Raw genomic sequence first — 61,775 nt, 5'->3', positions numbered from 1 at the left:
TATATATATATATATATATATATATATATATATATATATATATATATATATATATATATATATATATATATATTTATATATCTCTCTCTCTCTCTCTCTCTCTCTCTCTCTCTCTCTCTCTCTCTCTCTCTCTCTCTCTCTCTCTCTCTCTCTCTCTCTCTCTCTCTCTCTCTCTCTCTCTCTCTCTCTCTCTCTCTCTCTCTCAGCCTTCTGGCCTGCAGGATGTACCTACAGGTGGCCAAAAATAAGTGTTGGGGGAAAATGAAGCCAAGAGGGCAATAGCACGTTTTTCACCAGCAGAACGATTGGTTGAAGACACGGGCATTGCAGGTATATGTGAAAGATTGTTTCTGCTTGCCCACAGAAGCAACATCCATGGGGAAAATTTGTAAAGTGTTGCAGGAGAGCACCAGAACTTAGTGCCCCTTGAAGCAGTCTCCAGCTGAGGTTCCCCAGCACCCTTGGTGTTTGGTGGAGATGGAGATTCCCAACTTTGATGGGTAGGCAATGGAGGCAGAAGAACCTCATGCCAAGGAGTATCTTTCTGGGTTGGAAGAGCTATATAATGGAGCGAATGGATAACTTGCAGGTATATATCCTTCTTTGATAGCACACAAAAGGGTTTTGCAGCTGTGCCTGGGATCTTGCTCCTATTGTGTGTGAGTGGTGGTTGAGAGAGCTCGCAACACCGTGGTCCAATTTTAAAGTCCATGGAATTACAGCTGGTCCTCTGCATAGTTCCGTCACCTTCATTGGGGTTCTCCAGATATGCGAGGCAATCAGGAGGAAAATAAATTTTAAACTCTTCAAGTATCCTGGAGGGATTCTGATTGTCCATAGGCCCATTTTTACTGTGAGTTTCTCGGGTGGAAGAAGGCTTCTCCTCCTGTCATTCAGGAGGTATCCCACTGTGGATATATTACCAGATAGGAGGCCAGGGTTTGGCCCTGTAAAAGAGGGTTGAGAAAGAGTGGTTCTTCTAAGAGGTCTTTGCCTGGATGAACATCTATTCTTTTTCTCTTGACTACATGCCAAGCCTTTAGCATTTTTTGGTAAAAGAAGGGAAATATGATACTCGACAGGCTCTAAGGTAATAATAAAAAATATATATTTTGTACCCAAGATTGAGCACTTTGCTATAGTAGTATGATGCCAGTGAGTACCATTGCGGTGCAGATTTCACATAAAGGTTGCGTTGAATGGTCTTCAGCTTGGATGTGTGGTGGTGGCTTCCAAGATGGGGAAAAGACCGTCCACCTTCAGCCAAAGGCAAGCTCAAAATGCTCAAAGAAACCCAATGTTTACCATTCCAAACGTAATTCAATAACTTCCTCTGCATGTTAACCAGAAACTCCTCTGGAATACCTATGCAAGAGCTTGAATACCAACTTTCGAATGATAAACTTTTTAATGAGGAGTGTCTTCCCCCTCAGAGACAGGACTTATAGTGGCTCACTCCAGTCTCTCAAGTTCGCCTCGATCTTGTCCCCTAAAGTGCTCCAGTTAACAAGTGCTGAGCACTCACGAGAAGTGGTTAAACGCACCCCCAAATACTTTAGCTCATTGCGGCTCCAGGTCAATTTCTGAAATGGTGTTGGGAACTCCATGATCTATATTGGTCCAATCAGAAGCCCAGAGTATTTTCTCCAATTGATTGTCACAGATGATGCTGCTGAATCGACCTGCTGACAATCATAAATGGCTTGCATATCCTTTGGAGTGCTGGCAAATACCAAGACATCATGTGCGTATGCAGAAAGTTTGAGGGAGGCCCTGTTGTATGGCACCACAATACCAGTTATCCTCTGCCTCATCAAACAAAGGAAGGGTTTGATAAATAGAGAGTAGATTTGGCCAGACAGGGGGCATCCTTGCCTTATTTCTCTTGCAAATGGAAAGGGCATGAGCAAATAACCATTGACTTTTACTATGCGTTCTGCCAACATGTACAATGTCTTGATTATGCCTACATACCTCCTCCCCAACCCAAAAATGAGCATGGTCTCAAAGAGATAATCATGGTTCATCTAGGCTTGATGTTAGCTTAATGGTTAGGTGGTGGGCTCTTACCATCCTGAGTTCAAATCCCACTTGGTTGTTGAATTAATACCAGGTGGGGTTGACTCTGCCTGTCATCCTTCTGAGGTCGGCAAAATAAGTGCCAGCTTGCTGGCATCCTGTGTCGGAGTGGCGACCCGTCCAGGGTTGTGCCCAATAGCCAAGGAGACTGCTTAGGCAGCACCAACGCTTTGCACAGAGAATGGTCCCAATGAATGGATTGATGGTTCATCTGGTCGAAAGCTTTCTCGTGATCCAAGGAAAGGAATCCGACTTGTCTGAGTCATGTCCACATACTGTATTGAGTCTCTGACCAGGTATTGATGCTGTGCATTGTTCTTCCAGGAATTGCATATGACTGGTAAGGGGTGACTAATTTTGTCATTTCTGGTACGAGATGGAGTGAGAACATTTTTGCCATGATTTTATAGTCTACGCACATCAGAGACACTGGACGGTAGTTTTTCACGTTTCTCATGTCACCCTTCTTCAGTATCAAAGCCAAAATCACTCGACGCCATGAAAGCGGCATTAGGCCTGCATTACATACTTCCTGAGAAATCCTGAGGAAATCAAGTCCAACCAACTCTCATACAAGTCACATGATAAGCCATCCACTTCAGGGGATTTTTCTCTTGATATGCTATGTAGGGCAGTTGTCAAGTCTTCTTGTTGTTCTCAGTCTTCCACAGAGGCATCAGGAAGACTGCTTCACAAGGTGCCACATGCACCTGCATCTGTGCTCTTACCCAAATATAGCTGAGCATAAAAGGGTCTAAGTTTGTTTTAGAACACTCTCCAAGCCATTGAGCAAGGAGCCATCTTCTGATAAAACACTGGATATAGTTCTGGATTGACCTTTGCGCTTTTCCACTCCTTTGAGATAATTCAGAACATATTCATCCTCAGAAAGAAACTGCAAGGAGAGCACAGATATGCCCCTCATGCCTTCACATGACTACATGCTTTAAGAGTGTTCTTCTTTTCTTTGTAAGCCTGCAGTTCAATCGAGGGAAGTATGGTCAGGGGCTTCTCAAGATGCAGCGATTCCTCTTCCAGCCTTTTGATTCCTGCCCCAAGTGTTTTGCTCGATCCATACGAGTATTCCTGACATAGTAATTTCAGTCAAACCTTGCCTACATCTCATCAGAGTCCAAGTGAGCAAAAGTCTCCTTTATTATTACTCCAGGCCTGCCAGAAGTTCAAAAAAATTGACAGAAAGACTTCATCCTGACTTAAGGCAATGTTCAGGTGTCAAAAACCAGGATCTTGCCTTGTTTCCGCCACCGGAAACTTCATCCAGGCCAGATTATGATCTGCGAAATGGGAAACCTTTATACCGAAGTCACTGACACTCTTACACAAATGGTGAGACATGTAAATTCTGTCAAGCCAGGATTGTGAGATACGACCACCTCTGATACCAGTATATGTGAAAGCTTTGTCTGAGGGGTGCTGCATACACCAAGTATCTCTCAAGTTTAACAGTGTTATCATTTGTGTTGTAGCCTGGTGTTGGCTGAGTGGTTCGGGTGGCGGCTTGGGATCCAAAAGGTCCTGAGTTAAAACCCCGTTGGCTGCTGAATTAATACACCAGGGGGTTGACTCAGCTCGTCATCCTTCCGAGGTCAGCGAAATGAGTACCAGTGTGTACTGGTCGAGGGACACTGCATCAGCGACATAGTCGCACTTCCAAGAAATGATAGCGACCCCGGCAGCTAAGCTGCCATACGCAAGAAGAAGAAGAAGAAGAATATTTGTGTTGTAATATTCTTACAGAAGGATTGTGTGGCTCCTGACTGATTCGGCTAAGGGAGGGATTTAGAGTGCAATTAAAGTCTCCTCCTCGAATTACACCCTCTTCACCAGGCAAGGTGAGCATGAACCTCTTATGGTTTTTAGAAACACCCCCTTTCAGCTCCAACACATGGTGCATAAATGTTGACAAACTTTGCTTTTATGTGTAGCATCCGCCCCAAACTAACTTCGTTTAGGACAAGTGTTTCGGGTCTAATCTTTGGAGAAAGGAGGGTAGCCAGTCCACAAGATTTGTCTGTTAAGTAACTGAAAAAGGCCAAACCTTTCCATTGGTTTTCCCATCGGGATGCAGATTCTTGGGTCATGTGAGTTTCTTGTAAAAAGGTTACTTCAAGTATTTCCTTTATACAGAAGGACAATACCTGGTGTACACAGAATGCATCCTTGCAACCAGACATTCAATGATCCTATTCGTAAATTGGGTGTCATCAGGATGTTCCATTTCTGTGAATGTTGCTGCCTTGAGCCGTTTTGTATTCAGACTCACAACTCAACAGTTTTGCCAGAAACTTTCTGACTCTGGTTTAATTGGCCGATCCTCAAGTCCTTGTTCTATATCCCTCCCTCCTCAGTACATACAAGGAATGCAAGAGCAGGTCATAATCTTTCCACCGTGTCAGTGCATTTTTCACTTTCTCCCTGCTGTGCAAGCTTTGTTCTAGGAACGCAAGTATTTCCTGGTTGAGAATACAGGAATGGTGTCCTGCAGGAAGTTCTGGCTCTGAACCCATCAGTGATCCTTGATCCTCTTCCCCGTTACCAATGCTCTCCTCATCTTCACTCTCTGGAGGTTCGAGATCCTTCTCCTTTTGGTGAGATGTACTTGTACTTGTACTATTTGTCAAGTCTTCCACATTGTCATTTCTTAAGACTGACTTGGCATTATCTTTCAGTGTCCCAGTGGGAACTGTCTTTGAAACTGATGCAGCAGTCATTGCTTCACCTCAAGTTAAAGCCGTAGCTACGAGAACCTCTTCTTCAGTTTGGATCAGAGATGCATTCTTTTGAGGTAGTACAATGAAAATGTGTTTATCTATTACCTTTTTTTGCACCCACAGTGTCTGAAATGACATCGCTCGTGACCTCGGAAAGTGTCATTAATATCTTTGATACTTGTATGTCTGTTACCATCTGTCTGTCTGTCATGCCAATTAACGCGACTTCAGCCCTTTTTGAAACTTCAGTGTTATTCCTTTTGGTCAGAACTGCTATCGCAGGAGTTTCAATCGTTAGTTTACTTTGATGCTTTGTTGTAATTATTGTTATTTCCTCTGGATGTGTTGTCTTAGCAACTGACATTTCAGTCTCATTTGGCTCTGTCGAGTCAGATGCCTCATTGGTTGTTCATCTTTCCCATGCTGGGTTTACTAATTGATGGTCTTTCTTTCTGTTCATTCTTCGATATGTCTGGGTGGATCTGGGAGCAAAGACTTCCCATGTCCTTTTCATTGAGGAACAGTTTTTTCTTTCTTTCATTCTCCTTCTTCTTCTTCAAGTCTTTTCTCCTTTAGAATACTTGACATTATGAATCCCTTTAACACATTCTTTTCTGTTTCATCCTCAGTGGTACCAAAGTGTTCCTCAGTTTCATCCTCTGCGGGTCCTGATTTTCTCTTCTATGCTCTCTTTGCCGTCCCTCGTCCCGCTGTCTGCCATTGATTTATGGCAGCCGAAGAGCTCGGCTGAGGAGACGGCACTGAACCTTCTCCAGGGACAACTGCCCGAGGGAACAAAGGAGCAGATGCCTCTCTTCGGATACCTGGGGTATCGCTGGAATCTTCTCTGGGTTGATCCGGGCGTTGAGGAGCTGCAACCTCTTTAATGATTTTGGGGCAATCTGTTCTCATGTGATCCTTTGCTTTGCATATATAACAACGAGGCTCATTTGTCATATAAAACACCCTGTAGTTCCTTCCATCAAAGGTAATGACAAAGGACCTCTCACATTCAGCAGCATTTTTCAATTCAATGGAGACTTGCTTTTTAAAGGACAAGACATGTAGGGAGGGCTCGTGACAACTGAAAGACACAGGCCTGATGAGTGATCTTAACACTTCCAATTGTTCTAGGAAAGGAAGAACTACATTGCCGGGCAAATAAGGGGTTATATTAGATATAATATAATATACAGACAGGACAGACTTGAGAGTGGTTCAACTTGTACGAAGAATCCTCCCACAACAATCCCTTTCTGTATCACCTTATTTGCTTCAGCTTCAGTTTTAAGGAAGAACATGGCTCTTCCATACATTTTCGAGGCTGCAACTATTGTTGATGGGCCAACAACATTAACCATTGCCTTTACATATACTTCCATTTGGATAGCTTGTCCCATCTCACATCTCACTCCATGCTTCCTGGTCAACACCTTAAATGGATGTGCAGAGTTGCTCACACTGGCTTGGCCAGAGCTGCTCGCAGCAACTCCAGCCCATTCACGATTCATAGGCATGTTTACAGTTCCTAAATATATCTTTTACAAACAAAAGTGTTCACGAAGTTTTGCTAATGTAATAAAGGAAAGTGTACTTAACCTGAAGGAAAACAAACGTTGAATAAAAACACGTTTTTAAGAAAGTAAACCAAAAGTTGAAAAACGTGGTTTTTAAAGAAACTTGTTTGAAGCAAACAATACTCAGCTCGTTCACAATCTTATGCTATTTAGCAAGGTAAAGGGTCATTAAGCAAAAAAACAAAAAGGGAATTCAAAACGATATTTCATCGATAAGCCACAGGACGGGCGTGGCAAACAAGCCCTAACACGGGCGCATCCACGCCGCGCAACTAGGCCTCAACACAAAAGGTCTAATTAAACAACCAAAAGACGAAAATAAAATAAACAAAGGAACCAACTCGGTTCAGAAAATCAAAAACAAAAGTACAAAATAAATATGTCTGACCTCAATGACGGTCCAAATTCTTGATGCCAAGAAGTATAAAATGCTGCATTAACAGTGCACAGGTGTTTTTTGTCCCACAGCAGTTTCACTGGAGGGAACATATAGGTTTGCTGCATACATGGTGCCAGTTTTAATATATAATACAAGGAAATCAGACACAGGTGGACGCCATTCAGCCCATCATGCCTGCGTGACATCAACACCACACTGATTTATCAACACAACATCCAAAAAAGAAAATGCAACATTATTATTTTTTTGTTGTTGGTTTTTTAAAATTTTATTTATTTATTTTCAGTTTGTGAATTTTTATATATTTTTTTTCTTCTCAGGGAAGGGGGCATGGGCTTTGTTAAACAAGCTCGAATGAGCTAAGATCCTCGCCCTCTTAATGATGACAGGGTATTTTTACATATATATATATATATATATATATATATATATATATATATATATATATATATATATATATATATATATATATATATATGCCAAGTTTCAGGAAGTTTTGATGAAAACTGTAGGCTGTGAAACAAACAAACAAAAAATGTCAAAAAATAGGAATGACGTCGTAAAAATTGATATGATGTCATAGTGATGTATCATATGTGTGGTAATTCATCTCTGCTAATGCCCTGTTCGATTCCCGCAAACAGAATTCAAAAAGCTTGCCGACTTTCGGAGATAATTTTTTCGGCGATTTCCATTAGCGGAGATATTTTGACGTCATAAATTATTTTTCTAGGAGGAATTTTCAAAATCGGAGATGGTTCCTGTCTGCGGAGGGTATTTTTACATATATACGCCAAGTTTCAGGAAGTTCCGATGAAAACTGTAGGCTGTGAAACAAAAAAGTCCACAAGAACAACAACGTGAGTAAGACTTAAGAGATCCTCCACGATTATCTAAAAACACACAACACCCCTTAACCCGGCCCCCACCAACATCACTCGGTACATACCACACATACACATAATTACCAATCAATGCCCAAGCTACCTAAATGTCCTGCAAACATCCCCATACCCCTCTATCACCATAACTTCCAGGTACTTATCTTATTCCAATTTAAACTTATCTACTGTTTCAGCTGCCACTACCTTTCCAGGGATGCCATTCCATGCATCAACTACTCTCTGAGTGAAAGTCCCCTGCCTTACTGCCGTCTTAATTCTCCTCTTCTTTACTCTCAGGCTATGGCCCCTGGGTCTGTCACTGTCTACTCTGTTGAATAATTCATCTGTACTTATTTGATCTGTACCTTTAATTATCTTAAACATCTCAATCATATCTCCTCGTAACCGCCTCCTTTCTATTGAATAAAGCCCTGTCTCCTTCAGCCGCTCCTGATAGCTAAGTGCAGCTCGGCCCAGAATCAATCTAGTAGCCCTGCGCTGACCCCTCTCTATGGGATCGATGGCCTTCCTGAATTGTGGTAACCAAAACTGCACACAATATTCTAGATGTGGCCCTCACTAAATTCCAATACAATGTTACCACCACCTCTTTTGATTTATATATGATCCCCCTCCGAATACAACCTAAAACCCAATTTGCTTCACTTATAGCTGCCGGGCATTGTACTGCCTGCTTACCTCCCATATCTATCCCAACAAAATAAAAAATAAAAATAAAAAACTACACCACCAACAACAACAACAAATACAAAAAAATACAAAAACACAAAAAATACAAAAATCTTTTTTTCTTTCATTAATTTCAAACATTTTCTTTTACATTTTCTTTCTTGGATCTTAGGTTGGTGTGGTGTTCACGCAGGCATGATGGGCTAAATGGCCTCCAGCTGTGTTGGATTTCCTTGTTGTTTCCTTGTATTACCACCCCCAGATCCTTCTCCTGTGTGACACTCCAAAATCACCCGTTGCTTCCCAACACAAGGGGTAATTTTGGAGCATGAAACACAGGAGAAGGATCTGGGGGTGGTAATAGATATGGGAGGTAAGCAGGCAGCATAGTACCAGGCAGCTATAGGTAAAGCAAATAGGGTTTTAGGTTGTACAAGGAGGGGGATCAATTATAAATCAAAAGAGGTGGTGTCAGCATTGCGCAGGAACTTAGTGAGGGCACATCCAGAATATTGTGTGCAGTTTTGGTCACCACAGTTCCGGAAGGACATAGATGCCATAGATAGGGTTCAGCGGAGGGCTACTAGATTGATTCCGGGCCAGGCTAGTCTCAGCTATGAGGAGCGATTGAAGGAGACAGGGCTTTATTCACTAGAAAGGAGGCGCTTACGAGGGGATATGATGGAGATGTTTAAGATAATGAAAGGTACAGATAAAATAAGTGCAGATGAGTTAGTCAACAGAGTAGGCAGTGACAGAACCAGGGGCCAGAGGCTGAGAGTAAAGAAGAGGAGAGTTAAGAAGGCAGTAAGGCAGGGCACTTTCACTCAGAGAGTAGTGAATGCTTGGAATGGTCTCCCTGGAAAGGTAGTGGCAGCAAAAAAAGTAGAGAAGTTTAAATTAGAATTAGATAGGTACCTGGAAGTTATGGAGATAGAGGGGTATGGGGATGTTGATAAGACTTTTAGGTAGTTTGTAGGTAGAGTATTGATGGGTGATTCTGTACAGAGTGCTGTTGGTCAGGTCAGTTCAGGTGTGGGAGCATGCGCCAGAGCAGCGCGTCACCGCGTCCACTTTCCGCCGGTATTCCATGGGCCTCCTTCTGGCCACCCCCCTCGCAGATGCCTGGCCCATCCCTATCTCCTTGAGATGCCGATCAACCTGCTGCAACCATGAGGCACATGTCAGCCCATTGGCCTACTCCACTCACGAGATTCCCTCGCTGAGAGATTCTGATGAACAGGATCAGCATCCGGAAAATGAGCCACATGTCGATACAGCCGCAGATGACACTCACAGACGATGTAGGAAACAAATCTCATTTGAGTCTCTCTCAGCAACCGCTCGTTGGACACAAAGTCCGACCAGCGATAGCCAAGGATGCTCCGAAGAGAGGTGGTACCAAAGGAATTAAGTCTCCGTCTCAGATCATTGGTCAGAGTCCAAGTCTCAAATCCATAGAGCAAGACTGGAAGCACCAAGGACCTGAAGACTTGGACTTTCATCCTCCCACACAGGTACCGGCAGCACCACACCCCATTATCCAGTGAATCCATGACTCCCCAGGCCTGACCCAGACATCTATTGACCTCTGACTCAAAGCCAGCAGAGACATGAATATCACTGCCAACGTAAGTGAATCTCTCTACGACGTCAACATCCTTACCACAAACAGGCACAGACAGGACAGCAGCATCTAAGATGTCATTGAAAGCCTGGATCTTAGTTTTGACCCAGGAAACCCATAATCCCAGCGGCTCCGACTCCTCATTCAGCACCTCGAGGGCCCCCAAAAGGATATCTCAAGTCTCCGCAAAGATGACTGCATCATCTACGACATCAAGGTCAGAGAACTTGACCTACCCAAACGATGCACCGCAGCCTGATCTCTCCGACATCATCCCTAGAATCCAGTCCATACAAGTGCTGAAAAGTGTGGGGGGCAGTACACACCCCTGACGAACTCCAGTAACAACTGGAAATAAGTCAGAGATGGTACCACCACATCTCACAGCACTCTCAGTACCAGAGTACAGTTCAGACATCAGATCGATCAGTTTTGGTGGCACCCCACGAAGACCAAGAATCCTCCAGAGGGCATCCCGATTCACTGAATCGAACGCTTTAAAGAGATCAACATAATCTGCAAGCAGCCCCTGCCGAAACTCGTCTGCATTCGGTGAGGACCCGAAGAGCAAGGATATGGTCAATCATTGACGTCTTTGGTGTAAAGCCTGACTGCACTTGATGCTGGTGCTCAAGCAGATAGTGGCGAACCCTATCAATAATTATCCGAGCAACGACCTTGCCCGGCACTGTGAGCAGCATCACCCCTCGGTTCTTGTTGCAGTCTTGGCGATCACCCTTCCCTTTCCAGAGAGAGAGACAACAAGGCCCCTCTTACAGTCAGTTGGGATGATGCCTGTGATCCAGGCAGAGCACAGAACTGCATGCAACGACATGAGTGCAGCATTTCCACCAGCTTTGAGAAGTTCAGCATGGATGCCACAGATCCCTGGAGCTTTACCACATTGCAACCGGATCACCGCAGCCTGTGTTTCTACAAGCGAAGGTGGACCACAGTTGATTGCAGCGTCAGCAACAGTTATTGTAACACCCCTGATATCCAACTCGACAGCTGGTGGATCAGCCTGGTACAACCGTTCAAAGTAACCGGCCCAGCGGGCCTTCAATTCGGACTCCTCTGCCAAGAGCCGACCACCCTCTACTCGAACTGCAGTACACCGAGGGATGGGCATGGATGAACGCAATGCACGAATTTCCGCAATAAGCAGGATGAGAATTACTTGACCACAGTTGATGCTCTACCTCCTCACAGATTCCTTGCACATAGGCCTCCTTGTCCACCCTTAGCGCATGTACAGTTTTACGCCTCAGCTCCCTGAACAGCTCAGCTCTGCCATTCAGCCTGACCCTGCGACTCTGGTCAATGGTATCCAGTGTCCTTTGAGAGACAAAATTCTTCTTTGCCCTACGGTGAGTTCCAAGACATCCACCGGCAACATCAATGATGGTGGTCTTGAAGGCACGCCACAACCTTTCAGGACCTCCCAAAGCACCCAGACTCCCCAAAGTTCCTCTCAGCTTGTTCGCAAACTCCTCAGCTACCCTCTCATCCTTGAGCTTGCCAACATCCAGCCTCGGCTGGGATGTTACCATTCTCCTGGATTTAAGTTGCAACGTAAGAGTTGCTACAACAAGCTGGTGGTCAGTATTGAGGAACTGAGCACTCCGGTAGACCCTGCAGTTCTGGATCATCCTCCAGCGACCATCAACGAGGACATGGTCAATCTCCTTTGCCACACCACCAGCGTTGGAATACCAAGTCCAGCGATAAGCTTATCGGTGCTGAAACCATTAACCGGCCACCCTAAGTCCATGACTTCTTGCGAAGTCAAGGAACTTGATGCGATTCAGGTTCACAGTTCCTGACCCAAGGGGACCAACACACATCTCATAACCATCCCTATCAGTTCCAGTCGATGCATTGAAATCCCCTAAGGCGATAAGTGCATCTTGTGTGGGGCACTAATCAACCACAGACTCAAGCGTGGCATAGAATGCATTCTTCACGGTGAGATCACTCGCCTCAGTCGGAGCATAAACTGAGACCAGGGAAATGACACCCAAGGAGTGATGAATCCTTAGTCTCATAATACGTTTGTTGACCGGTGTTACCTCAATTATCATTGGAGTCACCTTATTGGACACAGCTAGAGCAACTCCTTGGGTATGGTAACCTTCAGAGCGACCAGACCAATAGTAGGTGTAATCACCTACCATGATCTGACCACAATCTGGTCTCCGAACCTCAGAGAGTGCTGCAATACCGATGTCCAAACGCTTGAGCTCAGATGATGCCAGAGACAGATGATCATCCTCTCTTCCGGATAGGACATTCCAGGCACCCACCCAAAGGGACCGCCTCAGGTTAAACCAAGGAGACCGCCGTCTGGTGGACGACACCTCAGCACCACTCCGACACACTCTCCCGCAATCTGACCTGGGAATGTTACCCCGTGGTTTCCCTCCTGTCATCAAAGATTGGGGGTCTTGAAGGCTTGCCCCAATCCCATCATCCGGTGAGCTGCCCTGTGAAGGGAAGCTGCACAGGAGGTACTCCCACGGAGTGGGTTTTCAGATTTCTTTGTGTTTTTGTGTTTTGCGGAATGAAGGGTTTTACGGTGGCCAGAGTGCAAATCCTGCCACCAACCTCCTCATAAGAAGTACCCCAACTGCAGGAGGACGTCCACAGACACAGTTGGGCACTAGATATGGATGGCCGTTAGCTCACAAGGAGCTCCTCGCCCTTTGACAGGTTTTATTTTTAATCCTGCTGGGTGTCCATATCCAAACACCCTCCTCACCAAAAAAACCTGGTGGGGGAGACGGTTTAGTCGCCGATAACCCGATGCTGTTAGCTGTCGGTGGGGGTCTTGTTCAGGGGGTTTGTGTGGTTGATGTGTGTTTTTAACCAAGCACATGCCCCCTCTCGAGGGGAAGAAAATAAAAATAAAATTACAACAACAACAACAACAACAAAAAACAATACAAAAAAACTACAAAAACAAACAAAAAAACCAAAAAAATGTCTTTCATTAATTAAAAATATTTTTTTGGCATTTTTTTCTTGGATCTTGGGTTGGTGTGGTGTTCGTACAGGCATGATGGGCTGAATGGCCTCCATCTGTGTTGGATTTCTTTGTTGTTTCCTTGTATTCCCACCCCCAGATCTTTCTCCTGTTTGACACACTCCAAAATTACCCCTTACATCCTGGAATCTCTATTTTCATTATTCTTTCCCATCCTCAAAACCTTACACTTGCTCAGATTAAATTACATCTGCCAATATTTTACCCAATCTATGCAAGTATGAATACTTTCCTGTGTCTGATCACCACCCCCTCTGATATCCACCTTACATCCAAGCTTTGTGTCATCTGCAAATTTGGAAAGCCTAATCTTCACCCCACTATCCAAGTCATTGATGCAAATGATGAATAGCAATGGTCTGAGTACTGATCCGTGAGGTATCCCACTACTTTCAACCTCCCAGCAAGACGTCCTCCCACTCACAGCCACTCTTTGCTTCCCACCACTAAGCCAGTTTGCAATCCAATGAGCTACCTGACTAGCCACTTCACAAGCCCTCAGTTTGGCGAACAACCTCCGATGTGGTGCCTTATCAAATGCCTTCTTAAAGTGTAGATTTCACGATGTCCATTGCCATTCACTCCACCCAATCAGACACTGCTTCATGGAACACTAAAAGGTTTGTGAAACAGGAAATACCTTTGGTAAACCCATGCTGACTACCTTTAATTCGCTTGTACTTATTTAAATCGTCCCTCACCTGGTCCTCAATCAATGTCTCCAACACCTTCCCCACAACTGAAGTCAAACTAACAGGTCTATAGTTTCCTAATTCTTCTCTGGATCCTTTCTTAAATAGTGGTGTTACATTTGCTACTCTCCAATCCTCCGGTATCATCCTGACTCCAGTGAGCTATTGAAAATATTCGTTAACATCTCGCTTACCTGCTCAGTCACTTCCCTCAATACTCTCAGGTGCATATTATCTGGTCCAGCAGCCTTATCTACTCTTAGATTACCTAGCTGTTCCTTTACTTCCTCCACTCCAACCTGGATCTTCTGTAAAACCCCTTCCAAACCTCCTTGATAAATACTTTCAGCTATTGGGAATTCTCCAGATTGTTCTTGTGTAAAAGTTGAAGCAAAATACCTGTTTAATAAGCCTGCCATCTCACTTTCCTCATTAACCACTCTCCTGGTGCAATTCCTCAATGGGCCCACACTGGTCTTAACCTGTTCTTTTTCCCTGATATACTTAAAGAAAGCCTTGTTATTATGTTTAACATTCTTAGCCATGTCCTTCTCATACTCTCTTTTGGCTCACCGAGTTATTACCCTCGCTGGAGAAGAGGGTCCATTTGTTTGTCTGTTTGTTTGGCTGCACAGAACTTTCATGTTTTTCTCCGCAACCGCTTTTTCTTCTTTTTTCTTCTTTTCTTCTTCCTATCACACCGATACAACTTGAAGCCTTCTAATCCTGTCCTCCAGTTACTCTCCTCCTTAAACATGTCTCACCCACTGCAACTATATCGTACTCCTCACTATCCACTTTGGCTTCAAGTTCTTCCATCTTATAATTTAAACTTCTGGCATTGGTGTGGAATATGTTTAACTTTTCATAATTTCTATATTGTTTCCTAATCTTTAGAGAATGCCAGAAAACATAATCTCACAAGCCTTTGCTTTCACCAACTTACCCAATATCCTGTATCTATTTTTCAAAACCTCACATATAAACTTTCCCTTCATCTTACACACCTCGGTGTACCACAACCAACTTCTTCCTACCATGACCCAATACAATATCGTTTACCCTTCCTTCAATGTCCCTAACTCCCGCTCCTTCAAAACTCCACAGAATTGTATGTCTACGATCCTTCCTGCAGAATGAAGAATCAACACATGTAATTGTCTCATCACCCATAAAAACTGTTATGTCTCCCATACCTCATTTCTACCAATTTCTATTGGTGCACCTACACCACTCCGGACACCCGCTACACCTCCACCACTGTCTGCACCTGCTGCACATCCACCACTGCCTGTGCCCGCAGCACCATCACCACTGCACCTCCACCACTGCCTGAACCCGCTGCACCCCCACCACTGCTTGCACCCACTGCACCGTCAATGCTGCCTGCCCCCGCTGCACTTCCACCACGGTCTACACCCTCTGCAGCTGCACCACTGCCTGCCCCTGCTGCATCTCCACCATTTCCTGGTTATAATTGACAATGGGAGAAATTGCACCTCCACCACTTCCACCACCTATAATATATGCTGGTTATAATGGAAGTGACGTGTTCTATCCACGCCTCCCACATACATTCTGCCTGGGCCTCTGTTATGGCTGTGTGTTGTATTTGTCTCGTGTGGAGTGAATAAAGCTGCTCTGTTTCCTCACAGAACGACATATCGCTTGTGGTCCGACTGTATGGTACACATCGGGGGGTGACTACCAAAACTGGCGTGGCAAGTGACCCGGATTTTACGGGTTTGACCCGTTTTGTTTCTGAAAAGCCGCAGACCCGCTTAGTGAGGTCAAAACCCGTATTGGATGGAAAGAAAGTCGGATAAATTTTAAAAACGCATTGTTTCACTTTCACTTCCATTCCACTCGCAAGGATTGACACTCACAGACTGATAGATCTGTAGTCGATATGCAAGGTATCACTGTGTGATCTATTGTGTTGCATGTGATCTGCATCTTTTGGTGGTGTGACCTCATGAGCTTTCCCTCACCCAAGTCCACGTCGACTTATTGGCTAGCATCGGCTTATTATTGAAAATATCACATCGATTGGGGACATGTAATTGCAAAGTAATTCTCGCTCTTGTTTAATAGACTTGCTCGGTCAGGTGGGCACTGCAGTCCATCCTATTAGTTGAACATGAATGCGCTTGGGTAAACGTGATATTAATCTCCATGAGATATGTTATTTTAAGAATATTTATTGATTATCTATGTAATGTAAACCACTGGACCAAAGCAGACAACTCTGTTGATAGATTCTATCTCAAGTAAAGGAAGGAGTGGAACGAGCAGGCAAGGAAAGGGGAGCAAGATATTGGGTCAGGGCGACAATTCTTTCTTGACATGCCTAATACGTACAACTCATGTCCCACACTCAGACTCTTGGCCTTATCGACTGACTGCTCCGAACTGCACTCGCACCTGCCAAAACCGTCTTCCCGCACCCCATTGATGCTTTAGCCGGGAACTGCATTCACCCGGCCAAGTCAACTGAATACAGAGGCTCATCGTGCCTATGTAATATTTGCATGTACAAGTTGATGCTCCATTCCACTGCATTTCTCCTGAATAGTTGATACCTTTGAGCTGGGTACTGCACTTGACCTGACCTGTTGATCCTCTGAGACAGGCACAACACTCGCGCTGACTAGTTGATGCTCTTTGAATCCGGTGCTCATTTGGGCTTGCTGCCTCGGGACTGCCCACAACCCCTTCAGCTTGCATTCTTTATGTTCCAACCAGCATTAACCAATGCTAACTCCAAAATGCCTTCCACTGAGTTGCACTCACTGCCTCGGGGCTCCCGTCAGTCCACCCAGATTGCCCTATGCACACTTCGTCTGGCATTTGTTGATTCTGGCTTCAACATTGCCTTGCGTTCACTGCCACAGGTCTGAATGAATAATAAAGGAAGAAGATGTTATTTTCAGGAAAGTATAAATGGTGAATGGGAATATCTCGGGAGAGAATAGCATTGAGGGGAAATTGAGGAGGGAATGGGAAATGGATAAGTACAGGAAAAATATGGAACGCAAGCAATGCACTGTCAAGGCAACAAATGCATTCAGGCTAGTACATAACTTCATTCATGACTATAACAAACTGTACAAGACAAGGGATGAGAGCTGAAAATGAATAAAAGAAAAATAGAGACCAGAGGAGATGCAATAACAAGAGAATGTTCCATGCTCGGAGGAGCATGCTTTTATGATTTAATAGGTAAAGTATGCAACTATATCGAAAATTACACATTAAAAATTGCTTAACTAAGTAGGCATTTTTCAGGCTTAAACACTGAGATTGTATCTTGGGTTAGGGAGTGAAACTTTTAATTATTGCCATAGTATTCAATAATTATGTAAGCTGATAATTATGAAGCTGCTTGTAGAGTTTGTCTTGTGCCATTGTCCATTTGTAAAAGAACTGGAATCATTTGGCAAAAGCACTTTCCTTTCGGACATTTGGATAACCATTTATTGTTTCGTGAAGGCTCCACGGACACCATCAGCAAATCCAAGTACAAAATGGTTGAGATAGGATGACATTAAACTTCGCCACGTTGCAGAGTGAGGAAACAAAGTGAACCTCCACCATGGGAGAAGAAGCAGTTCTCTGTTCTTGTGCGTAGAACAATTGTTCAAAAAGCAGTGAAAAGTGGGAAGAGCCAGAGGCAATGGAGAAGTGTGTCCGATTCTGCCACACTAGAGAACACATGTAGACAGGGTCTATGGTGAAGGCCTGGAAACAAACTGACAAAAGCTGTAAAGAGGAACAAAAGGATTGCACCCTTTCAGCCATGCTGGACCTCTGATAGCTCATGCTAGTAAGTGGTAAAGCTGACTTGGCAGAATGAATGTCAAAATAGTTAAAGCATGGAATTGTCTCTCTCGTAAGTCTTGTAATCACTGAAAAGATCTCTCTTACCATATTAACTTGTAAATCACTGAAAGGATTTTAACCAAACTTGGCATAAGTATGGACTGTCATAAAAATATGAACTGATTTGATTTTAGGTTTAAAAGATCATCAGTCATATGCCATTTCTAAATGACTTTGCAGCCATAACTCGAGTTAGAAGCATCTGATGTCTCTTTCTCTCTTTTTCTCTCTCTCCCATTTGACCTTGGATTTTCCATGTAACCTTTAATTGAGATCAAATGTAACAGTGGCCTGATATTGGATGCAGGTGAGGGGCATATCCATTTCCAGATTCGTGTCAAATTCTATTTTCTAGTTTGAACAAAAATATAGACTCATAGAGGCACTAAATAATCGAGGGCAGTGGGTTCACAGGGCGGCTGGGGGTTAAGGAAAACAAAGAAACAAAGACATTTCTCAAGAGTGGATGATTGGCAAGAAGGAAAGGAGCAAAGGTTAGCAAGAATATAAGTGAGGCCGTAGAAGCAAAGTCCACCAACCTGAGTTGTGAGAGTGGTTGGCCAGAAGCGGACCTTGGGCTTGGTCTCCTGCTGAGATGTGACAATAACAGGAAGAACCTTGAACTTGATTGTTTTCAGGGGAGCAAAATGGAACGAGAAACAAAATTCCTTATGGGTTGCATTCCTGGTTCTGCAGTGCCCTCTAGAGAGTCCTGTTGAAGTTGGTATTCCCACAGGTTTGCCACCAGAAAGTTAGAGGTCCGAATCAGGAGCATCACACTCAAGGAGGCAGTGTGTTCCCTACTTCAATCAACTTGCAACAATTCAAGTTACGAACCAGTTATGTGGACCTCATTTAATTATTTCATTTTTCATCTTCCTCACTTTTAGAACCAGGGGGCCCTTCTTTGTGGGCAAGACTCTTCTTCTGTGGTGTTGATAATACAAAAAGGGAAGCAGTTGCACCAATCCAGAGTGTGTACCCAAACTTGATGATACTTATGATGAAGGCAACATACACTATAATGAGTGCTGAGTATCTCAGAATGGACTGTTTTGTATACAAAGTCGAGGCTCGTGGAAGAGCTTGAACACAGAATGAATAAGAATGGAACAGAAGAAAAAGAAACAGCAGAAAGAGATAGGAAGAATGCCAACAGCAGGGCTGAGGGACAAAATACACAGAGACAGAGAAACAAGGGATGCGGGTAAGAATAAGGCGTCGGGGAAGACACAGGGGGTGGATGAGATGAATACAGAAGCAATCTCTGAAGAAGGAAAAACTGAAATTTTTTAGGAGGGTTGGGAGATGGGAGGGTGGTTATAATGGGGGTCGAAAAGATCATGCTTTTGAAGGGGGATGATCTGAGATGGTGGGCTGGAGCTGTCTTTCTGACCTTGAGGGAAGAATGAGATTGAAGATGATGTGGAGGTTGATTCCACAGTTGGTTAAAAAGCAGAGGAACAAATGAGTGGAGATGAGCAGTGGTTCTGGATTTTGGAAGTTTCACCAGAAGGGAGATGTAGGTGGACCATGTGCCCACTGCAGAAACCTGTGGGAGGGGGTGGGGTACTAAGCACGGAAAGAGCAGAGGGTGCAAGAACAGAAAGGAGGTGGTAGAATATGGAGATCACCAGCCTGTCTGCGATGGCAAAGTGATCAGCCCATCGACTCAGCTTCATCACAGAGATTCTAATAATCTTGAAGGCCTTGGTTTCCACGGTGTCAAGCTGAGCAAGGTGTGAGGCAGGGGCGCCAGCCCAGAGTGGAGAGCGGTACTCGATCAAACTGCAAATGAAGGCTTTGCAGGTGGATAGGAGTTCAGGTGTGCCAAGGAAGGATTTTGCATGTCGGAGGATGCCCACTCAGTGGTTCTTTTAGGAGACCAACTTTAAAATGTGTTTTGCCCAAGAAAGATCATAATTGTTAGTGACAACCAAGAGTGTGAGTGATTTAACTTCTTCAAGAGGATTGCTAAGAAAGTATATGGGATGGTTTGCCATATGGTCCTTTCGGAGCGAGACAGTGAAAGTCTGAGATTTTGCAGGATTGAAAGATATATTCCAAGTGTTTCACAAGCTTGTGATTTTATCAAGGTCACAAGAGAGGGAAGAAGCCGCTGCCTGTCGAGCTGAAGGATGGGGGATATCATGGCAGAGGGTAGAGTGATCAGCAAATAGTTAAAGGGGATTGTCAGTCAGATCATGACCCAACAGTCAGAGAGATTGTTGATGAAAATTAGGAATAGGATGGGGCCCTCAAACACTGCCTTGGGGCACTCCAGCCTTGACAGGGAGAGGAGATGAAAGGATTCCGTTGAGTACCACCCTTTGGCTATGAGAGCAGCAGAAGTCAGTGATCCAAGAGTGGAGTTGACCATGAATTCCATAAGAAGAAAGTTTGCAGAACAAGGCAAGATGCCAGACTGTATCAAAAGCTCAAGATATGTGTAGAAAGATGACCCTGATCTCATGCCTGACATTGAGGGCCTTCCTCCATTGTTGAAAGAGTGGAAGCAGCATTCCTAAGGTAGTGGCCTCATCTGAAACTGAATTCATGATCTGAGATGAGGTCATCAGCAAAAAGGTATGATTTTATGTCATCTGTGATGATGAATTCCGTAGAAGCAAGCTGACACTGTTTTCGGAATTACAGCTTTTTGGAGAAAACTGAGGCATTCATCCATTGGGACCATACTCTGTGCAGAGCATCAGTGCTGCCAAAGTAGTCTCCTGGGCTATTGGGTACAATCCTGGACAGATAACCACTCCAACACAGGATACACAAATGGCTCAATCATCCCAGCAACTTAGTACTCATTTTGCCAACCTCAGAAGGACGACAGGATGAGTCAACCCCACCTGGTATTAATTCAACGGCCAAGCAGGATTTGAACTCAGGACCTGAGAAACCCAAGCCTGCCACCCTAACCATTTAGCCAACACCAGTTATACTGAGGCAGTGAGCACCCTTATGGCCCTTATGAGACTGTTGGAAGATGTGGCCCACCCAAGACAGTCTGCAGTGTATTGTGAGACCGATGAGCTTTCGTGAATTACAGCTCTTCCATTGGTTGGTCAAAAAACTAGGCGCATGAGGTTGAATAGCAGATCCTGACCTGGGATTGTCCTGTGATCAAAAGTTCAAAAGCGAATAAATAGAAAGCTGAGGGATATAGTGTGAACATGGGATTTTCCTGCATTGAAAGACTTTTTCCAGACAGCTGACCAACCACTTTTTTCCAGATTATGTGGAGATGGATACTGCAGCAGCCTGTCTCTTAGAAGTGCGGTCGACTGTTCTACGCAGCGTGGAGTCATCACCAAAATGGTTCAAAGGATTATTCAAGGAAGCAGAGAGATCATTTATGAAAACCAATAATTAAGTCAGTCAAAACATGCTGCCTTGTGGGGCATCAGCCTAAAAAGTGAGATCATGACACAAAATGCCATCAAGAACAACCTGCACACCCAGTCAAAAGTTTTAGAACACCCCCATTTTCCAGTTTTTACTGAAATTTAAGCAGTTCAAGTCCAGTGAATAACCTGAAATGGTACAAAGCGAAGCGGTAAACTGCCAGAGGTTTAAAAAAAGTTTAGGTTACCAAAAACTGAAAAATAATGTAAATTTCAGAGTTGTTATAAAAAGGCCCTCTTTAGGGAACAAGTAATGGGTTAGCAACTGCAGCTGTTCTGCAGCAATGGAAGTAAATTAAGCCTTGAAAGTTGATGCAAACAATTCCTACAGGTGTCCCTACTTTTGTTGATTAGTTATAAATCCTCTGTCTGTATAAAAGCAGTGTTGAAACAGACTGTGTTGCTACACCCTCTGAAGCACTGCAGGAAGGAGTATAATATTGCTATCATAATGGCGAGAAAAAGACAATGAACAAAGGAAGACAGACAGACAATTATAACCCTTAAAAGTGTCGGTCTTTCTTTTCGAGAAATGGCAAAGAAGCCAAGGTGTCAGTAAGTACAGTTTCCTAAACCATCAAAAGGCACTTGGAAACTGGAGGAAACTCTGACAGTAAGAGGTCTGGCAGACCCAAAGCCACAACACAATCAGAAGACAAGTTTCTGAGAGTCAACAGATTGCGTGATTGGCGGCTCACAGGACAGCAGCTTCAAGCACAGCTCAACACTGGTCTCAACAACACGAAGTAAGGAAGTCTCAGTTTCAACTGTGAAGAGAAGACTTGGAGCTGCAGGTTTGACAGGTTGATTGGCAGTAAGAAAGCCATTGCTAAGATGGCAAAATAAGAAAAAGAGGCTTGCTGGGACCATGAAGTACGGTCAGTGGGCTACAGAAAACTGGAAGAAAGTCTTATGGACCGATTAATCAAAATTTGAAATCTTCGGTTCATCACGCAGGGTTTTTGTACTCCGTCGAGTCAGTGAAAAGATGGTTCCTCAGTGTGTGACACCAACTGTCAAACATGGAGGAGGAAGCATGATGATCTGGGGCTCTATTGCTGGATCCAAAGTTGGCGATTTGCACAGAGTGACTGGCACCCTGAACCAAAAGGGAAACCACAGCATTTTGCAGCACCATGCAATAACCTCTGGTCTACGCCTAGTTAGTCAGGGATTCATCCTACAGCAAGATAACAACCCAAAGCATACCTCCACACTATGTCAGAACTACCTTAGAAGAAAAGAACAAGACGGTAGGCGTCAAATCATGGAATGGCCAGCACATTCTCCAGACTTGAACCCCATCGAGCTGGTTTGGCATGAACTGGACAGAAGGGTGAAAGCAAAGCAACTGACAAGTGCAACACATTTGTAGGAACTTCTGCAACAGTGTTAGGAAGAACTTTCCGGACAATATTTGATTTCCATTGTAGAAAGAATGCCACGAGTATGTTTGGCTGTTATGTCTGCAAAAGGTGGCTACTTTGATGAGTCAAAAATATAGATTAAATTTTGTTCAACAAAACGATTCCATGATTTCTTTTTATCTGCAATTGTTTATTTGTTCTACGCTTTAATTTCAGAGTACATTGCAACATTAAACTGCTTAAATGTCAGTAAAAACTGGAAAAACGGTGGTTCTAAAACTTTTGACCGGTGGTGTCTTTTTGCTCACAGAGAAACCTAATAATTAATCATTCAATTAAAGGCACCTGAGTAGCATTAGCTGTGACCTTGGAAAGTATGGCAGACCACCTGGCAGTATAAAAAAAACTAAAGAGATGTCAAGGATGTCTCATTTGAGATTTATTTCATCCATTGATTGTTAGGTGAAAATAAACGACATGTCTATGGTGGAATTTCCAGGGCAGAAGCTGAACTGGTTATCACCATTTAGAAATTTGGAGAAGAAATAATTATTGAGCTCTAATACAATGATTTATTTTCATCGCTATGCATATTATTGGGAGAAGGCTGACTGGTCTGTCGTTGAATTGATCAAACGAGGAATCCTTCTTGCGAATCTATGAAGGTGGAAGACCATGTGAGAAAGATCTGGAGAAGTGCGAGGAAACGGTCGATAGGGCAGAGCACAGTTATTGAGGATTGCGGTGCCAATGTGGTCATGTCAAGTTTCAGAGAAGGTGTTAAGATTAACTGGGAACTCCTCAACTTTAGTAGCAGAAACATAAACACGGTGAAGATAACAATCTGTGATGTGGAAGGGAGGGTTTATGGATCTTTGCCTTCAGTTAAGATGGAATTAAGATATTAAATTTTTTTCCAGAGCATTGTCAGGAAAAAAAAATACAACTCAATCCTTTATGAGTGAAAGTGCAGAAAGGGAATGTGTACCAAAGACAGACTTCACCAGTTACCCCCAGGCTATAGACCTGAGAAGTTTGACAGCAGGTGAACTTCATGTTGGGGTCTGGCTCATCGAAGGAATGATCCATACTAATTCTGGGTTTTGCAGATGGATGGTTTCCATCAGTTGGATTTGCCTCATTGTTGGAAATTTCAACTTTCATAATCTCATGAGCTCTTTTGCACAAAGATTGTTCTTTGATTTGTCTAGTTATAATCCATTTTGAAACAATATGGAGAAAAAGTGTGACTTTTGCCTCAGTCTTGATTACCAAATGAATGGAAGCCTGTGTGGTCTGTTTGATTGCTGTTCTGTCCACTTACTCTGTTATTTCAAGGAAGAAATTGTTCCTGAAGGCAAAGCATCACAGCACCTTCAAGGAGTAAACTATTTTGAATCTGCTTAGCAATGGAGCGGGATAGGGAAAGGACTGTTTATGATTAGGGAACGTACTGGGGATAATAAGAGCCATGATACAAAAAAAAAACTTACCCTTGTCCGTTTTTGCAGTCAGCCATTGTGTTTTACAACAATTACTTCCAGTCTGCTTTTCCAAGTAGCACTGAATCTCTGTCTTCTCTTGGCATTCAGTCTCCTGAGGTGAGGCAATCTTGGTGAATTGCATGCAAGCAGGAGCATTCCTTTGGGACCTGAAACTTTGGGTTCCCCAGCCTAAGGTCCTTTTTTAATGACTTGGTCATGTTCCTGTTTGAATGATTGTACAAGTACCTGTTTGAAGGTTATTGTTGCATGTTTGCAGCATTGATTTAACTGAGACCATACTAAGATCTGACCACACCTGCCTGGGATGACCTTGCCTCCAAAAGAACTGGAGAATGCATGGTCATGTTAGCTGAATGAAGTACTTTCTGATTTGCTCTGTTTCTCACCTTCACTGAGGCCAAGATTCTCCCTGCTCTTATAAGGAGAATGATGCAGAGACTTCAACCAAGTCAACGGGGAGAACATAATGGCCTAGAAGGAAAGGTTCACTCTGTGTATCTTAAATGTTACCTGGGGTATTGCATGTTTCAGTATTTTACACTGTACAGCGAATATTGTTACAGCACCAGGGTTCAGGGGTTACTATGAGGGGGCTCCTCAGACTCTCTCAAATCTCCAATCTGAGGCCAACAGCCACGGATAAGTCCGTGGCCTGACAGGTTGCTGGGAAACTGCAGACGCCAATTGAAACCACCAAACCCAGCAGTGTTCTCGGTCCTTAATTACCGTGTTACCATACTGGTCGTGTGATGATCCCAATTGGGGAATAGCGCCCTCAACGTGCAGCCGAGCGAACCGTGGGTGTACGTTGGCTATCGGTTGGAGTGAATTAGTGGGGTAGAACGTCCCATCTATCTATTTGTACACACTATGTTGAACCAATTAAGGAAAGGACAATTGAGCAGGTTTGAAAGATGGCTACTAACACATAGCAAGCATTTACAGGGTGCTTCAAAAAGAATGATACAACTTTGACTTCCTGCAATTTCTTTGTTTTTTAACCTATACCGTTTTTCTTTTCAGAATTTGGTGGTGTTATCGTGGTATTTGTTCCCTGGGATTTCTAGCTCCGTAGCTCAACTATGTCATTGACAGTGAAGCAGAAGCCAAAAGTGGTGGCTCTGTGGTATGAGACTAAATCATTTGTAGACACCCGCCAGAGGTTCTGTGGGAATACGACCTCAGAACACATGATCGACCCACAAATTGTGCCATTCCACGTATTGTGAAATATTTTGAGCACAGGGGTACAGTGCACAACCAGAGCAAGGGCAACAGTGAAAAAGCCAGCATCAGTAACCAAGAGCCAAGCCAACATTGACGCCCTGTGGTCAGCGCTACCAGGCAGTGCTCCAGAAGTTCCTTAAGGATCTAGCCCCAAAGGTACCCAAAACCACCTCAGCATGACCTGGTTTATGCAGGATGGTGCACCCCCGCATACAGTGGGTGACACCATCACTTTCCTGTAGCAGCTCTTCAGAAACCGCCTCATTGCCCTGGGTACCGCTCTTGACTCGGCACCCCATATCCCAAACTTAAACCCTCTGGACTACTGGTTCTGGGGGGCTGCCAAGGGCTATGTCTATGCCAACCACCCCGCCACACTGAAAGATCTGAAGCAGGAGGTGTCACACTACCTCCAGGCAGTGCCACATGAGGCCTATACGAAAGTTGGACAGAACTTTGGAGTCAGGATCAATGCTAGTCTGAACCGTGGAGGGGCACACATCGAGAACGGCATTCACAAGGATTTTGCGTAAATGCCAATTTCAGACCTTGGGCTCTCACTAATTCTTGCAGTGACTTACTGCAATAGCAATCAGTGATAGAAAATACCATGCAATAAGCTTTCAAGAAATGTTTAGTTCACATTCCTGAGGGTTCTGTTTCTTCGTAAATAAATCTTAAAGTTGCATCACTCTTTTTGAAACACCCTGCATTCACACTCAACCAAAGCAATGAGCACATATTGACAAAGCACATAGGAATCAATCAGCATGTATAACAATGAAAGACACAAAACAACAGTGATTAATCACTTATGAGCCCCTTCTGCAGTCTTATTATATTACAACACAGTGCAGGTGTGCCATCAAAAACATTCTCCAGGAAACGTAGAGAGAAGGAAGAAGAACAAAGCAGAGCGAGGCTTGGTTGCTACCTCTAACTTACCCCAGCATGAATAGGTGGGCCTACACCAATCCCAAAGTTGAGGAGAGGAAAGGGAAGGAATGGAAGCAGAGGTGTGTGTGTGTGTGTGTGTGTGTGTGTGTGTGTGTGTGTGTGTGTGTGTGTGTGTGTGTGTGTGTGTGTGTGTGTGTGTGTGTGTGTGTGTGTGTGTGTATGGGATATGAAATGAGAGGAATGGTATATGTAACATCGGCTTAGAGGAAAGGTGTGACGCACGGATGAGAGCCTTGCCCTGTCGAGTCAAGAGGCCAGTTGTTGATAGCTCTTTTGAATCATGATCTCTTTTGTGCATCTCAAGTTGACAAATAGCAGTTCTTCAAGGAAAGCAAGAGAAAGATTGTGTAAGTCAGTAATGGAACTACTCACCCATGCTAAGGACCTTGTGGCTTTCCCGTTCTTGTGCGTCATCTCCATGTCCGTCTTACCACAATACAGTCTGCCTCGGGACCCAGTGCAACTCGTTCTGGCCATGACACAGCTTGTCACAGCTCCAGCGCAGCTTGCTTTGGCAGGCGATTCTTCTGGGCACCAACAGGCAAGCAGCTTTCCTCTCATCAGGTCCTCAGTGCGTTCCAACACCCACGAACAGCTCTCGGGTCTGGTCTTTTCAAGCTTCCCGGGCTAGGCGTGGCTACAAAGAGGCAGAGCTTGTATGAGGTGGTTACCAAGAGCAAAGGCTGCACCACACCTTCGATGGTGGACATAATGAAAGAAAGGGAGGAATTTGGAGGGATTGATTTACCTTAAATGATAAATGGTTTCTCTAACCGGTACGGGGTGTGAAAAGCGTGAACAGAGGTTTGGGAGTGAAATGGTGAGTAATGTGAACAGACTATGGGTGAATGGATTGAGTGATTTGAAAGACGGATGGAAAGAAGATTAAGAGTGGGAGAATTACTTGAAGGGGAAAGCCGAGCTAAACTCGCACAATGCATTTGTTCCCTCATCCTCTACACAAAGGGCAGGTAATCGAAGTTCACAAACTACTGAAATAACTAATTCTGAGAGATCCTACTTGTTCATGGATGCTCTCCCCTGGGGTGCGGTTCCACAACAGTCACAATATATATGAATTTAAGGATGAAGGGATTTACATGTTGTATTGGGGGTCGAGTACAAAATTTGTGTATGTGGGGAATCGCCAATTATATACATACATGGTTGTTGATTATGCTATTCAGCTATCCAGTTTTCTCGACATAACAGGAGTATTTGTATATTTGTTTTTGTAGTTTTAAATAAATAAGTTAATATTTTCGTTCCTGGAATTTTTCTGACTTGTGAGCCATATGTTCATTGTTGGATGCTGAATGGTGTAGTGGTGTGGTGCAAAATTGGTTATAGCAACAGCAGGGAATGGTTAATCACTTGGATTTATTTGTCATGGTTCATCATGGTGAAGGTCATTATGACCTTGGAAAAGAACACGTGATCGCCAAGGAAAGGCCATTTGGATTTTGGGTTCCAATTGAGGCTTTAATGAGCTGTCTTATGTTCTCAGCCATGTTATATATTGTACGGATGTCATTTTCGGTTACCAAATCAAGTAGGCAAGAAGATCAACACATGTAAATAATTGTTATCCTTGAGAAGTTTTCTGCTGATCACATGTATGGAAAGGATGAAGAACATGCGTTCTTCTGACGCATACCTTTATTTGGACGGTGTATGTGCAATTTTTTTTTTTATAAATAAATACCCGGGTGACCTGCATAAAGCAAAAACATTCCTACTGCTTATAATTTAAAATACCTCACTATACTGGAAAATGTGGGGACAGGAACACTGGACTGTAAATAGAGGAGACTCGTAATATCAGGGAAAACCTGGAGGTGGCGTGACATGATACACATTTACATCGAGAATTTCTCCCCCAAGACCACAGGCAAAGATAAAAACACCTCTATACATTAATTGGGGTCACGCTCATCCTCTGCAGCACGTCTGGATGTAATCAGCCCTGCACTGTCGGAGGAGTAGCGTGACAAACACCAGTCCATGATTTCGAGTAAGGATTGACAGATTACTTTTTGGCACATAACAAGAAGAGAAGAAGACGGTCTGGAGAAGGAGGTGATGCAAGTTTAAAAAGATTTAACGTGAGCCTGAGGTTGTCCAAGGTTTAACGTGAGACATAAATCGATGGCTTAACAGCACTAAATCTGGGGGGGAACTGAAGATGTCTATTTCATGAGGAACGTCACAATTGTGAGAACTGGATGAAGAAAAACCATCAAACAAATCTATATGAATAAAATCAAAATGCTGGGTTTTTTTGGATACATTGTCGAGGCTCGTATGAGAGTTGTTTGTTTGTTTGTGACCCTACTCCTTTGAGCTCCGAAGGTTAATCACCACAAAACTTTATAGGATCACATTATTTACCATGGTGCACATAAATAGGGGTTTTAAACAGTAATTTCTCACAATTCATAAATTATAAACACCCGAGCTGCCACCTGCCGCCATCTCAGCAAGGGGAGATCCGCATGCACAATGCTTCATAAAAAGCCCATTTTCTTTTGGATTTCAACCCGGATACTGATATTTTTGATGAGGTGGTAACCACCTGTCGTCAAATATAGTACCAATTGTGAAAAAAAAATAACTGTCAATTAATACCTTAGCATGATGGGTAAAATCGGCGAAGGAGGAGTCACATGACCTTTCAAATGTGTGAATCATTCAAAAACCGAACATAGTACAAATACAATCCACACATTGATTTAAGGGTAATTTTACTGCTCATTTAAAGACGTAACTCTCAAGGGTGAAAATAGTTTGTATTAAAAAAAAGGGTTGCCATCTTAACTAACTTGACCAAATATACACCTCAAATATATATGCATCGTATCGTTTAAACTTTAAAAGAACCAAGTTAACATCATGATTTGATTTTTGATTGTAAAGATGTTTGATTCATTTCGCCATAGATGTCTCACCTCAAATGATAATTTTTTTGGAGTATTATTGGTAGAAACAGGCATTCAGTGACAAAATATCGTAGTGGGTGTGAAGCCGGTAACCTTGGAAACCATTATTTTTTTTTTCATTTTCAAATGGTTTCTGGTCACTATCACAGAAATATTCAATCACAGGTGAGATACCTTTAATGTCTTACAATATTATCAATATCTCCGACCTCTTAACGATATCTTATCTGAGGGGCCATTCAAAAATTATGTCCCCGAACGCATCGCAGTTGGGGTTTGGAGTTGGGTGGGGGTGGGTGGATCATTGGAATCTTGAATCTTGAATTTTTTTTGAATCTTGAATGAGGTTCTGATTGAACATTTCTCTATTGGCCAAGGCTTTGCCGGGAGATCTCACTGTAAGCTGGTTGATGGAAGAAAAAACAAAAGTAACGCCACCTCCCTGAGAAGAGGAAGAAGAGACTGCAACAAGAAAATAGGTTGTCCATCTCCATATATAAAAGCAAAATGTTTTTTTGTTTGTGACCTTACTGCTTTGAGCTCCAAACGTTAATTTGTGATGAAACATTCTACGATCAGATGTTTAACCACGATGTACCTTAAAGAGTCATGAGGAGGTCATTTGGCCCATTATTGCCGTGTTTCACTCCAGAGTTAATTTATTTACTAACATGAGGTAATTTTTTTTAACCACAGCTTCTCTCCTGTACACCCTGTATGATGTATAGACCCTTTACACCACTTAGACCCTTTAATACCCATTTAAACCCTTTTGAGATGAATAGACCATCTTCGACCCTTCCCAGACCTGCAGTCCTTTGAAAACCCTTTGGCCAATTTCAGACCATTTGGACACCTCAGACCACTTTTGCATTTTCACCCTTCGACCCATTTAGATATTTAGACCCATTTAAGACATTTAGACCCTTTAAAAACTTTAGACCCCTTTTTGACCTTTTATAACCCTTAAGCCACTTTAGACCCCTCTACACCCTTTAGAAAATCGAAAAAGATTCCCCCGAAAATCATTTTTGATAACGTTTTTTGTGCACCATTTACGTTGCACCACAAGTTGCAATGACAAATCGAAACTGGTATCGTTATCCCAAAGTGAAACTGAAACAACTGATCTGTGGATCATCGAATGGGAAACCAGAATGAAATGCTGTGAGAAATACTGAATGGAAATGGCTGAAAGCAAAGCTGTGGGGAGTATCGAGAGAAGGGGGAGGTTGGGGACTGAAGAAACGATGTGGAGAGGGATAGGTATCTGTCGGTGGTCGGTTGGCATGGAAAGAACTTTGGTGATCTTCCACCAGGCGGTAGGCCCAAAACATGCTGAAATTAGTTTCCCAGCCAAGTTTTCATTATATCACCCTTACTCCCAAGTCGTACTTCAGAGGTACAACAAGCATGGATTGGAAGTATTTGCTGGTGGAATGGAACAAGCTTGCCAAGGTTACCAGCCCCACCAACTGCGATATCTGCACACTGAATATTTACACTGAATTCCCGTTTCTACTAATACACACTTATTTGAGGTGAGATGTGTGGAAGCAGTTTCCTGCTACCTCAAGACTGAGAAACGTAAGTTCATATACAAGCCGTTTATTCAGTCATACACAAGATACTTCCATGCATGGAAGGAAGACCTCAGCCAGCTACATCGTTGCAAGCTGAGGACTCAAAACTACATAGCATTTTGAGTGTTTATATACAGTTTTTACCAAGATATCAGGTTGAACTTTGTGGACTTCAAATATGTCACGTAGAAAGGTTTTGGTTTGTTTTTGGGTTTGTTTTCAGCTTCAAGGAGAGGGGTGTGGGGAGGTGGAGATAGAGTCATTGTTTTGCCCTGCTGACTACATGATCACAGGTCAATGGTTCACTAAACAGATAAGATTTAACAAAGGTTGTTTACGACTAAAGTAAAGATCATGTGTGTATTTTCTGACTGGTTTCATCAGCATGTATACTTGTCGACATCCACAGATGTCGACGAGCCCATCAGTGATGGGTACTCTAATCGTGTTTGATATATTTTTTTTAATTTTGGGTTGCGTGCACAAGCCCAGAGACAAAGTAACTTCGTCACGTTGGAATCACCATCAAAGCTTTAGCAGTTATTGAGGTATATGGGGCTACAGTTTTACATTATTTCACATTGTTTTGAGAGGGGAAGAATCACAAGGAGAAGAAGAAGAATTACAAATTGGTGTTTCAGTGATCTCTCGTTGTGCTACTTTCACAATGTATTCTGGCATCTTTTTAAGTCTTGGTAGTTCAGAAAATGCTCGAGGATAAAAGTTATGGCTTTTAAATGCTTATGATTTTACTCTTCAAGAGTTTATGAGCGTATCATTGTGTACACATTTGAATTGGAGGCCATTTTTCCCCATATCATCCTTCTATATGGAGTACGATTATACTCCATGATAATACCAGACTGCTGAGACCCCTCTGATCGTTGAATACCCTTAAAGACCTCCAAAAGACCCCGTTGACCCTGAGGACCCCAAAGACCCAAAAGTTTGCAGAGGACCGAAAAGACACAGAGGACTCAAAATACCCAGAGGACTCAAAAGACGCCATGGACCCAAAAGACCCTGAGGGTCCAAATGACCCCAAAGACTCAGATGACCCCATAGATCCAGATGACCCAAAGGATGACCCCCTCCCCCCGCCCACAAAAAACAAGCCAGAAGGAAATGTCAAATCCCGTCATTGAGTGTGAGACATTTCTATCAGGAAGGGACATCAGGACGAGTTGGGGGGGGCAAAGAGAGGGGAGCGGGATGTGCGGATGGGGATGGGGAAGAGGGATGTGGGGTGAGGATTTAAAGTACTCCATGCATGGATAAATTTGTTCCTAGTTTTTGTTGTTTTTGAATACACTGTTGAGGCTCATATGAGAGTTAACACACAGAAACACACAGCAAGGGGAGGAGAAGATAAGAGGGGCAGCAGAGGGAAGGAAAAATACAGTGGGTTACAGACACATGAGGAAATATGTGGAAGGGAGAGGGATGGGGTGGGGTACACAGGGTAAACAAGATAGACACCACAGGGACTTTCAGGTCCTTACATGACAGGGACTTTCAGGAATGAAAGCAGGGAATTTTAAGGAGCTGGGTTTGGGGTGGATTAGCGGGGGTAGAAAAGATCATGGTTTTGGATTAAGGAAGATAAGAGCTTGTGGTGAACAGCTGTTTTGAAGACCTAGAGGGAAGAGTGGGATTGAAGAGAGTGTGGGAGTTTGTTCCAAATGTGTGGAAGAAGAGGAATGAAAGAGTGAAGGTGAACAGTGCCTCTTGATTTTGGTAGTTTTACCAGAAGGGGGTTGCTGATGGATCTTGTGCACCCTGCAGAAATATGGGGGGGGGGGACGTATTTCAGACAGGGCAGGGGGTGAGGGGCGAGGCCGGAGAGGAGACTGTAGAAGACAGAAAGAGAACTGACCTGCCTGTTGTGAGAGAGTGAGAGGCCCAAAGACTCAGCCTCATCACAGGAGATACCAATAATCCTAAATGCCTTGGTTTCCACAGTGTGAAGCCGAGAAAGGTGGGAGCACCAGCCCAGAGGAGAGAGCAGTACTCCATCAGGCTGTGGACGAAAGCTTTGTTTGTGGTCAGAAGCTCAGGTGTGCCAAGGAAGGACTTTGCATGACGGAGGATGCCCAGTCGGCGACTGGTTTTGGAGGCCAGCTTGGAAATGTGGCTTTCCCAGGAAAGATCATGGCACATAGTGAGACCCAGAAGCTTGAATGAAAGGACTTCTTCAAGAGGATTGTTGAGAAAGTAGACGGGTGGGGGGGGGGGGATTCCAGATGATCCTTTCAGAGAGAAATAGTGAGAGTGTGATATTTGTCAGGGTTGAAAGACATGTTCCACGTGTTTTATCCAGATCTGCAGAGAGTAAAGAGGCTGCTGCTTGCCGATCTGTGGGATGACAGGTGGTACAGCAGAGGGTGGAGTCATCAGCAAAGAGATAAAGAGGATTTTCTAGAGTCAGAGAGATCATTGATGAAAACCAGAAAATGAACAGGGCCCCGAACACTGCCTTGAGGAACTCCAGCCTGGACAGGAATAGGGGATGAGAGAACTACATTAAGGGCCAGACGTTGGCTGCACCAGGAGAGGAAGTCTGTGAGCCATGAGTGGAGATGTCCTTGGATACAATAGGAAGAGAGTTTGGTGAACAGCGCATGGAGTCAGGCCATATCAAAGGCTCGTGATGTGTCTTGGGAGATGGCTCTGATTTCATGTCTGGCATTAAAGATCTCCATCCATTGCTGGGAGAGTAGAAGCAGCATATCCATGGTAGAGTGACCTGGTGTGAATCCAAATTGATGATCAGAAATCAAGCCATTGGAGAAGAGGAAGGATTTAATGTCTGAAGCGATGATGGATTCCATAACCTTGCTCATGATTGGGAGAAGGCTGTTTGGTCTGCAGTTGCAGTAATCTGCTTTTGCAACTTTTTATGCAGAGCGGTAATGTTTTCTGATTTCCAAGCAGATGGCAGATGACCTTGAACAAATGAGAGGGTGGATAGAACAGAGAGAGGGTGAGCAAGAGTTTTTAGGACACGTGGGCTGATGCCATCTGAACCGGTTGCAGAATGTGTGTCGAGGTTTGACAGCAAACTTTCCACCATGTCAGGAGAAAAGGACACAGAGTCCAGGAACAGCTCGTTGTGACTGGGTAAGTTGGGTCCAGAAAGCGATGGGTTTGGGACACAAGATTTATAAGCAAACACAGAGTTTGGGCATTCAGCCTATTTATATGCAGTGTCAGCTGTGTGACCATTTGAGGTAAGGGAGGGGATGGAGGAGGAACATACACCAGAAACGGACTGAAGTAGACGCCACCAGGATTTGGAGGAGGGAGAGAGGTTTGAGAGTTCAGACTTGAGATGATAAAGATGTTGTTTTCTGGCTCTCCTGGGGGTAGACACACACTTGTTACAAGCTTTGTTGAAGGAACTGAGATTACCTTCAGCTGGATTTGCTTTCCACGAGGCAAAGGCAACTTGTTTCAGGACAACTGCCTCACACTTTTTGCAATCTTGTTTTCCTGCTTCATCAGACTTTCCTGCTTCTCACCCAAAATGGTTGGAAAAATGATGACTAATTGGTCCATCAGCAAAGTGATGGATAAGCTCTGCTTGTCACTATATAAAGTTTGATGTCGACTTCGATGAAGGAAATGAGAATAACTCGTCATCGGTACTGAAAACTGTCTGGTTACTTTGCACAACTTAATTAATGATTGTATCTCTTGAATGTGTGATTTCTGTTTTTCTCCTTAAAATTCCTACCTTTAATATGCTAATAAAAAGTTTGGCTGCCTCACTTCATGGCTGAGCCTTCCACACGTCACATGGCTTTTTACCAGATAGTAACTATATTATTTGGATGTTTTTTTGGAAAGCTACGAATATAATACTTGTGTGCATTATTGCGATTTCACCAAAGAATGAATTACTGTGCAGTATCACACTAAAACTACCATCCAATGCTTCAATGAAAATTTAAAGTATTCAATGCAAGGTTACTTTAGTGCATTTAATGAAGACTCTTTCATGCCACGAGAATACTTCACAGTTTGAATCCAGGATAATGTTGTATTTCACCTTGGACAACACTTCTGATTTCAGGAGATTGGCTCTCATTTTTAAAAAAGTGTGTTCTGATGTAATAGATGGTGTTTCATGTTGCCGCTACAGTTGCTGTAATTCCTGTCTGCTTTGTGAGAGAAAATGAAAAGGCCTTTTTTGCCATTGCTGAAAAACAGAAAAATAAATCACTGCCTTGTGTCGGGTCTGGTTTTCTTCTCCAATGCCAGAAATGCCTGAAGATTTTTTTTTATTTCCAAGAAATAGGAATCTAAAGCTATAAAAACCAGTTCATAGGTGAGTGATGCTTCCTTGAGAGATCATCCTCCAAAATATAGAACAGACAGCATTTAAGAGCATTTTTCGACAGATATTTAATCAGTGGAGAGAAAAAGAAATGTAATAAATAGGCAAGCGAACAGTGAAAACAGATTCTTGGAAATGGCGAATAGTTATTGCATGCAGTTGGAAACCTTACAGGCAAGTTCTATGGGGTGGAAGCCATCCCCAGACATGGTGAGCAGTGCATTCACGTTTTTGCATCCAAATGTCTCAATGTTCAAGATAATCTTGGAAGGACATTTCCACAAAGCAAAGTGATTTACTTGCAAAGTCAATTTTTCAACAGGGAGTCAAAACAAAATCACCAAGTCTTACTTTCATGAAAGCCTTTCTTATATATTTTGTTGTTGTTTTTTGTGGGGGGGGATGGGTGAAGGTTTCCCAATATTCCACACTCCTCAACCTTCCCCTTTGAATCTTTTAAGTCATTACTTTTTTCCTACTTAACCAATCCATATGAGAAATACTGTAATTATCTGTCTTTACTTATATTTCTCTACTAATTAGCTCTGCCACCAAAGGTGGACGGAGGTTATGTTTTTACCTCTGTGTGTTTGTTTGTCTGTTTATCCATCTGTCTGTGAGCAGGATATCTCAAAAAGTTATGGACGGATTCGGATGAAATTTGGTGGACAGGTTGGGTGTGACAAGGACGAATTATGTGATTCTTCAACGTTGAAAGATAAAGCCAAAAACGACATTGTTGCAGTTTTGGAAAAACCCCAGGGAGTTACATTCAACACGGAAGAGATCCCCAGCATAGTTATCTCCATAGCAATTGTGTACAGCTAAAATACCTATCCATGTCATATCAGCAGAAGAGGGAAGATGATTTGTGAATATAGTTAGAACTATCCCTTTCTGATATTCCTCATTCTTAAATGCTCACTCCACAACTTTTGCTATTTTTCAGACTCAAACCTCATTCCTCAACTCCGTACTCAACCCTCAATCACCAGTCCATACTTCCACCCGCTTCTTAAACATTCACAGCTCTGTACTCAAGCCCCATTATCTTACCACATTCTTAAACACCCATTCTCATGCTTCACTTCCAAACCACTTCATTTCAACAGTGCATTGACCAAGTAATTGCCATTTCAGTGCTGCCATTGCCACCCCACTAGTCATTTCAGTACTATCTGAGTTCTCCACACTGTGCCAAGGAAAGTTCCTGTGGCCCCGCCCCGGTGCTCTGGGGGACAAATCAACATCACTGGAACATGGCGTGCCAGCGAATTGGTGCTGCTGGTTGCCAAGGAGCAGACATGGTTGGAGACAGTATGAAAGGTAATAAAATTCCAGATGGAGAGTTCCAGAAGAGTTCAAGGAAACCAAAGTCCATTCACTGAGTAGAGAAGTTCCAGTTTCAGTTCCAGAGTTTAGCTCCAACGGAGTCAGTGAGAGAGTCAGTCAGAGTCTGTTTGTGGTGTTGCTGAACCTCAGTGCAGAGCCTGTTCATGGTGCCCCTAAGTCTTAGAGTTTGAGTCTGTGTTAAGTTCAGGCACGGAGTTCATGTCCTGAGGAGAGAGACCTGGCCGGGTCAATAGAGTTCCACAAGCGCAGCGCCAGGTGGAACGAGCACCGACCAAGCCAGCAGAACTGATACCCCTTACACACTTTGCACACACACACCATAGACCCTCACATCTTCCAGCTCATACACCTCATTGACTCGTACTTTCAGAGCTCGCACGACATGATATGGCTCCACACTGCACCTCCCACCTGCACCTCTTTCACCGGCACCTTACACCTTGTTTATTAAAAGTAAGCCATCCGGCTCTCATACGGGTGAGGCCTCGCTTGAAAACCATACCCCACCAACTTCTATTCCCCCTATCTGTCCACCTTGCTTGTCTACATTCCTGGGATGTATGAGATGTCTATGTCTTGTTTAGTGATAAGGTTGACTGTCTAAAGGGCTTGCGTACATAATGGCTAAGATCTCTGTCATGTGACACTGCATCTTCTTGTAAATATGTGCCTAATATCAACAAAGAACTGTTCTTTCCAACCTGTGTGGGTGTCTTTCCTCCATTGGTTCAATGTAGTTTGTAACAGATATACGGGCCCCACTGATTCGCTATGGTCCGACTAGCCCATGGCCCACTTATGGTTCCGCTCGGCTGTATCTAATTGATAAATAAAGGTGGGGGCATCGAGAGTACAGTTTCCTATCTGGGGTGGGGGTGGGGGGTGAATTCACTGGGGAGGTAACATGGTATTTGGATGCAAAGACCCGACCAGAATTAAGCGTTGTGCCATAGAGTTTTATACGGCTCATTGGCTTCAGGTCAAAAGGTTGGAAAACGGGTTCGAGAGAGGCCACTTGTGATCCGGCCATCCCCCAAGTGGGACTACTTATCCATAGCATCTGCCAGATATTTGTCCATATTTTCAGAGGTTTCGCGAGGTGCTCTACAGGGAATCAAAGCAAATCTGATGAAAAATGGACGTTTTCAAATAAAGTTATAACGTTTGCACAGACCGCGAACAAATGTACCACGTGACGCGTGTACAGACGAGCAGGCAATGTGGTGGAGTAGCTGCATTGTTTATTTCACGGGCAATTAAACGTGAACAGCAACTCTTTTGTGGATGGTCATTATTTGAATGAATTCATTAAATTTAACTGCTATGGGCACAGTGAAGACCGGCTTTAAAGTTAAAGGGGTCCTATATGGTATGCAGTGACAGCCTGGCCAGTGGCCAGCTATTCCTTATCAACCATTTAATTGGAGTGCTTGCTTGAATGCTTAAGCCACTTGCCAAGCACCCTTTTTTGCGATAGCGGTACAGTTCGTGTCCCGAACTGGATGTAGAGTTGGCAGTTGCTACAAGATAAAGGCACATAATTTACAAAGGTTTCATGGTTTCTCTTTGCGAGTTTCAAAGTAAAATATATTTGATTACACCTGATTTCCAAGCCGTTTGCCAAATAAACATGTTTTCTGAATTACAGAGCCAATTTGTTTTCCACCCGTCACATTACAATTGGCAGCTGTTTATAAATGTAAACGTTTCTGCACATCTCCCTGAAAATCTATAATGCAAAGTTGATTTTTTATAATTACCGCTGCCACTGATGGTGAAGTGGTTATGTTTTCACCCCTGTCTGTCTGTTGGCTGCTCTAAGAGCACCCTTATTCTGGACATTTCCATCTGTCTGTCTGTCCGCGAAACTTTGGTCAAGCCTTGGGGCCCCGCCCCGGGGGCTAAACCACTCAACCGATTCCAATGATATTTGGTAGGCAGGACCAATATTTCTGGGAATCATGTGCTTTCGAATATGGGACCCTGGGCCCGAGCAACGGCCCTTTAAAGTGGTCAAAAAATCGAAAAAAAATCAAACGAAAAATCGAAGCTTAGAGTTCTGTGCGCAATCTATCTAGCTTCCTTCATGCCAATTTGCAGCCCGAACAAAAAAATATTTGTAGGAGGAGATAGGTTTTGGGCGAGCACATGTCGGACATTTCAGAAACGGTTAATTGCGAATATCTCTAAGAGAAAGAATCTGATTTTGATGAAACGGGTGAAATGTGTATAATGTGGCATGTACACAAAAATGAATGGTTGCTATGCACACCTCCGTTGCTTAGGCCGAAGTCACATTTGCTCTACGGCTAGGATACGGCGGCCGTACCCCCCCCCCCCTTTGAATTGACAGAAACGTGCGGCGGTCGCAGAGTTTCTGAGGTGGCCTCATGGTGGCCCTACGCCGTACGGCTATCTTTTACAGGACGTAGGGGTCGCCGTGGAATTATAGCGCGGAGTTATAACTTTTTTCATTTCTACGTTGGCCGTAGCAATTCGACAAGCCAAGCTGTGACGTAGATGTGTTCCACGTCGACCGTACGTAGGGCGTACGGTGGGCTTGCGTTATTCGTGCGGCTGCCGTAGGCTCTTATCAATGAAAAATGAATTTTGCCAACCCCCAACAAATTACGGCGGCCACACTATTTCCACGGTCGCCGTAGGGTAGTCCTAAGGCGTCCCTGTGTTCAACGTAAGGTGGCCTTGCGGTCTGTGTGACTACCTGCGGGCAACGCAGGGTCGACGCACGGTTCCGCTATGCCCGTCGTGCGTCCTACGTACGGCCTCCGTGGCAGTCTGCGGCGACCGTACGTCCCCCGTGCGTTACCGCTAGAGATCGGAGTATAGGTGTTTGCCTATACTCCAAACTGGTATATTCAGTTATACATATTATAGTTATAGTATATTCAGTTATATATACTGGTATATTCCGAACTGTTATATTTTTTATTTCAGTAAAAAAAGAAACTGCTATATATACTCACTCGTTACCGTCCGTCTGGCCGCACGTTCGCCTTAGGGCCCCCCTGTGGTCGCCTTGCGGGCACCTTGCGTCTGCCTTGAAAATTATATGGCCGCCGCAGGGGGGCCCTAAGGTCACCGTGCGACATCAAATCAAAGACCGTACGGCACCCCCACGTTTTCGGTCTCCACAATTTCTAAATACCCCGTGCGGCTACCCAAAAAATAAAAACATATGTGACTGCTACATTGTGTGACCGTGGAAATACTGCGGCCGCCCTATAATTGCTAGTGGCCATAGATTTTGTAGACCCTACGGCCACCGAGCCAACTGCGACTTAGGCCTTAGCAACAGCTAAAATACTTTATCGTACACTTATTGTGGACTGTACAAAAAAATCAATACCTCTGAAACTGGATCTCGGAAGAACCTGTTTTTTTGTGCCCAAGGAGAATGTCTTACGGCATCATATAAAAAAATAAAATCTTTAGCGAATAGATAAATGGAATTACCAGGGCTGCCATTTGTTAGAGTCGCTTTGGAAACATGCCTGAAATTTCACAAGGCGGGTTTCTGGGCACAAACTAAGAGGCCTGTGATAATCATATTTATTGTGCTAAATTGATTGATAGCATGTACATGAATATCGGCTAGTCGCGTCGGCCAGCTTTCCATCTCGAGCGAGCAGCCATGTCGCCTACCGGCTTGTCTGTCTGTCTGTCCCTCTGTTCGGTCCGGTGCTCCGTTAATACAATGGCGATTTCGATGAAACTTGGTTGGTAGGTTCATACCATGATCTCGTTGTGTGCAAATGAGAACCGTTGCTATGGACCCATCCGTTGCCGAGCAACGGACCTTTGAAATTTTCAAAAAAATCTCAAAAAGTTTTTTTTTCGAAAATCAAAAATCAGGCCACGAGCGACTGTGGGCAGTACATTCAGCCATATTGTCAAAAATTTCCAGCCGGATCCTATGAAAACTGTCGGAGAAGATAGACTTTGAATGAACCCTGGTCGAAAACAATAAAAAAACGAAATTCGTTATATCCAAGAGACTATGAGTCAGATATAGATGAAACTGGTATGGTAGGTTCATGATATGTCCTAGTTATGTGTGAGAAAGAACCGTTGCTATGGACGCTTATGTTGGCTAGTAACGGCTGAAAAACGATTAAATTCGACTTGATCGACTACCCATGACTGCCTACCGGCTTGTCTGTCTGTTTGTCTGTTTATCGCCTACAGGTCACAATTCTAAACCAATCATCATGAAACTTTACCAGGTTGTATAGGTAGTCTCAAGCTTATTCATTTTGAAGTCAAAAGTCAAAGGTCATCTTGAGGTCATATTTCTAAAATCGTCATTTTTCATCCGATTGACTTGAAATATGAACAATATTTGCATATTGCATCACTGAATTGGGAAACCAACTACTTTTGAGGTCAAAAGGTCAAAGGTCAACTCAAGGTCAAACTTCTAAAATCATCAATTTTTATCTGAAAAGTCGTCAATTTTCATCCGATTGACTTGGAAATTAAACAGCAATTGCCTTGTGCATCACTGAAGTTGGAGACTAACTCTTTTTGAGGTCAAAAGGTCAAAGGTCAACTCAAGGTCAAACTCCGAAAATCATCAATTTTAATCCGATTGACCTGAGCTTGATTAAGATCATCAATTTCAATCATGATGAAATGGACAATTTGATACATCTATGGCCACCTTTGGAGAGGAGGGGGAATTTTGCATGTATCATGCTCTGCGTGACATCTTTTTCTTGTGACATGCAAAATCGGATATTTTTCAAGCATATTGGTCAGTCAATTTTGTTGTTCTGTCTGTTTGTCTGTTTGTCACCTACAGGTCACAATTTTCAAATGATCTTCACGAAACTTCACCACATGGTAGAGTTTTGCAAAAAGGAAGAAGCCTATTGTTTTTGAGATCAAAAGGTCAAAAGATCAACATAGGCCAAATGTCAACAACTTCGCTGGGATTTCTAAATTCCTCAATTTTCAACCGATTGACTTGAATTGTGAAGAGGATTTATATTTCATATCAATGAACTCAACCAGCCAATTATTTTGGAGGTCAAGATAGACCAAAAGGTCAACATAGGCCCAAGGTCAACAACTTCGGTTGTATTTCTAAATTGTTCAATTTTCATCCGAATGACTTGAAATTTGAAGAGGATATATATATATATATATATATATATATATATATATATATATATATATATATATATATATATATATATATATATATATATATATATATATATATATATATATATATATATATATATATATATATATATATATATATATATATATACATGTAATATATATATATATATATATATATATATATATATATATATATATATATATATATATATACATGTAATATATATATATATATATATATATATATATATATATATATATATATATATATATATACATATACATATGTGTATATATATATATATATATATATATATATATATATATATATATATATATATATACATATGTGTATATATATATATATATATATATATATATATATATATATATATATACATATATACATATATACATATATACATATATATATATATATATATATATATATATATACATATATATTTATATATACGTATATATGCATGTATATGTGTATATATATATATATATATATATATATATATATATATATATATATATATATATATATTTTGAGTGATTCTTAAAAATTGAGAGATACGGCGAAAAATGATATTTAGTGCAATATCTTAATAGGTTGTGGACGGATCCGGACGAAACTTGATGAACACATTGGGTGTTTGAAAGGAAGAATTGATTCAATTTTGGTGAAGATCTGAATCCGGATCTGGATAGGAGAATTATCTAATTCCTAAAGTGATTTTCCACCATTGAGAGATTAGGGCCAAAACGATAGAGTACCGTTTTTGCATGCTATTTCATGGAAGAATTGTGCAGGATATCTCAAAAAGATGTGGATGGATTCGGATGAAATTTGGTGGACAGGTTGGGTATGTGACATGGGCGAACTGATTAGATTTTGGCGAAGATCCGGATCCGGGTCCGGCTACTGGAATTTTTACCATTGTACCAAGTGCTTCTTCACCATTGAGAGATTGGGCATAAAACGATATTTAGCACGATATCTCAAAATGTTGTGGACAGTTTCAGATGAAACTTGGTGGACACGTTGGGTGTGTGACAAGCACTAATGGATTTGAATTTAGTGAAGGTCCGAATCCAGTTCCAGACACGAGAATTATTTAATTTCGAAAGTGATTCCTCACCATTGAGAGATTGAGCCAACAACGATATATAGTTTGATATTTCAAAAAATATTTTGGCCCCAATATGTTCTCCTGGATCATGCATTGCATGGCGGAGGTATGTGCTCAATCGAGTGCCCTTCTATTTTTAAATGATTCTTCACCATTGAGAGATCAGGCTGAACTTATATATATCACGATATCTCAAAAAGTTTTTGACTGATTCTGATGAAACTTGGTGGACAGGTTGAGTGTGTGACAAGGACGAATTGATTCGATTTTTGTGAAGATCCGAATCCGGATCTGTATACGGGAGTTATTTAATTCTTCAAATGATTTTTCTCTATTGAGAGATCGGGTTAAAAACGATATACAGCATATTTCAAAAATGTATTGGGCCAGATATGTTCTCGTGGATCAGGCATTGCGGCTCGGAGGTATGCACTCTACCCAGTGCCCTTCTCGTCTGTTATTTGAAATTCCATCAAAACAAGGGTGAAAGATTTTTGGCTTGTGTACAGTACGTACTGTAGTCGGTAATCAGACTGTCTCCGATTTGCCGATTCCTAAAGAATTGCCTATATCGGCCAAGCACTAATAGTGTGTGTGTGTGTGTGTGTGTGTGTGTGTGTGTGTGTGTGTGTGTGTGTGTGTGTGTGTGTGTGTGTGTGTGTGTGTGTGTGTGTGTGTGTGTGTGTGTGTGTGTGTGTGTGTGTGGTGTTGGCTTAATGGTTAGGGTGGTGGGCTTGGGATCCTACGATCCTGACTTCAAATCCTGCTCGGCTTGTGAATTAATACCAGGTGCGGTTGACTCTGCCTGTCATCCTTCTGAGGTCGGCAAAATGAGTAGCAGATTGCTGGTATCCTGTGTCGAAGTTGCGACCTGTCCAGGATTGTGCTCAATAGCCCAGGAGACTGCTTAGGCAGCACCAATGCTCTGCACAGAGTATGGTCCCAATGGATGCTGTGTGTTTGTGTGCGTGTGTGCGTGTGTGTGTGTGTGTGTTGTTCATAAAGCATAACATTTTCTCTTTGCCAAGTCCCCTCCACCCGCCTCTCTCTCTCTCTCTCTCTCTCTCTCTCTCTCTCTCTCTCTCTCTCTCTCTCTCTCTCTCTCTCTCTCTCTCTCTCTCTCTCTCTCTCTCTGTCCCATCCTCACTCCGCCCCTGCCTAATACAGAGCAGCACCTTCCACACATCTCACTCTCTCCGGACATGTCTGGGCGGTGATTATCACCTGACAGTGTTTGTCTCCGGACGTGTCCGGGCAGTGTTTATCTCTGGGTGGTGTTTGTCTCTGGACACATCCGGGCATTATTTGTCTCCGAATGTGTCTGGGCGGTGCTTATGTTTGGACAGGAGTTTGTCTTCGGACGTGTCTGGACGGTGTTTGTCTCCAGGCGGTGTTCATCTCCAAGCAGTGTTTTGTCTCCAGATGGTGTTTGTCTCCAGGCAGTATTTATAGGATGACTGGGAGAAAATGGATTTCAGACATTATTTTCTTTCCATCTTCAATGTTGTTCTATGCAGAAGCATTTTGATGAGACAGTAAGAGTCATAATTAACGCTCCACCACACGTCTGCCTTCTCTTCCCCCAAATCTCCTCACTCTCACTCCCTCCTCACTCCCCCACCCCTCAATCTCCCTCCCTCCTCACCCCCCTTCCTCTCTCTTTCCCACTCCACCTTCTTACTCTCCCCCTCTCTCTCTCCCCCACCACCCCCCCTCTATTTCTACCCACCCCTTTCGTATCTCCATCAGTTGAGTGACGGGTGGTATTTTTCTGTCCCCCCCCCACCTTGAGTATTCCCATCAGCGAAGCGACGAGTGGTATTTGCTAGTTATATAATATACACAAAACACAGCTACAACATCCATCAAACATGATTTTATGCCTGTATAAAAGTGTATATTAAACTGGCATAAAGTGCTGTTTGATGGAAGTTGTAGCTGTGACTGTGTTTTGTCTCGGTGTTGCCACCCCTCCCCCCCACCCCTGCCCCGACGTTGGTTGCCAGTTCAGTTCAGTGTGGCTCAGGCTGTTTTGTTGCATGGTTTTCTGCTGCTTGCTCTCATTACATCATTGTTTTTTGTGGCATTGTGATTTGACACATTGCATTCATATTTGATATTCGATAGATTTGCGCATCATTTTCTCTCTTTAGGATGAATTTGAGAAAGAAGTTGTATTTGATTGATTCTGTTGAACCAGAAATAAAGGGCACAAAATTGCCATCCTACCGGAAATGTTTTGGGCATTTCCTGTTCTTGCATTTGGAGAAGAAACCAAGCACCCGGATGCCAGTCCTGAAACAATACAGGCCATGAAGGCGTTATGGGATAAAGCCAGCAGCATCCCAATGCTCGCTGACCAGCATTGCAATAAGAAGCTGGAGGCGGTCTTCATGGAGGGCAAAGCTCTGAAAAACACATCAGAACAGGAGCAGTACATTCCACAAGCAGCAAGAGCAGAAGTTTCAAAAAGCACTTAGAAGATCTCTTTGACCTTGCTCATGTGGATGCACTGGTCCTGATGAAAAATCATGAGGACCAGGATTTCCTTCTGGCCCAGCGACAGAAGGGGAGGCAAGGCTGTATCAGCTCTGTGGACATGGTGCAGTCCTGGAAGGACAAAATATCTCAGAAGAGTTCAGAGCAGGGTGCCAGACGACAGAAGATGGTACAGGAGGAGCAAGAAGCTTCAACCAGCCAAGCGGTGCTGATAGCATCTTCATCATCAGGTGCAGGAGAGGAGACGGATGGTGATGGGGAGAAAGGAAGGTGCAGTTGGGGGTGCTGTCGCTGTGTCTGCTCCAAAAAGAGCCAGGAGGAATATGACACCTCAACAGGATGCTGCCCTCGACCGGACGCAGATCTCCTCCAGAGATGCGACCTACATTGTTACCAAGGCCGCTGCAAGCCTTGGCCATGATATTACTGACTTAAACATCAATCGGAACTCCATCCACAGATTCAGGGCTTGCCATCATTTGGCTCACTTGAAAGGTTCGAAGGAGGAGTTCTCCACCAACATCCTCCTTACCGTTCATTGGGATGGTGAGCTCATGGAGGACCCGGCATCCTAAAATATGTTGATCGGAGTTGAGCAACTCTTGGGTGTTCCAAAGCTTCCATCCGGAACTTCCATCGTCAAGTGTCTCAAAGACTGGAAGATTGCCCACTGTGTTCAGGCATTATGCTTCGACACCACAGCTTCAAACACATATCATCGATCCGTTGGCTGTGTTCTCATTGAGGATAAACTTCACTTTGCCTGCCGGCACCATGTGTTAGAGTTTGTGATTGGAGCTGCTTTTGAGATGACCATCGGAGGATCGTCGACAGGACCTGAGATTCTCTTGCACAAAAGGTTCTGCGATCACTGGCAGTACAATGATCACCATAAGTTCAAGCAAGCTTCAACTGATCCTAATGTGGATAGCCTAGTGGCATCCTCAAGGGACGAACTGTTCAATTTTTTTTTAACACAAATTGCCCATTTTCACGACGATTACCAGGAGTTACTCGAGCTCGGTACAGTCTTTCTTGGTGGCGCCCCGGAGCGTGGAATCAAGATCACAGCTCCTGGAGCAATGCATCGCTCCCGATGGATGGCGAAGGTGCTCTATGCAATCAAAATGTGGCTCTGCTGGGAGCAGTTCCGGATGCCACCATCAGAGGAGAGAGGAGTGCGTGATCTCGCAGTGTTTTCTGTGCTTATCTACATGTGAGCTTGGAACACGGTTCCTCAGATGGTGGGAACCCCCTGAAACGACTTGCATCTCATGAAGGAACTGATGCACTACCAACATCAAGGGATTTTCACCACCACTAACAAGAAGCTTTCTCTCCACCTCATGGGAGAAGGAACTGGAACTCGTAGAGCTGGCCTTCTTTGACGACAGAGTACCTGCAGCAATAAAGAAAGTCATGATTGAAGCCTTGGACGAAGATGCTGTCAACCATCCACCAAATAGTCTGAGAATCGTCTTGAATGCATTTGTTGATGATAGTAAGGGCCTTAAGCAATTTGTGATGAGAAACACAAAGGCCCTCAACACTCACCTCCAGCTTCCGGATGAGTTCCTTCTCAAAGATCCGGAGGGCTGGTCAATGGAGGACTCCTTCAAGAAAGCTCTGCAGGTTGTGGAGACCCTGGCGGTGGTCAATAACCGAGCAGGGAGATGAGTATCTCTCATCCAAGAGTTCAACAAGAAGTTGACTCATGGAGAGGAGAAGCTGCAATTCCTCATCCAAATGGTTGCTAATAACAGGATGCAGGCAGTTCCATGAATACAAGAAAACGCCACCGGCACCTCAAACCAGGTGACAATGAGTGGAGTAGGCTTCCATGACATACCTGCCACCAAGCGGCTAATACCACTTGTTGAAGAAGGGGGACCTGGGTGCCTAAGCAAACTTCAACAGATGAGGACAACCTCTAAATATTCTTGGATTTCAAAAATATTTTGCACACATAGTTTCTACTAGGAACTGTATAACCTGCAGGGGTGAGAGCAACACATTTCCAACTTTCATTTTTCTCTCTACATAGTAAGAGTACAGAGTAAGGTACTCTGTGCAGAGTGTTGGTGCTGCCAAAGCAGTCTCCTTGGCTATTGGGCACAATCGTGGACGGGTCACCACTCCAACACAGGATACCAGCAAGCTGGTACTCATTTTGCCAACCTCAGAAGGATGACGGGCAGAGTCAACCCCACCTGGTATTAATTCAACAGACAAGTGTGATTTGAACTCAGGATCCAAGGATCTCAAGCCCACAACCCTAACCATTAAGCCAACACCAGGCATAAATTGAAACCCTTTGCAATTTTTAAGACGTAAACGACCTCAAAATCCCAGGATACCTTCTAAGAATCTCAGGGTTAGAAGTTTGTATGAAAGATAACTTCCAAAAACAGTTTTCTAGAACCTTTAATCATAAAAAAATATTATTACCTTCGCATTCTGCGAAAGGTTATGTTTTGGTCGGCGTGTATTTATTTATTTATTTATTTATTTGTAATCTTGTGATTCGTATAACTGAAAAAGTATTAAACCGAATTGCATGAAATTTGGTGGGATGATTGGTTATTAGCCAGGAAGCATTCGATTAGATTTTGGGATCGTTCGGGTCAAAGGTCAAGGTCACGAAAAGGTCAAAATCGTATTTTTACGATAACACGGTAAATTTTTATTCAATTTGCATGCAACTAACGCCAAAATGTTCAGAATTCAACGCCTCATCTTGTGATATGCAATATGACACAATGACGCCCATACTCTTGTTACCGGTTAGGGATCAAAGGTCAAGGGGGTCACGACCTTGAAAAATATGCGGTTTTTGTTATAACGCGGTCAATTCTTGTCTGCTTTACATGAACCCAGCACTAAAATGTTCAGAATTTAATGCCCAATCTTGTGACACAATGACGTCATAACACATGTCACCGGTTGGGGTAAAATGTCGGGGGGGGGTCACGCCCTTGAAAAATATGCGGTTTTCGGCATAACTCAGTCAATTCTTATTCGATTTGCATGAAACCAGCATCAAACGAGATTACCTTCTCTTGTTGAAACGTTGTATTCACCGAGCTTGCGAGTGAAGACTCGCCAAAACGACGTGACTTGATTGTTGTTTAGTCCGTAGCCCCCGAAAGTCGGGGGGGGGGTAATGGCATTATAGATATGTGGTTTGTGTCATAAGACCATTCATATGAAACCAGTTCCCCACACTCATACCAAGAACAAAAAAAGTAGTGGCGGCGAAGGTATGCACTCTATGAGTGCCCGTTCTAGTTTCAATATGCAGTAATTATATATGCATACTCGAACACTGTGGAACACAAATCGACTTTTTGACCCTTTCAAAACCATTCCATTTCGCGGAACTTGGACAAAATATTACGGCATCTTACGTCATCATGACCAATCAAATTATCTGTTCATTTATCCCGCCCATGTCCTTGTTTCTCAAGCCTGTGTGCCTGTGAGAGGTAATGTGTTCTATGAACTCTCTAGTTTTCTTCAGCACGAGCTGAAGTGCCGTTTATGATGGGCAGTAAAAACAAGAAGTCCATGTAAATACCATAAATATTATCTTGTGATTTATATAACCATTTTTGTGATAGTTGCATTATTTCATTAGTTTCAAATTATATTATTCTGTGTGCACAAATATCTTTATCATTTAATTCCAGCTTCAGTTTCATGTACTCATTTGAATTTATGAAAAATGCAATCCCTGGAGTTTCGGCTACATACATACTGTACATACATACATAGTCATACATACATACATACATACATACATACATACATACATACATACATACACCATACCTCTATTATAGTATGATACAAGCAGATACCACCCGTCGCTTCATAGACAGGAAGGATAAAGGGGGGAGGGGAGGAGAAAAAGAAGAGTATGGGAAAGATGGAGGAGGTAGAGTGGGGAAGTGGAGGGGAAAAGAGAGGAGAGAGGAGGGACGGGAGGGAGAGCAAGGAGGGGCCGGGGGAGGGAAGGCAGCGTGAGGTGAGAGGAAGGGAAGGCAGACATGCGGTGGAGCACTAATTACGATTCATTCTGTCTCATCAAAATGATTCTGCATAAAATAACAGTAAAGACAGAAACAAAATAATGTCTGAAATCCATTTTCTACCGGTCATACTATAAATACCGCCTGGAGACAAACACCGCTCAGACACTGCCCGGACACATCCAGAGACAAACTCCTGTCCTGACATACACATCGCCCGGACACGTCTGGAGACAAACAGACATGGCCCAGGCAGGTCTGAAGACAAACACTGTTCGGAGGTAAACAAGGCTCAAAATACCACCTGTCATTTTGCTGATGGAAATACTAAAGAGGAGGAAGAGAAAGAAAGGGGTCGGGGAGAGATAGAGGGGGGAGAGTGAGGAGGTGGAGGAGTGAGGAGAGAAGGAGAGTGAGGAGGTGCAGGAGCAAGGAGGTGGAGGAGCGAGGAAGGGGGAGAGTGAAGAGGGTTGGGGGAGCGAGGAGGGAGAGAGAGTGAGGAGGGGTGGGGGAGCGAGGAGGGAGGGAGAGTGAGGAGGGGTGGGGAGCGAGAAGGGAGGGAGAGTGAGGAGATTTGGTGGAAGGGAAGGCAGCGAGGGGTGAGAGGAAGGGAAGGCAGATGTGTAGTGGAGCGTGAATTACGATTCATACTGTGTCATCAAAATGATTTTGCTTAGAATAACAGTGAAGATGGAAACACAATAATGTCTGGAATCCATTTTCAACCAGTCATACCATATATACCGCCGAGAGACAAATATTGTCCGGACATGTCTGGAGATAAACAGTCAATAAACAAACATGGCCCAGAGACAAGCACCGCCAGGACATGTCCAGATATAAATACCGCCCAGACATATCCAGAGACAAACACCAGCTGGAGACAAACACGGACACGTCCAGAGAGAATCACCGCCCGGACACATCTGGAGACAAACAGACATGGCACGGACAGGTCCGGAGACAAATACTGTCCAGAGATAAACAATGTGCAAATACCACGTGGCGCATCACTAACAGGAATCCTAAAGGGGGGGGGGAGAAAACAGAGGGGAGGAGACGAAGAGGGGTGGGGGAGAAAAGAGAGGGGTTGGGGGAAAAATAACGGGAGAGAGTAAGGAGGTGGAGGGGGAAAAGAGAGAGGAGGGAGGCAGAGTGAGGATGGAGGGAGAGTGAGGAGGGGTGGGGGAAGGAAAGACAGCAATATGTGAGAGGAAGGGAAGGCATACATGCAATGGAGCATTAATTACGATTCATACTGTCTCATCAAATTGATTCTGCATGGAATAACAGTGAAGATGGAAACAAAATAATGTCTGAAATCCATTTTCTACCGGTCATACCATATATACCGCCCAGAGACAAACATTGTCCGGACATGTTTGGAGATAAACAGTCCATAAACAAACATGGCCCGGAGACAAGCACCGCCAGGACATGTCCAGAGATAAATACCGCCCAGACATATCCAGAGACAAACACCAGCTGGAGACAAACACGGACACGTCCAGAGAGAATCACCGCCCGGACACATCTGGAGACAAACAGACATGGCACGGACAGGTCCAGAGACAAATACTGTCCAGAGATAAACAATGTGCAAATACCATGTGGGGCATCACTAACAGGAATCCTAAAGGGGGGGAGGGGGAGAAAACAGAGGAGAGGAGAAGAAGAGGGGTGGGGGAGAGAAAGAGAGGGGTTGGGGGAAAAAGAACGGGAGAGGGTAAGGAGGTGGAGGGGGAAAGAGAGAGGAGGGAGGCAGAGTGAGGATGGAGGGAGAGTGAGGAGGGGTGGGGGAAGGAAAGACAGCAAGAGGTGAGAGGAAGGGAAGGCAGACATGCAATGGAGCATTAATTACGATTCATACGGTCTCATCAAAATGATTCTGCATGGAATAACAGTGAAGATGGAAACAAAACAATGTCTGAAATCCATTTTCTACCGGTCATATTAAAAATACCGCCCTGAGAAAAAAACCGCCTGGACATGTCCGGTGTTATACACAGTCCAGAAATAAACACTGCCCAGATACAAGGACCGCCTGGGCACGTCCAGAGAAAAACACTGCTCAGAGACAAACACCACTCAGACATGTCTGGAGACAAACACCGTCCAGAGAAAAATACCGCCTGGACACGTCCGGAGACAATCACCACCCCGACACATCCGGAGATATACAGACATGGGCTAGACAGGTCCGGAGATAAACAACGCCCTGACACAAACTCCGTCCAGAGACAAACACTCTCCACACATAATCACCGCCCAGACATGTCCAAAGACAGAGAGAGAGACAGAGACAGAGACAGAGACAGAGACAGAGACAGAGACAGAGACAGAGACAGAGACAGAGACAGAGACAGAGAGAGAGAGAGAGAGAGAGAGAGAGAGAGAGAGAGAGAGAGAGAGAGAGAGAGAGAGAGAGAGAGAGAGAGAGAGAGAGAGAGAGAGAGAGAGAGAGAGAGAGAGAGAGAGAGAGAGAGAGAGAGAGAGATGGAAGGAGGGGAGTTAGCAGAGAGAAAATGCTCTGCTTTATGAACAAAACACACACACACACACACATACACATTAGTGCTTGGCTGATATCAACAATATTTCGGGAATCGACAGATTGGAGTCAGTGTGATTACCGACTATAGTACGGACTGCATATAACCCCAAAAACTTGAATATCTTTCACCAAAAAACAATGTTTCATTTAGATAGACGTTTCAAGGAGATGAGCATAAACATAAATCTTTATAAACAGCTGTGTGTGATGGGTGAAAAAAAAAATTGGCTTGGTAATTTAGAAAACACTTTGATATGGCAAACGGTTCGGAAATCAGGTGTTATCAAATATATTTTGCTTTGAAACTCACAAAGAGAAAGCATATAACCATTGTAAAGCAAACCCGATAACCAAATGCTTTATAAACAGGCATGAGGACAAAGCAAAACATGATAAAACCTTCATAAGATACGGGATGAAACTTTGCCACCACGGCACCCATGCAAGCACGGCATGCCCACACACCTGCAGAGAGTCCCTAGAGATCCAAATCTACACATATGTGCCACATCCGTGTGTGCTGTATACGTACCTCTACCTTGTAGTTACTGTCAACTGTACATCCCGATCGGGATATGGCGCTTGGCAAGTGGCTTAAGCACTCAAGCAAGCACTCCAAAAGAATGCCTGGCTTGGCAAGCAATTACCAATTGCTGTCAATAAACCCATGCACCTGGAAACGCCCAAGCAATGTCTGAATTGGACAAATTAACACTTTTTTAGTTGTCGGAACTGCTGCCAAGTTTAATTCTGGAACTTCAATTTTGTAATTCGGCTTAGTTTAAGAGATTCTCGAGGTCACGGCATGTGCGGAAATGAAATAAAGCCAGAAACGCTGGCGTCTCCGGATGTTTATAAGCATTGCAATGTACCCAGCGATCCGGAGCTATAATCAACAGGCATTTGATAATATGAGTGAGGAAAATGAAAAAAAACTTCATCATTTCGAAATCATTGTGCGGCCTGTTCCAAGTCAAGGCCTGGTTGAGCAGGCCAAAAAACATGGCGGCTTCAGTCCCCAGTGAGGTAGCCCAGGATATGCCTTTAGACTCAGCCCATATCGAGCTGTGGCCGAGGAAGCACCTGATAAAGGAAATAATTAAATAAGGCCATTAATTACCTTCAAAAAGGGTGTTTTAATTAATCCAAACACCCAATTTTCACGAATGCACTTCCTTGGCGCTCCCTTAGCATGCATGCAAAGTTTCAGGCCAATAGGTTTCATGATTTTGGAGTTATCGAGGAGACACACACACACACACACACACACACACACACACACACACGCACACACACACACACACACACACACACACACACACACACACACACACACACACACACACACACACACACACACACACACACACACACACACAAACACACACATACACACACACACACACAGATATTATTAATATAGGTAATATGTAATTTGCTATTTTATTACATTTTTCTTTCCTATGTATCACCTCGTCTTGGGTCGGATCATTTGCTCGGGAGGTGGCCGTCACTGATGCAGTGCCTCCTGTCAGTTGGAGCAGGAATTTGTAAATTGTTCAGCAGGTGCCAGCAAAAGCTTTCATACTCTTCACAAGGGACATCATCGGGATCTTTAACATTCACCAACTTATGCTGGTAATCAGGATGCCCAGTTTAACGTCCATCCAAGGGACGGCACACACTTTGATGAATCATTCTACCTGTGAAACACTAGAATGAGTTGATGGCTGGGTCTGGATTCAAACACAGGCTTGACAGCTTGGAGTCATAGTTTATGGCTGGGTCTGGATTCAAACACAGGCTTGACAGCTTGGAGGCGAGTGTGTGTACCCCCTCGGTTCTCAGGCGAGTGTGTGTACCCCAAGGCTATCTTGCCGGTTTATTCAATTTACTACAAAGATTGACAGGCTTTTGGATTGGCAATGTAAGAAACAAAAGTGAGCTGCAATACTTTTCATATATTGTATTGTATTGCATATTCTTTTCCATACAGAAAAAACAGACCAAAACAATCTCGTACATTTTGTTGCTGCTCTTAAATGCCTCCCTCCTTCCAGCGTCTGTTTTGTGGTCAGTAAATGTTCTAAAGATAAATAGGCCATGTGGTGTGTATGACAATGTTTTTGAGAACACAAGGTCACAAACTAGTCCTTGGTTTGTTTCCAACTTGAATTAACATTTTAAAAATTCTTTTATGGAGGATATCTATCTCTGATTTCATTGGGAAAACAATTAAAGTGCATCCAAGACAGACAGTTCTTGCCTTAATGCTGCATTTAATATAAATTCCTAGCATAAGTGCCTCAGCCCAGCAGAATTTTATACCTCTGTACCAGATGTGCTGGTAGAAAATTTCTCTGGCGGAGGGGCTTCTGAATACCAATGAAATCGCTACCGTCTGTGATTCGTATGCAGCTGCCCGTATGACCCCACAGCTGTGTGTGCATGTGGGGATGTGAGCCAGCCATCGGGGGAGAAAAGTTACATTCCCTACATTTGTCACAACACAGCACAGCAATGTATACATAGTTGCTGGTCTGTGGCCAACAAAGTGCAAGAATGTCAGGCCCTGTATGGATCTATAATAATGTGCGTGTGTGTCTCCTCCATAACTCCAAAACCATGAAACCTGGAGGCACAGAACTTTGCAGGCATAAAAAGGTAACTACAAAAGAGTGCATAAATGAAAACTGGGGATTTGGGTAAATTTAAACACGTGATTTAAACATAATTAATGGGGTGCTCATCAGGAAAAAACAAAAAAGGCTTATCCTTGGTCAGCTCACTTTCACCTCACAAGGGTCTTAAGCTGCCATTTTGTTTTGGCCTGCTCAAAATGCCTTGCCTTGGAATAGTTTCTGTATGATATCGGGCTCATCATCGAAAGCCTGCTCTTTATACGATCCTGATCTAATTGCTTACCAAGCCAGCCATTCCTTATCAACCGTTTCGTTGGAGTGCTTGTGTGAGTGCTTCAGCCATTTGGCGAGCATTCTACTAGCTGCTTGGTTGTTCGTTTGCACGCCATGGCGATACATGGCAAAAGTACCTGCACTGTCACTCTGCCACATTCAACCAAAAATACATCGATCGACGGACAAAGTTCAGACCCCACCTGTCTGTGTTGTGCCCCACAGTGTCGTGCCGTGCATCAGGGGTGCCTTGCCTGCTGAAAATGTTGTGCAATTTTTTTACAGACAGCTTTACAAGCTGCATGGTTGTTTGTTTCGAAGCCATGGTATAGATTACTCATCCAACTTCATATCCAGGACAAGGCTGCAGGTGGCATCATTGATTGAAGGTGCAGCTGTGCCGCTGATGCAATGCTCCTATCACCAATACACTGGTACTCATTTTGCTGACCTCAGAAGGATGACAGGCTGAGTCAACCCCACTCGGCCTGGTGTTAATTCATTGAGAGAAAGGGGCTCAAACTCAGGTCCCAAGCCAGCCACCCAAACCGCTAACCCAATACCCGGCTTGTATAGATTACTTAAAGGCTCCTTCGTTCACCTCTGTTACATCTGGGTGCATCGCGGCTCTGAAAACGCCATAAAACAGAAGAAGAAAAAGAATAAGAAGAAGAAAGGAAGAAGATCCCTCTTTCTTCTTATTTAGCAAAGTGAGTGGTGGAATTTGTTAGCGATGGGTGGTATTTTGAGAGAGACCTGCATTGCGTCCCCACAGTGTTAACACTTTTTTTTTTACGATGTGAGTGACGTGATAAGATGAAGTGAACAATGAAGCATTACATACACAGTTCAGTCACCTGCACGACGTTACAGTGTTAATTCACAGGCAAAAAAAAGTGTGTGTGTGTGTGTGTGTGTGTGTGTGTGTGTGTGTGTGTGTGTGTGTGTGTGTGTGTATGTGTGTGTCGTTGGTTGTTATCTCAATTTGCGGGTGTGAGGAGATGGACCGAAGTCCTACCAGCTCCCAGGGCACAAAGTATGCACCCTCGCTTCAGTAAGGGATCACAGTTCATAGACCAAGCTGTTCAGCTTTGTTGTTCTCAGAGTTTTGTTCCGAGGGCTCTTTCCAGGATAGTCACCGAACCCAGGACTGCTTCCAATTGTCGTTCGTTTGTGGTAACATTCGCAGGGATGTTTTTCAAAATCTCAGTGAGGTTCTTCTTTATTATTACCCTCGTCGAAGGAGAGGGTATTGCGTTTGGATCCGTTTGTTACTTGACGAAATCTTTGATTTTGTCAAGTATGTTGGTCGGTTCAGTTTGTTTGTTTGTGTGTGTGTACGTCTCGCTCTACAGGTCGCATTTCGAGTCGGAATGTCATGGAACTTCACCAATGGACTTATTGGCCACCAGAATAGAACTCTATAACTTTTGGCATGTCAAGGTCAAAGGTCAAGGTCACAGTGAGGTCAAACATTCGATTTTTGATGGTTTGGTACAGATAACTCGAGAACGGAAGAAGCTACCAATGTCAAATTACACCACGTGATTCAGGAGGGTGATGGCTAGCGCTGATTAGATTTTGGTCAAAATCGGTCAAAGGTAAAGATCACAGTGAGGTCAAACATCAAAAAAAAATTATAACTCAAGAACGGAAGAAGCTACCAATCTCAAATTACACCACGTGATTCATTCTTTTGTTTGTTTACCCTGAAAACTATGTTTAACCCCCAAAATACCTATTATCGCTCAATATTCTCGATGGTACGTGATCTTGTTGAATTTCGTCAAGTCCTGCCTGGCCCGATGGGCCATTTTTAATTGTTTGTCTGTTTGTTTGTTTGTCTGCACAGAACATTCGTGTTTTTCTCCGCAATCGCTTGTCGGATTGAGAAGAAATTTTCACCATGGGTGTGACGACTCATGTGGAATGTTTTAATCATAATTATGACGTCATAGGTCACATGATGTGGCAACAATGTTGGAAAAACGGGAAAAATTTGGACCTCTGTATCCCTAAAACCGCACCAAGGAAAAAATTGAAACTTCACACACGAAAAGTACTCCTAATGGGGAATAAGTGTGATTTTTATGATGTCATAGGTGCATTCATTATCATGTCATAATTGCATATGTAGAAGGCTACATCTGATCAGTATGAAAATTTTTGAAGGTCATCTTGGGATAAAATGGTCCACAGAAAAAAAAAACGTTGATGATGTCATTGGTCACATGATTTGGCAGCCATATTGTTTAAAAAGAAAAAAAAACCTTCAAAAATCTTCTCGAAACTGGCTGAACACATTGAGGCGAAACTTTACATGTGTGACCACCTATCCATGAGGAACAAACGGTTCACACACATGACATCATATGTCACATTGTTTGGCAGCCATATTGGATTTACCCGAAAACCTATAAAAAATCTTCTTATCCAGAATGGCTTTCTCAAATCGAGAGGAAACTTCACCCAAATGTTCCCCAAGCCTCTGGTGTTCAAGCTTGTTTAGGAATAATTGATAGGTCAGATGCTTTGGCAGCCATATTGAATTGAAAAAAAACTTAAATATTTTTTTCACTGGAACCGCTTAATCAATCAACATGAAACATACAATCTTCTTTTTCTTTTGGCTGCACCCGTTAGGGGTCGCCACAGCGGATCATCCGTCTCCATTTCGCTCTTTCCTCCACATCTTCCATTGTCACTCCAACCACTCGCATGTCCGCCCTCAACACATCCATATACCTCCTATTTGGCCTTGCTCTTTCCTCCTACCTGGTGGCTCCATCCTCAGCATCCTTCTCCCGATATACCCCGCATCCCTCCTGTGCACATGTCCAAACCATCTCAATCTCGCCTCTTTCACTTTGTCTCCAAACCGTCCGACCTGAGCTGTCCCTCTAATATACTCATTTCTAATTCTGTCCATCCTTGTTACTCCCAACGAGAATCGCAGCATCTTTAACTCTGCCACCTCCAGCTCCGCTTCCTGTCATTTTGTCAGTGCCACCGCCTCCAAACCAAACAACATAGCTGGTCTCACTACTGTCTTGTATACTTTCCCTTTCACTCTTGCAGATACCCTTCTGTCACAAATCACTCCTGAAACTCTTCTCCACCCACTCCATCCTGCCTGCACTCTCTTCTTAACTTCTCCACCACACTCTCCGTTACTTTGGACAGTTGATCCCAAGTATTTAAAACCATCCACCTTCACCACCTCAACTCCTTGCAAATGCACCATTCCACCACCCTCCCTCTCATTTATGCACATGTACTCCATCTTACTCCTCCGGACTATCATTCCCCTTCTCTCCAGTGTGTACCTCCACCTCTTGAGGCTCGCCTCAGCCTGCTCCCAACTCTCACTACAGATCATGATGTCATCCGCGAACATCATAGTCCATGGAGATTCCTGTCTGATCTCGTCCGTCAACCTGTCCATCACCATTGCAAACAGGAAAGGGCTCAGAGTCAATCCTTGGTGCAATCCCACCTCTACCTTAAACCGGTCCATCATTCCGACCATACACCTCACCGCTGTCACACTGTCCTCATACAGATCCTGCACCACCCTCACATACTTCTCTGCCACTCCCGACTTCCTCATACAATGCCACAACTCCTCTCTTGGCACCCTATCATAAGCTTTCTCTAAATCCACAAACACACAATGCAACTCCTTCTGGCCTTCCCAATACTTCTCCATCAACATTCTCAAAGCAAACATCGCATCAGTGGTGCTCTTTCCTGGCATAAACCCATATTGCTGCTCACAAATCATCACCTTTCCTCTCAACCTAGCTTCCACGACTCTTTCCCACAACTTCATGGTGTGGCTTAACAACTTTATCCCTCTGTAATTACCACAGCTCTGCACATCACCCTTATTCTTATAAATCGGTACCAGTACACTTAATCTCCACTCCCCAGGCATCCTCTCACTATCCAAGATTTTACTAAACAATCTGGTTAAAAACTCCACTGCCATCTCTCCTAAACATTTCCATGCCTCCACTGGTATATCATCTGGGCCAACCGCCTTTCCACTCTTCATCCTCTTCATAGCTGCCCTGACTTCATCCTTACTGCTCCACCCCACTTCCTGATTCACTCTCTCCACTTCTTCCAACCTTCTCTCTCTCTCATTTTCTTCATTCATCAGCTCCTCAAAGTACTCCATCCACCTTCTCAACACACTCTCCTCGCTTGTCAGCACATTTCCATCTGCATCCTTTATCACCCTGACCTGCAGCACATCCTTCCCAGCTCGGTCCCTCTGTCTGGCCAATCGGTACAAATCTTTTCCCTTTCCTTTGTATCCAACTTCTCATACAGCTCGCCATATGCCTTCTCCTTAGCCTTCACCACCTCTCTCTTCGCCTTGTGCCGCCACTCCTTGTACCCCTGTCTACTTTCTTCATCTCTCTGGCTATCCCAATTTTTTCGCCAACCTTTTCTTCATTATACTTTCCTGTACTTCCTCGTTCCACAACCAAGTCTCCTTATCTTCCTTCCTCTGTCCAGATGTCACACCAAGTATCTTCCTTGCTATCTCCCTCACCACTTCTGCAGTAGTTGCCCAATCGTCACACACCTCCATCACCATCCAACACCTGTCTCACCTCCTCCCTGAATTTCACGCAACAGTCTTCCTCCTTCAGCTTCCACCATCTGGTCCATGGTTCAGCCCTCACTCTCTTCCTCAACTTCACCTCCAAAATCATCCTACAAACCACCATCCGATGCTGTCCAGCTGCACTCTCCCCTGCCACCACCTTACAGTCTCTAATCTCTTTCAGGTTGTATCTCCTGCTTAAGATGTAGTCCACCTGTGTGCACTTTCCTCTACTCTTGTACATCACCCTGTGTTCCTCTCCTTCTTGAAATACGTATTTACCACTGCCATTTCCATTCTTTTTGCAAAATCTACACCATCTGCCCTTCCACATTCCTCTCGTTGACACCGTATCTACCAATCACCTCCTCATCCTCTTTATTCCCTTCCCCAACATGCCCATTGAAATCTGCTCCAATCACCACTCTTTCTTCCTTGGATACACTCTCCACCACTTCATCAAACTCACTCCAGAAATCTTATTTCTCCTCCATCTCACACCCCACTTGCGGGGCATATGCACTGATGACATTCATCATCACCCCTTCAATTTCCAACTTCACACTCATCACTCAGTCCGACACTCTGCTCACCTCCAATACCCTCTTGACATAATCCTCCTTCAGGATTACCCCGACACCATTTCTCCTCCCATCCACACCATGGTAGAACAGTTTGAAACCACCTCTGATGCTCCTCGCCTTACACCCTTTCAACTTGGCCTCTTGTACACACAGTATGTCTACCTTTCTTCTCTCCATCATATCAACCAACTCTCGCCCCTTGCCAGTCATAATACTAATATTCAAAGTTCCAACTCTCACCTCCACACTTCTACCCTTCCTCTTCTCCCGCTGCCTCTGAACATGCCTTCCCCATCTCCTTCTCCTCCTTCGCCCAGCAGTAACACAATTTCCACTGGTACCCTGCTGGCCAACAGTATTGATGGCGGTCATTGGTAACCCGGGCCTCGACCGATCCGGTATGGAAGTCCGTTTTATGATCCGCATATTGATTTGGTACAGGTTTTATGCCGGATGCCCTTCCTGACGCAAACCTCCCCATTTATCCGGGCTTGGGAACGGCGCTGAGAGTGCACTAACTTGTGCACCCACAGTGGCTGTATTAACATGAAACATACAATACATGTTTTAAATTTCAACTTGATCAAATACTTTTGATCTCGGTTCTTTTTGATGTTTTTTTATTTTTTTTATTTTACATATTTTGCTAATAAGGCTCACTTGGCTTTGTATGGATGGGTTTGAAGGTAGAGGAGTAGCAGCTGAAATGTGAATCATATCCAGGTTCCTTCTGATGACTTCATCTTTGCTTTTTGCTTGCTTGGGTTCCTTGTGATTACTCCAATTCAGGACTGTACTTATTTGGTCTTCCATTTGATTTGAATTGAATTTCTTTTAATCCCAATCTAAATTCAATTGAATAATAATGAAAAATGTCGTGGGTCAGGGTCAGGTGTCTGATCAAAGCGGGATGTCTTGGTACCCGGTCATCACTGCCAGCAGTTGTGAAGTGGCAGTTCTAATTATATCTCTTATTAATCACGTAAAACACCAGTACACAAATGCTGCACAGAATGCACCACACAAAACGACACAAACGCCACACAAAACAAGTTCTGGCGAGGGTCTGCAATCTTTGATTGCTCTTTCTAGTTCTTGTTGCTCCAATTTTCACTGGTGCAATTTTGATGTTCTTCAGCTTCCAAGATCTCTTGATATAATTTTTGAGGTCATGGTATTTGGTAATTTTCCTGATTTCTGCATTATTTAAGCCCAAATCACTGGGTCCTAATATCACATTCAGCAATGCTGTCTTTTCCGTTTTTGTTCCTGAGACAATGTTCATGCTTTATGTGATCATTGGGTCGTACATGAGCATCATGTCCTTATTTTCAGTGATTGCCCTTGGTTCGTGTTTCCATGTGTTTCTTGAACTAGGATGTTGAAAATTTTGTCAACATGCCAATGAATCACTTTGCATACTTTGTTGTGCCATTGTGTGTAAAGTTATTCTGATAATAGTTTTTTGCATTCCGAAAGCAGGTGACTCGTACTTTCTGTTTCTGTCTTGCAGAACCTACACTTGTCCGTCTGCCTCAATCCCACCATCTTTTTCATTCCATTAGTGTAGTGTCCTTGATCTTGGACATTTATTATTATTTGTTCTCCATCCCAGTTCAGCTGATTTCTTAGCCATTCCAATGAGTCTTTGTCTATCCCAACTCGGTGTAATTATGTTTTTTGCATTTTTCTGTCCTTTTGTCATTCTCCCAGTTGTTGGTGTATATTTGTTGATTTTTCTTTTAATATATCTCTTTTGTCTTTTTTGTAATTGTTGTGGCTATATTTGTTGCTGTTTCATTTTCCTGTGTGGTATCTCCTATTTGCACCTGTTTTTGGAAATTCCCTGCAAAGTGAGTTAGGGATACTTTTTCAGGTTTTTTGTGTTCATGGTTGTTTACAAATTGAATCTGATAGTCTGTTGACCATTTCACATACTCAGCTAGTCCGATACTCATCGCTCTATTAACCTGGTTGAGTTCCATTGGGATG

General features: G+C 43.5%; 1 long non-coding RNA gene across 2 annotated transcripts; it reads right to left on the bottom strand.

Annotated features, from left to right (window-relative positions):
- Positions 1-16,753: 16,753 nt before the first annotated feature.
- Positions 16,754-28,774, bottom strand: LOC147028863 (uncharacterized). 2 transcript variants are annotated; one of them, XR_015057742.1, is made up of 3 exons: positions 28,710-28,774; positions 26,454-26,718; positions 16,754-17,489 (listed from the first exon to the last, which is right to left on the bottom strand). It is a non-coding gene; the product is annotated as an uncharacterized LOC147028863 (long non-coding RNA). The 2 variants fall into 2 exon arrangements; XR_015057741.1 differs by having other exon boundaries at positions 16,755-17,431.
- Between the last annotated feature and the right edge of the window lie 33,001 nt (positions 28,775-61,775).

Source organism: Eptatretus burgeri, chromosome 4 (assembly GCF_056783735.1).
Source record: "Eptatretus burgeri isolate ZD-2024b chromosome 4, Ebu_testis_v1, whole genome shotgun sequence".
Lineage (NCBI taxonomy): Eukaryota > Metazoa > Chordata > Myxini > Myxiniformes > Myxinidae > Eptatretus > Eptatretus burgeri.
This window is presented reverse-complemented; position numbering and strand designations above follow the sequence as displayed.